The following is a 72,089-nucleotide window of genomic DNA, read 5'->3' as shown; positions in this document are numbered from 1 at the left end:
CATGTTGTATCTTTCCACTTGTTTGTCTTTAAATAACAGACCAGGTAGAGTCTTCATTTCCCAATGCATTTCCACAAAATTGAGGTATTTCTTTCTTCATTCCCTAGTGTGACCAAGATCAGGAACCCAACAAGACACCTCCACAATTTTCTGAGAGTTAGAGTAAGATTTATTTTTGGCCCCGCCTTAATTTCTAGATTTCTCATTTCACAATGGGTCTCGGGTAACACTACATTCAAATATCTTGTAGTCATGTCCTAAGAAACAATTGTGCCCTACATTGTCTTTGTGGGATTCTACTACCACTTCCCTGCTTGTGTCACATGCATTTCTTGGGAGCCATGGTGATCAGGTGGGGATAAAAACTATGGAAGTTCAATGAGTGACCATGAATTGAAGAATAATAAAAGTTTCCCCTACAAAAAACACCAAAAATATACATGTTTACCTTGAAACCAAAGTTGTCACTACACAAATGGCACTGAAATGATTCCAGAGAAAAATCACTACTACCTAGCTCCCTAGGGTAATTAAATCCTCCCCCCCGAAACCTATAACGACCTGGAAACTCTGACATAAAAAAAGTGACAAACATGTCCAAAACCAACACATACCACACCTTTTCCATGCTAAATTAGACGAGGAGGAAGATGCTACGTGAAAAAATTATAACAGACCAGAGATGAAAACCAATAGACTTAGGCCTAGAATGAACACTATCTCCTCAGGATGAGATAGGATAAACCAATGCCAAAGTTTCCCTTATTCAGTCTCAAACCCAAACACAATATATTTAAATAATGAATTGACATAGATAGTACTTACAAAACCAAGAATAATTACAAGTAGAATAAGAAAAACTATGAGGAACGAAACTTGTGTAGTCAAACTTGAATTTACATTAGAAAGAATTAATTTACTTCCTCTAATATTCCCCAGTTCCAAGTGTAAATTCCCTTCTCATCTATATAAATTCCCTGCCCACCTCTACTTCTCTAGCTCCAGATGAAAACCATGCCTCTCCACAATACTAGAAATCCCACAAATAGGTAGTACTACTTGTACATAGGAGCCAAGTGAAAGTACAAAAATTAGGGATGTTGACTCTTCGACCTCATGCCTATGCCTATCTCCAAAACCTACCACTAGGACTAATGTGAATTCCATTAACCCTCCTCGCCTATTTATGTCCATCTGTGAGGGTGCATTTTAGGGATGTACCACACCCTTTTCTATTTAATGCACTTCAGGTGGTTAGGGTGGTAGGATCATCCCCATAGAACCCCTTTTGGTCTCTTTGTTCACCCCCACCAGGGACATGAAACATCCATATTATCTATATCACTTAAATCAAAATTTGTGAAATCACCTCCAATTTATCTTGTGAGGCATCTGGTTCCTATCTTTCCAATCTCATGATGATTAACATTAAAGTGTTTTAATGAACCACTTTGGTGGACCTTTCTAATATGCTTTAGGTTACTCCATTAATTAAGATGGTGGTACATCAAGATTCAAACTTTCAATCCTCTTAATCACATGATGCTATGGATTTCTACTAATTTTATGAAGTGGTTGAATTTCCATGAGGGGGAGATGTTTCTTCAAAAGGAGACTCTAGAGATTTATCCATGATAGGGATCCCCCCTTCCTAGTTGGAATATCATCATAAAATTAACGGTATGTATTTAAATGGGTGATCTATCCAAATGATCAAGATGCCACTCAATAGTTTTTCCATCCTTGGAGGATTCAAGAAAAATTATATCTCTATAATGATGTAATTTATACCATCATAAATATGATATGTCTTGGTGGTATTTGAGTACCCCAAGAAGATGAAATTCCAAATCCTTGTATCAAGCTCATTTATTTTCTACTTATGAATGGGGGCATAGTAGGTGGAACCAAATACCCTAAGAAGGAATATGCCCATCCCACATTTCATAAGGGGTATTTTATAATAACATGTTATGGATACATTTTTTAACATGTGCTACGTAGATAAAACTGCATCATCTGAAAACATCAACTATACATTCCTGAAAAATAACTTTGAATGTACCATGTTCAAGTGTGTCCTATTTATTCTCTATTTTGTACCATTTTGTTGAGGATTATATGACATGGTGATTTAACTCGATTTAATGTTTGATTCCATGTTGGAGAAGATTGATTTCAAATAAATTTTATGTGCATTCCTTTCTATTATGAATTCAAATATTGCCAATATTACTTTAAGATTATTTTTCAATCCATAGATGAAAATTTCTAAATTTTTAAAATGTTTGAGAATTTTGTTTGAACAAATAAATATAATAGATCTTGGTGTAGTGATCACTAAAATTCATTGTCTATATATATATATAGTCAAGGGAACATAAAACTTGTAGTGTATCAATTCCATTTTTTTATGTGCTCTCAAAGTAGAATAATCAAATCAATTATTGCTATGTTTTCCATGAATATAATCATCACATTGCTTCAAATTCCTTGGAGTGATGGGAAAAATAGAAACAACATTTTATTCAAAATTAAAAGATGATCATAATTAATGTGCTCAAATATAGCATACCATAAGAGACTAAAATATATTGTGCCTTCAACATGGATTGCAAGGTATATGGAACTTTATACCTAAGTATATGTCCCTTCAAAATTTAATAATTTCTCCTCCCATCCTATCATGACAAAACATTTTCAGAATACATGCATACTTCAACTTTTCTGTCAAACAAGTTAATGTAATGGCTTTGTTGTTATATTTGTAGAAGAGATAGTAAGCTCCTCTGCAACTTGGGAAGTTAGATAATTTCATGCAAAATAAAGTATAGGAATATAGGAAATTTGATGGTAGTGTTGCCAATTCATGTGGGTTAAAGAATGGAACCATATGCAAAGTTCACTACACCATCAACATTCTCATTCAAATCTTCAAAAAAATCTCTCTAAAATGTCACGCACCAAGTTTCAACCATGTCAAGAAACAAAGCATATCTCCAAGAAATAATAGAAGTTTTGAGAAAATTATTCATTTATTCCAATATTGCAATCAATAATGCTACAATGAACAACTTTTGAGGCCTTAATATTTTCATCTTTTTTTTTGTTAGTCTAATTTTCTCCTAAGGGATTTGACATGCCTTGGCCTCATGTTCAGTCTTGCTGCAACATACATAATGAATATGATATGTCTCATATGGATTATGTTTATCCTCCTTGGATGATGCAAAATAAAATATAGGTGTTTTTGAATTGGTAAATAATACTATAATTTGAGAAAGGTTACCATCCATGACTCCACTGGAGTTTCCTAGATAACACATTTTGTTATTTGGCAAGGAATTAGAGGCTTGACCACATCCAATGTTCCCCTATATACAAGAACATATAGTAACTACTATTATGGGTGTCATGCCACTTACACAACATCCAACTATATGACTTTGTGTAGTGCCCCTACTTTTGAAATTTCCTCCTTCGTCTGGAGCTTTAGATTCCTCTTTAAAGGGTGCCATACCAATTATCCCTTTCTAAGAAAAAAGCAATAAGTTATGTTTGAAAGGTATCACTTCCAATGGATAATGAAACTTTAATCTCTCTTCTTAAGCTTCGTGGACCAATCAAGAGTTGGTAGCATGCCAAGTATCAAAAAAGTGGTTCCCAAAAAGGGTTTGGGCATTTCAATTATGATTCTATAAAAGAATTTCTCTAGGACATATGCCCGTTAGGAGTTGAGAAGAAATAAATATTAGGTTTTCCTCCATTCCCTTTCCTAATATGATTTTTATAAAACTCTAGATGTTCCACATCACCTCTAGAAAGCAAAATTATCAAAGACAAATTCCATTAAAATTTTGATTAGATATGCCACTGTAAATAAATCAAATTGTGATTCCAAAATTAAAGATATTAATGGTTGGATTGTAACTAAGAATAGTGATGGGTTCTCATATTGACATTTTTTTAGCACCCGTATGTTAGGATATTCCGACATAGGAAATAGTTAAGTATAACTTGGTCTAGTGTAGAGTTAGGTAAAATGTGTTTCTTTACTATGTACTTTTGTAACTTACAATCTGACGGTCATGATATATAGTGATCCCACGGTTCATTCTCTCCTTGGTATTACCGACACTTGATCCATGGCTTAACAGCCGATTGGTCCATGATCTCTATTTAAAGAGCATGGAGGGTCATTTGTAGGGTAACCATTCATGAGAGAAGCTTATGTAAATTTTCATTCTTTTATTAATAAATTGTTTGAAGTGGCCACTTTGGCTCAGGCCATGGACTGTTTCTGTCTTTGAGGGTTTTAATCACGTTAACAATACTGGTGTATTGATCTGTGATCTGTTTGTGAGTGGTGTCCTTTAGTGTTCTGTCTCAGGAACTTACCTTGTAAATTCCTACACCATCCAAAATGTTTTTGTACATATTTTTCTTGTTTCTTCATCCATAATGGGGCATTTTGGCCAAGGTATAATATATCCTTAATATGTCATTTCAATAATTATTCTTATGCATTTTCAAGAGATTATTTATTTTCTGTGATAACAATGGTATGCATGAATGAAGCTGCGTAGATACCTTCCAACCATGGGTTCTATAAATCTCTCAACAATTTTTGTAAATATTAATGGGACATGGGTGTTGAAGCTCTCCCAAGAGTTGTTACACCTCTTTGGGGGACAAAGGTGCTAAAACTCTTTGCTCAAGTATGTTTCTTTCAACACTAAGCTGTTGCCACTTGAACTCTAGGTTACTACCACCATTGTCGCAACCTCCAATCGATGTGGCTATTAGCTCTCTATTTCTACAACACAAAATTACACATTATTGCAACTCTTACCGCTTTGATTTTACAACCCTTGCTTGACTCTCACCAATGCACCACACAACCATTATTGAAACTCACTCAAAATGGTTGCTACAAATCAAAGGGAGAGTATTGTAACTCCACGATAGTTATAATAATGTGAAATTCAAATGAACAACTGTCATCTATGGACCAGTTAGGAAGAAAAAAAATAATCTCATGCAGGGAAATGATAAAGGAAAATAGGCATCTAGGAAGGGATGGATGATTCAACTTTCATCTATCATGCAACTAATTATGTGATAATTTTCTTGATTATTCCCATATCTTGGATAGTTAATATAAAAATATGGAATAACCAATCCTCATGGTTTTCCATAAACTACTTTGATTAAATTAGATAAAACACCTTATTTACAAAACCTATGCTCTCTTCAAGCTAGGGGAGTTAGCAATTGAGCTACTTGATTGATTATAATGGAGTTCTTTATTGTAATTCCACATTCTTGCAATTTCAAGTTCGTTTTAATTTTTATTCAATAAATGGTGTGCTAAGTGTCTAACACCTTACTTTTATTGTAAACTGGTGGCTTGTGTAAGGAGGTAGGCCCCCCTCCTTATCTAGGTATTGTATGTGATTTATATAGTAGTTTTAGAGTCTTTCATATATTTCTTTTATTTATAACAATTCCTTTAATTAGTAATTAGTCACGACTATGATATTTCCTTTGTTGCAAATATTAAGATTAATTGTTTTAACTGTGATATTTCCTTTTTTGCATGTTTGGAATTTTAGTTCCATCACTCTAATCCCTTTAAATATAAATTTTTATTACTGTAACTCTAACATTGCATGTGTCGCAACTTTGATAATTTGTATTACTGTAATTTTGTAGCTAGGATTTATTGATACATTTTTCCCATTAACATTAAAATTCATTATGGACTAATAGTTGGGTTTACACAAGATGCTATTCTTTAAGACATTATCGTAGCTCCTATTGTTTCAACTCCACGGTGACACCAAAATACTCAGTTTCTTTCCAAAATTTCAATTAATCTATTATCAATTGTGTTTTATTTACAAAATTTGAATTCTAATATTTCTTCCTTTATGATCAAGTGTAGTTTGACAGTTTGAGAATTATTGCATCATATTTCATATGCAACTACATTTATATCATAGTAATCAAGATCATCTCAACAATTGTAATAAGTCACTTTAGATTTCTATGTGATTTATTTTCCTACAAATGTGATTTACTTTATTGCAAGTGTTATTTAATTTCTTACAAGTGCAATTTTCTTTCCTACAATTATGGATTGAATTGAAAATAGATTTCCCTTAGTGACTTGAGAAAGCATCCTAATATCTTGATCTCTGACATTCATTTAGGTTACTATGACTTCAAATTGTATTATCACAAATGGTGGACAACAATTTGAAATTTCCATATGAACTTCAAATCGACAATCAAAATAATATAATTTTGGTTGCCTTTTAACATGATTAGAAATATAATTAAAGGCCCCTTGTTTTTGGTGTTGATGCTAGGGAACTATCAATAATACAATCAACTATCAATAGTATAGACATTATTTCATTCCCTAATGTTTATCTTTGATTATTTCTTTTAGAAAATTAACACAACCATCATATTTCACAAATTATTTAGATACAATGATGTTTTAATATTTCATGCCTAGAACTAGAGATCAACAGGGTAAATTCAATCAAAATCCACAAAAACTAAAATTGTAGGATAATATCAGGATGATAAAGGGAATGAGAAACCAAATAACTTGAATCCCATAATGAGATATCTTGCTAAAAAGAATAATTAAGTATCTAGTCAAAAGACTAAGGGAACATAAGATTCATCTTCCACACCAGCAAAAACCCAATTTTTTGAGGTTCTAATCAGTGATCAATTCCACCTTGAAGACCATACTTTTCCATATTCTCCTAAGGAACTTTCATAGGTTGAATACAGGCCTCAAGTAGAGATGGACCATAAAATCAAGGAGGTAGTAAGAACTTTCAAATTCACCATCCTCAATTCAGATGAATAATTAAAGATGGAAATCATTCCTCATTCAACTTTTCCCAACTTCCATGACCTTTTGAAGGATGATCCTGATACCTTCCTTTTCAAATTCAACTTACTTGGTTGAACCTACAACTATATGTTAGATTCTCACGAGTCATAAGTTAAATTTATTCCCTTCCATGCTCTAGAATTCAACATTGTGTTGGTTCATGAGCCTCGTTAATGGTAACATCTACACATGGGAATAGATGCAGAAGAAATTCCTAGAAAAATATCAGGACTATATGAGGATAAGGATCCATAGTAGGCTCCAAAATTTGAGTGTAGGCCAAAATTCTGGAGGGTGTTGCAGCCTCTACAACACTTGGTGACACACTGGTAGAATCCAAATTCTTTGTTTTTGTTAACTCCTTCCATGCAAGGCCTTGGTTCTCCATGGAGTATTGATTCATAGTTCATATTATCTTGGCATTCTGATTTACCCGATGAACAACCATGGTCTCCTATTCTCAGTCTAAATCAACATAACCTTCAGCATAATCACAATGTTTCGAGTTGGGAAGGGTAGTGTAGCTCGTGAGCTTAAGATTTTCAGAGTATAAGTTTTCATCTCTCGTGTTGCTTTGCTACTAGTAGGCCTGGATAGTACCCTAATGTAGTCACACAGGAACACAAACATTGCTCTGCTGCCAGTGAGCCTGGATAGTACCCTGATGGAGTTGCTTGCTTCACCTCTCTGTGCAGGAAGCCTTTCTCTTCTTTCACCTTTATTTATTTATTTAAAGAGAACTATGCATTGTCACTTATTTATTTTGGGGCAGCAAAGGGATCCCAACTTATTGCAAGCATAAGAGGTTGTTCCTTTAGAGAATCATATAAATACCTCTGATTTAGGTTTGCTCATTTAGGTTTTTCCCCTTCTCCACTTCTACTGGTCAGATAATCTTAAGAAAACGAAATCATAAAAACCGAGTATAGGCATGAGGCTTCCGGACTAGACATGGGTTCATGGTTGGACCAAAACTCTCTTGACAAATGGATCGTATTTTCTGTCAGAACTTCATCAGCCAAAAGATGTAACCAGTACAAGGAAGATAGGCAGATGGCTAGCCAAATGATGAAGTGTCAAAAGACTCTCTATAGTTTGTCCACACAGATACTTAAGAAGCCAAACAGGTCAAGGTACAACACTTATTCGCACAATGAAAAATAAATAAAGCAATATAAGAAAGAAAACACATAACAAGGAAACAGAAGCAGAAGAAAAAAGAACAAAATGGCTAAAACAAAGATGGTGTAGAACCAAAATAAGAAAATGAGGACAAGCTACAAGGAATGAGTGTAGAATGGGTGCAAGAGAGGGATAGCTAGGATTAAAATAATCCTACTCCTAGCCTAACATCTAGAAGGTCAGGGTTACGTATAATGAAACTTCTAGTGAAGCCACCATAGTCGTTCCTGACCTGGACCCACAAATATATGAAAAATTTTAACAGATAAAAAGTGATGTGTAATAGAAGATATAAAAACTTGAAAAACTTTCACAAGAAAAGGAAGGTATTTCCTGTGGGTGGAAAGGTGTGTCACATCCACTACTTTTATTTGATTCACATGCTTATCTTTTCGATGAATACCATTTTTTAACAAAATTAAAAAGGTTCTTGTAGATATGTCTTGTTCTATAGAGAGCTCCTCAGCAAGAGTGAGGAAAGATCAAAACTTATTGTTTTCTACAGAGCTTGTCACGTAAGATTGTTTCAGCCATTCAATGTTTTGATCATAAAATTCAAGATGGCCTTCTTGAAAAATTTGAAAATATGAGTTTTCAATTAAAAGCATGGGATCATAATGGGAACATTGTGAGGAAAAATAGATTTGATCATACTCGATAGTCATGTCAAGATAGTGAGAACCTATCATAACCATCGACGAAGGCTGAAGTGCCTCACCTGCTTGACAAACATATGTATAGAGAGATATTGAACAATGGAGATCAAGGGGTGTGAAACAACTGTCATTGGATGTGTTGATGCAAAAATGATAAGTTGAATGGTAGTCACCAAAGATAGAGAAATGATCAGATGAAGTAATTGAAGCATCAAATTCCTAGTTTGCAATAAATGAAGAAAAATCAATTTCAACAATCTTGTGAATTCTTTGAACAATCAAACGAAGTTCCTTGCAAGCTAGATATGACATACCACCTTCCTCCAACTGGGGAAAAATTGTACATGCGTCATAGTCATTGAAAGATTTTAAGAAGGATGCTAACACCACAAATGCAAGAGACGAGTTGGGACATGGTGAATGAAAAAGAAATTGATTCATGTGACAACTTGTGCATTCATTGTCACTCAAGAAGATTTCTGGTGTGATGAAAGGATAAATTTACAATAAATTTTTTTCAAGGAGAGCGAGGAGCTAACCATTAAAGAATAAGTTTGATAAGTATGATTCCTTCAGGAAAAGATAGTCCTTGAGATAATCCAATTCACAATTCCATGAATCTATGAGAGATGCACATTCCCAACTTGAGTTTGATGTGAGAGATTTGCATGAAGATGAATGAACTGGAATAGATTCTTGAATTTGCTCATAAGTAAAATCTTTAAAATTTGAAAGGTCACACCTAGAATACCATTTTTTTAACACAAGAATTCACATCGAGTGAAATGATGAAAATAGACAGATTGTGTGAGAGAAACCAGATTTGATTTAGTTCAGGGAGATTACCAGAGTCACAAGATCCTGACATAACAATCAACATAAGTTGAAGTGCCTCGATTCCTTGGTAGGTCCCAGAAATTCCCAGGATTGTAGAATCACATTTTGAAGTTTAAACTAGATCATGCGTGGCTTGAGGATATACACTAGTATAAAATGGATATTTAGTTACTAAAGAAACAACTAAAATTTGCATATAAATGACCATTTTTCAGTTGGTGACCAATACCAACTGATTTAGAGTATCTTATAACGCGACCAACTTTTAGTCGTTTTTAACTTAGTAATTAATTGGTTGTCTCAATTTTATCATCTAGTAGTATATTTAGTCATAAATTTAGTCATTAATTACCACAATTAATGACCAAATATATAACAAAATATATTACTATATGATTACTCAAGAAAACCAATTAATGACCATAAAAATATGATCCAAATGTTGGTCGTGTTATAAGATACTGTAAATTAGCTACCAATAGTCATATATATGCAAATTTTTGTCATCATTTGAAACGAATTAATGACCAAAGAAATATGACTAAATTTTAGTTGTGTTATAAGATACTGTAAATTAGCTACTAATAGTCGTATATATGTAAAATTTAGTCATCATTTGTAATCACAAATTTATCATCTGTAGTAGTCATTTATCTTTTTTTGGTAGTTTCATATTCATTATATAAACGACTAATTTAGTAATTTCTATTCATTTCATTCATAATCATTATAAATGACTAATTTAGTCATATATTCATTTTATTTGTGTTCAATATTAATCAATATAAACTACTAATTTAGTATTTTTAGATTATTTTTATGTGTTCATTATTAATCAACATAAATTAATTAGTATAATTTTGTGACTAAATTAATTAAAAAAACAAATAAATAAATGTCATACAATGTGCATGTTCATCTAATATGATAACACAAAGTTACATATGTCAATTACAAGACTAAATAATATCAAGTGCAAATAAAAATAATTTCAACCACATATTTTATTATATAAAATGTCAAGTATTACAATATGAGTTCCCAACTTAATATTGGTTGGAATACAATTTACACATGAAATATTGTTTCATCATTTCAAAACATTATCACTGTATTGCTAAGGCATTACAAGTGAATTCACCAACTCTAAAGATTTGACCATCAATCTCTATGTTTGTGTCTTATTCAAGATATTAGCTCTAAGTTTATCACTAGATTGGTTCTTTTCTCTCTCTCATTTTGCATTTGTCGCTCTAGTGTTATTGTTCTCCTCTTTCTTCAATTCCTGCATCTTACCATCAATATTGAGTTCCTCTCCTGAAAAAGAAAGAAGATACAATGCAGAGTATAAGACATGAAAGACAATGAATACTTGAATATAAACTAAAGTAGACTATAAAAGATTTATACGACATATACCTCAACATCAACAATGTCAATGCCATTTTCCCCCATAAAAGCAAGAAACTTGAACAAGTTTTCTTCAGTTGGGAATAGTGGCCATTATGTAGCCATATGACATGTATAAACAAAGCAAATAAAACATCGCCATAGAAAAGAACACCTTAGTAACTTATTTATATTCAACCTTCAGAGAAATCTTAGGCACAATCATGCCAACTAAGTTACATGTTAAAAAGTTCAAGTTGTAGATAACTTGTTAAAACAAATAATCAATGTGATGTTTAACCCTTGCCATTTTATTTGTAGCAACATTTCATTATATAACGCATGAATTTGGTCAAGTATATAGACAACATGTGCTCAAATAACAACATGAAAGTAAATTTTTTTAATAATCATGAAAATATTTAACACAAAACAACTAAAAGGATTTCAATTAATATCGTGTAATACTAAACTCATCTTCAAGCTTTGGATGTTTTTTAAATGGACATGATACCAAGTATTTTCAATTTCATAGTTAAAAGACAAAACAAAATCAAAAGAAACATTCAAAATACAATCAAACAATACAAAGAAGATATCATGGAATGAACATTGCAATTATAAGAAATTTGTTTACCTGTCCACTAGTGTCTTGTCTAGTATTCCTAAAACATTTACTTGCCCAAAATTACCATGAGGTGAAAGAATAACAACATTAAAAACCATAAGAATCCATACTAGAAACATTTCCAAAGTCGATGGCTCAAGTTCCTGAAGGATCTCCAACAACAAATGAATCATATACAAGACATGCTCGCATTGTCTCCCCATCCTTTTTCCAATCCCATTTCCTGTAACCTGACCACATCAAAGTCAAGTAACAATCAAATGAAGGCATTGCCATTTTTTTTTAATCTTTTATATCAGCTATAGACTTTGAATCTGATTTGTTTTAGGAACATATTAATTCATATTTAAATCCTTCATGTCATGAGAAGGTATCAATCAAGTAGGACATCAGAAAAATCGAACTTAATGAAGTCATCAAACAATTCCTACAATATCAATATTTTTCTTGCTATGATATCTTGGGTAGAAAAAAATAACATATATACAAAAGAAAATCCATATGTTACTTGCGTTCAAACTTTGTATATGTTGTATTCATAGGTAGTTTTTTAAGATGTTCTTGTCTTTTACCAAACTAAATTGTAGCTTGGTTAAACTCTATATCCTTTCATTCAATATCAATTTCTGCAAGATAAATGTCATGCATTATTCTTTTGCATTTCTCAACATGCTACAAATGATCAATTGAAAGTCACATAAAACCAAGAGAAAACTTTCTTTCTAACTAAAATAAACAAACAAATAGTGCCTCTAATAAAAATTCACACCTCAGAAATCACTGTGCCATGTGCATGGACTATAGTTGAGATTCTTTGAACCATATATAGGTCATACTTAATGGGATATTCGTATGTTTACCGTGATGTCAATTTGGTGTTAAAAGTAATATATAAATCCAAGTTATTATCAATGAAATTCAAGTATAATTAAAAAAAAAAATAACATCATTGCAAGGTTGTGGAGAGAGAAACATCTTCATAATTAGGCTTCTCTATTTTAATTTGATTTGAATTGAGTTCGTATTTGAATATATAATTTTCTCTAAATAAGTGAAATAGAAAGATGAGAATCGAAATAGCTTGGACAATCCTAAACCTTCCTTTCTTAGTTATCTATACCTATCTCCTAGCCTTGTTAAAATAATGTGCTTTAAATTATTCAAAGAGTAGAATGATTTTGCTACAAAAAAAATTGTGTTCATCATGATATTAATTATAAGTTCCACAAAGAAAGTTGCCAATTGGGTTTATCTCTGGTGGTCGTGAGGAATTATTGTTATCCTTCCCACCTATTTTCAATTTCCATGAGTGACATGTTGAACTTATAACAATCATATTGGTGTAATGACATTGAACCTTGTTGTTGACTGGCATTCAACAAGGTAAATATTTTGGTCACCGTAATTCTTTCTAATTCACTCTGAAAACAATTGACCAATGCTACATAAGTGATGTCATAGTTTCAACTTGTGAATTCTTTCCTAGCATATGGCTTATTTCATCCTGGCATTCATCTGCCTTGCCAAAACATTCGACTTATTCTTTCTTGTATTCAATAAAAACATATGTGGTATTGACAGAGTCAATTCAACTAAATCACCCATTTTCAACTTTTGACAAGGATCACTAACGATTTTGTGATTCACTCTTGGCCTCAACTCCTCTTGTATTGGCAAACCATTAGATGTAAAAAGTGAACTGCCATAAGTTATTTTGTCTAGCAAATCCTTCACAATCAAATTTGGAGGTAGTTCTTGCACAACCATCTATTTAACAACAATAAGCAATCCTTTATTCATGAAATTGATATGATGGTAGAAATTTCAAACAACATACATAAAAAATTGTGTAAAATATTAGCAAATGAATTTCAAAACAAGCAGATTGCAAAGCAACTACATCATAATATGGTGTTTTTAAGAATACCATACTCATTTTATCATCTTACATAATAAGGAGGAGACTATCATTTGTGCCACATGGTGGGCTGCAGAATTTATCTATATATGGGCAACCATATTTATGGGAAGGGAAAGGGCAAGGTGGTCTCATGTCTGCATCCTGGGGAGATAATCGTAGTTTAGTGTCCATAATCTCATTGTTCCACATTAGCACCCATCATGCCCACTCGACCATCTGAACAATGAAGGAAGAGTGTGTTTCTTCACCCTCCTTGTACCTCCAATGTACAATGACTCCAAACTCGACTTGTTAATGCATTTCTTTAGTCTATATTTTTATTTCCAATGGAATACCATCATCCCAAAAAACAACAGTATGAAAATACTGATACCTAAAGCATTTGGACCACAAGAAGTGTTAGGAGAGTAACCCAAAAAATCCCATTGGTTTGTGCCTAACCTAATCTACAAATGACATAACTTTAATAGAGCAGAATGATGTATATCCCAAATCAAGGAAAGCATCAAATATATATCCTTTTCATACGCAAATGTAGTGCTAAATTAAAATTCCTATATTTGGGGATAGCTAGCAATACAAAATATTTTCAAAGGGGATGTTGATGAATGAAACAAGTAGAAGCATTTGCTATCCAACATATAAAATGGAATTTAAAAAAATAATAATAATATCTTATCAAGAAATAGTGCAATTTACGATGCTGCCACCATGAAAACATGTCGATTTTCCACCATGCAAAACTTGTTGATATGATTGGTGATGTTCCATTTAAGTTGTACCTTCTCCTATAATACCTCAAAAATTTCATCCATAGATTTGCAACAATTGATTTGAATGCCCTCTTTCACGAGAGATTTCACATCTAATTTTGTACTTCAGAATGTATGATGATCATCAAGAAGGAGTTTGTTAAAAGAACCTTCATTGCCTATACTACCACTATATGATTTCCCTTGTCATAATTGATTTACCTCCTCAAATCTTAAGACTTTCATCTCAGGAACAAAAGCAAGGAAAAAATAAATACAACCCCAATAATAGTGGTGAATATGATAAATGTTTTGGATGTGCCCAACACATCAATCAAAGGTAGGAATCTCTCTAAAAAAATCAGATTAAATATCCAGAAAACTGTTGCAACAAGGCCTCCACACATACTTCTATATTTTGAAGGATAAATTTTAGAATTGATTTACCATGGAACTGGTCTCATGCCAGGTGAGAAGAAAGAAATATATAAACCAAGCCACGAACAACAAGCCAACCATAGCTAATTGGAACCACATCAATGTACCAAGAGCAAAAATGATGGAAATAGTATTGCTCAAATGTTGGCCTTTTTATTAATGAGGTCTGAGGGCATTATTTATATTAGAGCCCCTAATAGGGCACCCAACCTTATCCTTTTTTCAACATGACATATGGGTTGGGCAAACCCAAGAAAAAATAGGACCTTGGTAGGGAAGGCCTCATACTCCATTGAACTCAATAGTGAACTGACGTCTTGTTGGCTATATAGAGTTGTTAAAGCAATGAGTTATAAACCCTATATGATCTTTAAAGCCCTAGCACTAGCAACAATATCCCTACTAATAAGGCTTTAAATTCGAAATAGTGTAGGGATATGGCAAGGGTTTCATGCCGTATGGACAAAATATTTTGATCATAGGGTTAATTATTTTCTTGATCATGCTATTGGAAAGAGATATATTACAGCACAAGCATTCTTGCAAAAGCTTGACACTAAAATTTGTGAAGAGAAAAAACAATGTGTTGACACTCAAGAAGTTAATTCTGGTAGTCTTGCTACTATCTATAATTTGTTAATGGAACATTATTGGGTTATGCTCAAGGAATTATCATCTAAATTGATTCCATGTGTTGTAATTCAAGTATTTCTTGAAATCCAAGATAATGTTGGATTAACATTGCAATTCTTCAGCTCTTTAGAATAATCACATATTTAGAAAACTATACAAGTTCACTCAAGTCTGATCCATATATTCATAAGGGTTAAGTTGTACAATGATGGATAGATTGTAATGGATCATTCTATTATTTCTTGCAAGGATCAAACCTCAATTTCGGGCATTTTTAGGGCATTAATTTATACATATTCAGGTTATTCAGTACCTATAGTCGTTAACAAGTTGAACAAGACTTTTACAAAATGTCAAATGATGCCTGAAGTCGTTGACATATTACAAGTATTTGCAAGTGACGTTCATTGTTGCAATATGCTTCTTAAAGCCTTAGATCATATGGAACAACTGGAATTAGTGATGGAAATCTTTAAAGAATTGCAAGAAAGGGGATTTTTTCCTAATACTTGGAAGTATGTTGTTGAAAATTTTTGTTATAGGGGTAAGCTAGCAGAAGCCCCCAAAATTATACAAGCCATCCATCAAACAAGCTACGTTCCTAAATTTTGTACCTATTCTTTACTTATTGATGGATATTGCAAGGAAAGTAGAGTGTAAGAGGCTCTTGATCTTGTGAATGATCTCATTTCACAAGGAGGCTTTGTGCCTCAAATTAAAACTTACAATGCACTTATCAAAGGTCTTTGCAGGATAGGTAATTTGAAGGATGTCAACTACCTCCTACAACAAATTCATCAAAGGAGATTGAAACCAAGATTTGAAATTTATACAGTTTTAATTGAAACTCATTTGCAGAAGGGAAGAATTGGTCATGTTAACGAGCTACACAAACAGATGCTAGAACATGGTCTTCTCCTTGACATGGCTAGCTATAGTTCATTCATTAGCATACTTTCTAAGCTTGGAATGGTAGAGGAAGTGAATAATATTATCTTTCAAATGTTAGACTAAGGATTGGTTCCTACATCAACGATTTTCTTTGCAGTTGTGGAGATCAACTGCCTCAAGGGAAATGTTGAACAGCTAAACAGAATCCATGATGACATTATTAGAAAAGGTATAGTATTGAATGTTACAACTTATACTACACTAATTGAAGGGTTGTATAAAGGAGGATAGCTAGAAGAAGCAAATGAATGGTTTAATGAATTGCAGGAAAGGGGTTTGACTCAGAATACTTAAGTCTTCATTGTATTGATCATGCAATGAGATAGTTTTCAAAAAAGATAACTACTCTTATGTTGCATGTTTAGTTCTTTGATTACCATGTCCTCACTATGGTAATTGTGTATGCCACTGTAGTCTTAGAATGTGTGTAGATAAAAACCCATATAAACATCATATTTTTAATCATACTTTCTTGAATAAAATAATTTCTAATTTAAATCATGACATGATCAATTATCTAATGGTAACCAACCAAAAATGATTTTCCTATTAGAAATACTAGATGGTGTAGGTCAATTTATTGACCAAACACTAGAACACTAAATCATAGTACTACTGAAAGTCAACATTGTATCAAAAAAATGCTTAAGTGTAGCAGGTCTTCCATCTCGTTACTTCCATAAACAGGGTATCAAATGCATGAGGATTTGACCAAAGCTTCCTAGATATTTTTACATCAAACATCATCATCCTAAGAGAAACCTAAGGAAGGTTGCTTTCCGATATGATAATATTGGAAAACAAAAATAAATATGCAATCTTTAGTTCAACTTCCTTCCCTCCCAGTAGCAAAAGTTTCACTTTCCTTGAACTGAAGTAAATTTCTTCCATACTCTAGTGTTATAATTATATGAAACATGACACTCAAACAAATAAGAGCCCAACCAAACCAATGTCAAACTTTCATTGGATCATAGTAGTTATCTGTTGCAACCCATTTGATTATATATCCCATACCTTACCCATTCTCTACTTCACCACTTCCATTTGAAAGAGGACTGAAACCCAATAAATGGAAATATGAACTAGCACGGTGGTAAAGATACCCTCCTCCATTCCCTTGAATATAGTTATAACCTGTTCCATCAGGGCATGATTCTGACATGCTTGTAACTTCTGATTTTGACAACCCTGAATTACCATGTACCTTTGAAGAATTCATATTTCCATTTTCAGACTACAAAGCTTCAGTGCTTGATGAACTAATAACTTATGCATGTTGTCTGTCTGTTAATTTCCAATCATCAACATTAACTTTTTTGTCTCTAACGATTCTATATTTAGGAAGCAACCACCACATACCCTTTATCTTTACATTGCATGAATATGATGAGATTCATGGAGATAAGGATGAAGAGCAGACATAATAGTATGAGAAACAATACATAAAAAGATAGAAACCATGCCAATTTATAAATAACCAAATATGATGGCATGCTTACTTCAGAACATGAAATCAATACAATTTGGCTAGCCAAAAGAGGATGAGAGAAAGTTCATTTGAATAAGTGTTGTGAAGGAGCAGGGATTCTGACATCGGGGAGTGGTCCTTCTCCAAAAAATCTAGGGAACGATGCCAACCCAGGAGCATTCTATACATATGATTATTAGAATGTGTGTGTTTGTGTGGTCCTAGGAGCAACCGGGAGTGAGAGACCATAAAATGCTCCAATTGAACACTGTTTTGAACAAAAATGTTAGGTATTTGAGAAATAATCATAAACACAACCGTTCATTACCTTCCTTACTTTGATGATCTTATTTTCTAATTCTGCTTTGGCTCGAGATTGTTGTCATTGCAAAATTCCACGGTATTGTTTAGCATTGAAATAGACTGGTACATATTCAATCATATCATATAGTGAAATTAAATGAGTTAGCTCTCCAAATTCCTCATTTTCTTTATGGGCTCATATTACTCTAGGTACAAAATAGTCTTGATGACTCAAATTTGACACAACTAGAATTATCAAGTAAACTAGTCTTTCAACACAAATGTCCAGGCATTACAAAGGTGTCAATTATAATGTAAACTATTATGACGGATGAAGAAATCATGCATCCTATCAGGTATGGGTAGCATGGCAGATCATACAATGGGATGCCTCTGCATATGATAGAGAAAGTTGATCAGGTTCCACTAAAGTGACTCATTAATTGCTAGATAAGCAGTATAGTTTCTTTCAGTTATAGGAAAATTTTAAACAAGAAATCTGATATGTGTTGACTAATAGTTTTACAGTTTTTTCTGCTTTTGTTGTTAAACATAAATAGGAAACTCAGAAGTATGTTGGCCCTAGTGCATCCATATTTCAAAACATCACAACAAGGCATGCCATCCATACCCCATTTTCCAATTTGTAGGTACGTAAAAAAAGCATGACGTGAAAGCATTAGTTATTAAACTAGAATATTATATATGGAACAATGACATACAACAATAATACCTGTATTTGTTCTAAAATAAAGAAAAGGACCTTCAGTAATGCACGTGAAAAGGAATAATTTGAACTTTTGTCCATTCTAGCCACTATCTCAGATAATTCATGGAATAAATTTTCATGAGCTACTTTTGACTCCTTATCATTTGTTCTAATAGCAAGCTTAAATACAACACCTAATGAATAACCCATAAGCTTACTAAGATACTCAATGTCTTGGCTTCCTGACTCCAATATCTAGATGAACAAAGAAAATATGAAAGTCAATTAAAATCCACATCAATACAATGCCACAAAAGCATTATCTCTTCTACAGAAATAGAAATTGAGACAAGAGCTCCACATTGATGCTTTCAAGGAGTTCTTGTTTCCAACTTTCAGGAATCAATGAAAGAAGCTCATCCCCAACTTCTTCCACAAGCTCGACCACCCAACTGTAATCAGGATGATCATGTGCATGAGATTCTTCAACACCATTCCAAAAAGCTTTCTCCATTGTTTATCTAACCCGTGCCTGCAAAACATATGTGAAGGAACTAAATTATCTGCTTACTTGATCCAAAAGAAGACCAAGTCTTACCTTTCAACAGATTCTAATTATCCTCACCTTAATTTTTTTAGAACCTTTATTTATTCCACAGAGAATATCAGCAAACGATCTATCTCTGCCATGAAGAATATCAGTAACCATAATTTCATTGTCATTTAACAATTTTTCCTCAAGTGCATCTCCCAATCTATTATTGAAGTTAGACTTAGTTCTTGAGGAAGTTTCTAGTTCTAAAGTGTTTTTAAATAATGACCAGGCAACCTTCTTTGGTTTTCCATTATCACTATTTCGGACATTAGAGGGACTATGATATGGTGAAAATGATGCAGGGTAAAATGGTGACATTGGTAGAGCTCCATTCTCCTTTGATTCCATAAATTTAGCTCGTGCATCTGAAAGTGTCATTTTCATCCTTGTTGCTCCATCAATGCCACTCAAATGAAGAACCCTTTCTCGTAGAAGTTGTTGATCTTCTAGAACCTATAAAATGCATGTGATGATGAGAATTTATAATCAAATTAGGTTTATAGAATTTAAAAAACAAAAAAACACCTATTGATATTGAAGTAGGTATTCCATACTAAGAAAAGATATTAACCTATCTTAATAGGATTAATTAATGGCAGATAAAAGACAAAAAGACCAACTGAAAAGGTGTGTTTCAGAAGTCCAGTATTTTCCCAAAAGTTTAACTTTTATAGCAACCCAACAACCTTGAGTTACTAAGGTGTACTAATAGTAGTTGGTGGCTTTTACAATCCCAAATCCATGGAAACCAATTGATATATATAAATACACCCTGAAAATCCTTCTAGTAAGCTTGTTGATATCTTCCTTATGTATCCACCAACAAGATCATCTCGTTAGAGGTGAAAAAAATAATCATAAAAAATTTTGATATCTTCCTTATGTATCCACCAACAAGATCATCTCGTTAGAGGTGAAAAAAATAATCATAAAAAATAGAGCACAACAGTACAAAAATTAAGATTGAAAAGCTATGCACATTTTAGTCACTCATGTGACATCCTGATAGATGAATAATTATAACTATACACTCAATTGATATGAACATGGGAATACCAAGTGCATGTGAATACAAAGTAGTAATTCATACCTACTTGTGAATGGCCTTTGAGTCATGACTAGCATCATCCTCATCTCCTGATGATATGTTGCACTTCTGTAGCATTAAAACTTCAAGCTGGTAAGCCACTCTAATTAAATCCTCTTCAAGGGATTGTGCATCCTTGACTTTCCACAACACATTGATATAAGTAAGAGCACCAAGAAGCATCATATGCAACCAGCTAGGCTGCAAATAGCCACTGTTGACTTGAAGTCTGAGGTTCTTCAAAACCCCAATCATCGGTTGCTGCATTTGGAGAAAGTCTTGACAAAGAGCTAGAAGAAGGCCCATCTAATATAATAGTGATTAAGGATTCAAACTCCAGAATAAGCCTAGATTTTGCTTCTGCAAGTGTAGTTTCACAGTCTCCTATACCACTGAAGACAGCCTCAGGATGACCAAAAATCATATAGGCACACAAAAAGACACGTACTGGATACCTTAACTGTTCCTTTCCTTCAACTTTTTGACCTCTAGTTGTCCCTTTAATAGACAATTGAGAAACAACCATCTTTGCAGCTCTATTTCCAATTGAAGACATTTTTTGTGTCCTAGAGATAACCGTTTAAACTAATGATCTATATGCACAACATTAGACTGTCTTTCTTGTGACACCAAAAACCAACTCTCAATGCGAGCTAGAAGTGCTTTCACAACATGTAATGTGGAAGTTGACTGTAAGCAAGCTGCAAGTTGCTCAAAAGGAACTGAATTAATAGAGGAATGATTGATTTCACATGCAGTAAACTCCCATGCTAAAGCATATGTTGTATGTCTTTACTTTTGGAACTTCCTCCAAATAAGAACTCAGTAAGGTTCATAAAACAAAAAATAGTGTTGCATCAGTCTATCAACATCTCTAAAATCAAAATATGAATTGCCTTATAAGTTAGACTATGACCTGGCCAACTTTCTTGAGAGACAGTCCCCATGCTTATACATTTTGTGGTGATTAATATGACTAATGCCTCCACATCTTCCTCTTTTCCTTAGAAGTTATGCTCTTTTGTGTTTTCCCTGTGTAAGTGTTAAATTGGGACAAATGAGCTGCATGCAACTAAAAGGAATAAATAAAATTGAAATCAACTGCACCATGCACATACCCTTTGCAATCGATTTTCCAACTTCCCCTTAAAATTTTTAATCTCCATTTCCCTCTGAATATAGATAGAATTGGAAACATTTATTTCTTACATAACTATTGCATGTGCATGAGTTTTTTCATCCTCTAAAAGACATAAACACTTGTCCTCTACAACTGTAACTCTTTGAGATATTGTTGCATTAAGTGTCTCCATACACTCCTTATCTTTATCTTCCTATAACATCTGATGCAGAAGGAAATGAGCCATCCTTTCCTAGGAAACAACCCTTTGTTGTTTCTTTTCCTCTAGAAGAGCCATTTTGTTTATCTCTGCCTGCTGCACACGAGATTCAACTTTTGATTCCAGCTCCTCACACTCACTTTTAGCACGCAATTGCACTTCTATTTTAGCAGCTTGTCACAACTCATCTGACTTGGCTAAGCACATTTGTGCCTGTGCCAAGAGCTCCAATATGCCAAGATCAGAGTATGGTGGTTAATGTAATGGAATTTCTACATATAAATGGATTTAGGGAATGCATGGAGAGTTCTAAACCATTTCAAGCTAAATATCAAGAAGCAGTGAAATTTTAGTATGATGGTTAATATTAATTGTCTTTCTACATATTAATGGATTTAGGGAATGCCAAGCTCCCACATATGAAATCTTTGAACCCAAGGAATAACGAGGGTTTCATTCATTGTGTTGAATAGGTGAAGCTGTAAATGCCATAAGAGAACTAGGAAGCATAAGACTTCCAATTGGGCTAGCTGGATATGGCATGGAAAAGCCAAAGGAAGGACTGGCATAACATCCGAGACTAGCATTGCCACCTTTTCCCAAATACGACACACCATATTGTGACTATTTTTGAGCAGGAAAAGCAGTCAAGTAGGATTTCTATAACTCGAGAAAATCAAGACTAAGCCATCAATGTAACCTGTGGCCATTCATGCAACATATTCTGCAGTTCTTTGCAATTGTGGCAAGCTTATTGGATCCATGATTTGCATCTAAATTCCAACTCCTATTTTCTCGCTTAACATATATAACTTTTGTAGGTCTATGGTGCCTCGTGGTGTTCCTCCACGTGGAATTCTAGGAGTAGATATTGAATCCATGCTAGCAGCTGCAACAATATTGTCAAATGTGGGAGTCAATGTACTAGGTGTAGAAAAGCTGGGCATCATGGGTTCTAAAATAAATGTACTAATTGGATATCCACTCAAGCCAAAATTATGAGTACATGCATTTGAAATATGTGGGCTTTGATATTGTCCATTGGAGCAATCCCCATTAGGAATCCCAATAGTTTATGTGGCAACATACAACTTGGGTGTAATAGATGCATATTATTGATGTAAGTGGGAAAATCCAACTTGATCTTTGAAAGTCATTGAGGTCATGTTCATGTTTTCTAGTAGTCTATTGTTTTGATTGAAGCCAGAGAAGAAATATCATTGTGCCTTTGTCGAAATACATGAATTGAGTAATTCAACCTATGATTTTGTGGGATATGAAAGCTGTGGATTTTGGTTTAAAGAAAATTGCTTATGAAAATGGTTATTTTAAGTTTCTGTATTTTCCTTCTTTATTTGTGACTAAGCATGGTTTTTCTCCTCAATGGAAGTTGTTTCATCAAAGGATAAAGTAATGTCTGACAAATCAGTAGCAAGCTCTCTGGAATAAGAATAAAATGCATTAAATGAGCCATGGTTAACAATTCTTTCTTTTTCAGATAACCCAAATTTTCCCAACTTTGTAGTTGAGAAAGGACTCGCTAACCCTACTTTGACTAGCTGAGGATTTGGCACTGGATTTCTTGAAAGAAATGCACCTACTATAGCTGCAAATGTTTGTGAATATTATGTGCCAAGGCCCTGGACTCTCGTAAGACCTAGAGTTGAAGAAAAGAGTGCATTCCTTCAACTATTACTACTTCATATGCAGATAAAGGAGATAGAGAAGCATCTTGCAAATGTCCAAGCCATGAATCAATAGAAGGATCTATTTGATCAATTTCATTATCATGAGCAGCTCTACTTGGTAGTTTGGAAAAATGTCCAGAATTTGTTATAGACCTTCCCAGATCTTCTTGCAAGGGGATACAATGTTGCCAAATAAGTTCAATTTAGCATTGTCACAAAAATGAATTGAGACTTGTGAAAATTCCATATTTCTTAAATATCCAAAACCACTTTACTTTTATGGATAATTTTCAAACTTCAACTTTTGCCTAGAGACTTCAAGTGTCTAGCAATAATGAAACAAAATATGGAAAAAAATGATCTCTAAGAGATGTATTAGACAAATTTATATTTAGGACCAATCTTCCTTTCAGCTTGTAGTAATAGAGGCTTGATATGAAATTTTAACCTGTCAATTAGTCAATGTAGACTAATAGCAATGATACTAGATTCTAAGCCAACATTTAAAAAGGTGAAAGTATTTTTGGATTGAAGAAAAAGGTTATTTTTTATATCTGCGTGTCTACCACATACAAACATGCAATGGAAACAAAAATGAGAAAAATGTAAGAAGCAAAAGTTATTACAACCCAGATTTGTAGAGAATTTGAAGTCCCATGGATTAATTAAATTTAGAGTTAATCCCACAAAGGCTTAATGCAAGAGTTAAGAATAAATTGCAGAGAAGATATAAAAAAACCATGCTACCACCAATGCCATGAACAAAATTGAGGAGAATGATTCAAATGTGAAGTTCCAAAAGTGAACGAGCTTGTGCTCTCTCTATGTGAAAACAAGTAAAATCATGATTTACAATGAGGACCCGAATATTGGTGTTGGCTGCAAAGTAGAGAGTTGGAACGATTAGTGGGGATGTGTTGTGGAAAATTGTGATTAGACATTGGATTCTCTTTCCTGAGAATATCTTTGGTATCAATGGCCTATTTTTCCTGAAGGATATTATTTGCAAAGGAGAGATAATGCCCTTATGGAAGGGGATATGAATTGAATTCAAAAACAAGGTGAACTATTTGTGGAATCTAAGATAATGGATCCCATAGCTTATTACTTATTATATAAGATTGAGGAGTCAAGTCATTGTGATTTAGAACCACTTATTGTAAATCCTACTTGGAGGAATAATCATATGGGAGTTGGGGACATCTCAAAAACACTTGATAGATTCCTTTTAGCTGAGAACAATTTAGTTAAAGTAGTAAGATCCAGTTCATGGGTTAGTGGAGGAGGATTATCTAACCATGTCCCAATTTTTCTTAGGATAGGGAGGGCAAAGGAAAAGCCCTTGGGTCCCTTTAAGTTCAATTCATATTGGCTTAAGGATTCCAAATTTATAGATTTGGTTCAAAATGAATGGAAACACTTCAATGTTCACCTAGAGGATTCTGTAATGTTCCAGTTCAATAACAACCTGAGAAGGATTAAGAAGAAAACAATAAAGTTAGAAAAAGTGAAGTATAATGATTCTCAAGAGAAAATTTGGAACTTTAAAGAGAAGATTTCAGACATTTAAAGATCTAATAAGAGTAGAATCTTCATGGAAGAAGAATTGGGAAATATTAAGAACCTGGAATCTGTAATGAAATAACTCTAGGAGCAAGAAGAAACTAGATGACACAGGAAGAGTTGAGATATGTGGTTAACCCAATGTGATGAGAACACTCAGTTTTGTCACAACTATGCTAGAATGAGAAAGAATATCAACAAAATATGGAGCATATCAAACGGAGATGGTGAAAAGGTAAACAAGATTTGGGACATACCTGAGGTTGGAACATCTCACTTTCATAAGTTACTTAAGGAACCACCAAGAGCTAATATAACTAAAATTGTGAATATTGTTTCCTTTTTCCTTAATTTCATAAACAATGAGTAAAATTTGGACCTTATGGCCGAGATTTCTCTAGGAGAACTTGAAGAGTAATTGACTCTTTTTAGAAGGGTTATCAGGAAAATTGGTATACCGATGTTCCCACCATCATGGAGATTGGTACAAGGGGCCCTTGGTAAGAAATGGGAAGCATACATCCATGGGTTGGCCTCCAAATTTATTTATCTCAAGGATGTAGAAGATATTTTGGTCTGGTCAAAAAACCCTACTAGGTGCTTTTACACTGAAACACCATGATATGGTGAAATGTTCATTGATGGTCAAATCCAAGATATAAAAATGGTGGTGTACCAAGCTATAGTGAAATAAAGCCCCACTTAAACTAATGCTCATTTAGTCTCTTCATGTGAATGGCTTTGAACAAAAGAGTTTCAGCATAGGATGCCACATTTAAGTGATCTTTTGAGGGCCCAACTATGTGTCCCGTGTGAGGGTGTGCTTCAGAATCCATTTATCATATGCTGGTGGGATGTTGTTTTAGATTAGAGGCATGAGAAACACCTAAAAATTGAACTAGAAGGGTTGGTCAATGGGCTAACAACTCCTAGGGAGCCCTAAAGACATAGTGGGAAGATAACAGGATTTTGGAATAAAGCATTACAATTAATTGTGCATAGAGCATTTGGTTGTCCAAAAATGTAATGATATTTTATGATGTGAGAAAAACTACCTTTATGTATTTTTTCAAAATCTAATATGCATATGATGGCCTTAAGAAAGAACATATTATCAAGACCCCAAGATAGGAATGAAAAATGCATATTGACAAAAAGCATCCATGGTGCTCCTTCAATGGTGTAGAATTGAAGTTTGTGTGATGCCAAGGGATATTTATACATGTCAAAGAGCCATTACATCACCTTCTCTTGTGAACTAAGACTAGGGAGAAACAATATATATGAGTGAAAATCATTCACTTTCAGCAATTCCTCCATCATACTCACAAGATCTGGGACCGAGATAGGTGACATGTTCCCTGAGTTGTAAATCTTGAGTTGGGAAGGGCCTTTCTTCTTTCCTCCACTTCATGTACTCTTGTCTATAGTGTTAAGAGCACCAACACAACCGTTGAAAATTTCATCAATTTATGTGAAGTCCCTTGCCACGTCAACTTGGTTTGGACCTTGGAATATTGCAATAGTCTTTCCTTGAAGTATATCCTTTTTGAAAAATAAGTATTCTATATCAGGCCTTCCCCAATGTCTAGAAACAATGAAGAACCCGAGACATGTGATGGAAAGCCCATAGATGTGATTATAAATGTGAGAAATCACTTCCCCTACCTTCTTTGAAGTTGCATAGAGACTAGCAGGCTGATCTGTTCCATGTTGTTCAGAAAAAGGGCTCTCATTATTCAAACCATATACCGAGCTTGAAGAGCCCAGACAATAGCAAGTTGTGGGTTTGCAGACTTGCAGATCTCAAACATATTAACCACTCACATAATCTTGTTGTGGTAATATGAGTTGGGATTCTCCATGGCATACATAACCCTAGCCTGTGCAGCCAAGTGCATTACATGAGAGAAGGGCACCACATCAAAAAACTTCTTTAACAAATACCTATCATTATCCCAATATAGGTAATGATTTTGATGATATGTAGGTATTTTTTGTGGTATGTTTCTTTTGGATGCTAGAGGCCATCTAGGGCCTATTTGTTGATGTATTTTCGGTTCAGAGATGGATTTCACTCAGTGCTATTTTGGTTATGTGCATCCTTACATGCTATATAAATGAGAAGTTTAGCTTTTTTGTGTATAAATGGTTTGGATTCATATGGATGCACATGAATATATATAGTTTTTCTTTAAATTTTGAATATTTTAGGTGTTTTTGGTTGATTTGTTTTTTGGTCCAGTTTTTTTACTAGTTCTGGTCCAATTCTGACCGATTCTGGGTTCTGATGGTTTTCCAGTGCGATCAATGATTTGTTTAAAAACAAATTGGTGTCTAATATAGTTTATTTTGCTTAGTACTAATTACATTCCAAACTTGTGAATGATGAATTTAAATTTTAAATCAATTTACATTCTAAAATGATGATTGATAAATATAAATTTTAAATCAATGTAAATAGTAGAATGATAAATGATGAATATGGATCAATGAATGAATGATGAGTATGAGTGATGTATGTACCAGTATGAACGATGAATATGGATCAGTGTATCTCATTATTTAATTCAATTATGTATGGATCAATATATTTATGCTTCATTATTCAATATCAATTTTAATTTTATATATATATGTGTGTTACAAATAATTATATACCATGACTTCTCCCATCCCCCTAAATTTCCTTAAAATTTGAGGGTATTTCCACATGCCCCCATGTGCATCTCCCCACACCCACATCCCCCATCTTGGAGTCTTGGTTGAACATTGCTTTAAAACCTCTCTATTATCTAATATAATAGAACAATAAAAGCACATACTACTTTACATCTAAGAACTGAGCCAACATGAGGGCACATTAATACAATTATGTATTCAATTATTTGGTCAACCAAAATAGAATCTAAATTGGAAATATTGGAAAAATTACCATATAAAGAGAGATCATTAGACTTTTTGAGACATGCAGTAAGAAGGTACAATAAAAAGTCTGTATATTATTGAGAGATATTTACTCGATATGTTGATGGATTAAGGCTGTTGTGCAACCCCTATAACACTTTAAAGCAATGCTTTAGTATTATTCTGTATTTTCTAAGTATTCAATATATTTAGGATAACTTGGAACCCTACAGGGTTTGGCTTCTAATCTTAATTTTTTTGAAATTGTTCTACAACTCAAATGTTTCATAACCAGGAGAATGGCCAGACCACACAATTGGTAGAGAAATTAGATGGCCTAGGGGTAATGACATATAGAAGGATTACCCATAGCATCATAAAAATTGTATGCAAATCAATCTAGGTTTCATCATCAATGTCCCCCATTGTGACTGGAGCCGTGTATATTTAGAAGAATTTCTCTAACAAGGGTCACCTGGGTTGCATATCAATTGGTTATGATACTCAAATCTGAAATACATAGGAAAATCTAAGGAAGCACATTATAGTTGTAAGTATTGTCACTGCCTATACCTATTAAAGTCTCAAATCTGGCCAATAAAGTTGTGACATTTTGACTGGAGCCATGTATATTTAGAAGAATGTCCCCAACAAGGGTCACTTGGGTTGCATATCAATTGGTTATGATACTCAAATCTGAAATACATAGGAAAATCTAAGGAAACACATTATAGTTGTAAGTATTGTCACTCCCTATACCTATTAAAGTCTCAAATCTGGCCAATAAAGTTGAGATTTAGTGTTGAGGGAAATGGCTTACCGAGATGATCATTAGGGTTTCAATCCCCTTGAAGGGTCAATTCACGAGCACAAGTGGTCCAGACCACATGTAATTTTTCTAATCTAGCTCGAGGAAACACCATTTTTCTCATCTAGGTTGTGGAAACATCATTTTCTGAGGTACATTGTATTTCATCTCAGAAAATATCATTCAAGTCCCCCAAAATAATGCCCATGAAACGCAACTGATTTGTACAAAATCTAGTCAAGACCTCAAGAAATGCAAAATAGACAAATTCAAGTGCATTTCATGCTCAAACCCATGAAACAGAAGCTCAAATTTATGATTGAATTCAATCTTTAAAAACAAGGATGGATATAGAATGACTGAATTAAGGTTTTGAGGCGCTTCAGGCTTACCAGAGAATACCAACATCTCAAGGGCCTTGACTAGTTCTCTCTGAGACCTAGTTGTCCTTGAGAATAAGAAGAAGAAGAAGCAGGGGATGCTTCAGTTTGTTTTCTTCTCCTTCAACTTGAAGTGGTTGATCAATTTGACTCTCCACCTTAGATATCCTTTTAGAAATATGCAAGACATTGTTGATGCCCTACAAGGGTCCTTCATTGGGTATTAATAGTGACAATCACAAGAGAAATTGATAGTGGTGTTGATACATGCAGTGAAATCCATGGTGGAAAATTGACAAAACCTTCTTTCTTCTTCTCAGTTTATGTCTTCTGCTAGATCGCACCATCCTCTGCATCACTAGTGGCAACAGAACATAGCAAAGAAGAGGGAAAAAAGTATTTGAATGTTAGTCAATTGGATATTATCATTTTAATTAATTAGGTATAAGTATTTGGTAACTTGACATGGACATTGTGGCAAAGGATGTTATGTTTTGGTTAATATGGGTTTTTCACATGGTGGTAAGAATGTGGGTCATTATTGATGATATAAAAGTATGTGGAAATGAATTAGGTGTAAAATTTTGAAATGTATTTGATTATTAAAATTTAGATTTTGATTAACATTTGTATTTTTACTATAATATTATTTTGTTATTATTTATATTTTAAAATAATAGAAAATATTAATTTATTTTTAATTAAAATATTATTTTAATTATTTTACTTTTTAATTATGCTCATATTTTTTAACTTATTATGTAATAAGAATGTGAAAAATAAATATATAGTTAAAATTTGGAGAAAGTGATAAATTAAAGAATTGCATATTGATATAATTGAAAAGACATATTTGAGAATTTTGCCTCATATTAGTTGGCAAATGAGAATGTATAGATTGTATCTATATAATATAATTGGTCATTAAAAATTACTATTTTTCAAAAGAAAAAGAAAAATGAAAAGTCATATTTGAAATAATTTTGTGTTAAAGATATATAATATTAATATAACATGACTAAATTAAATAAAAAATAAAATAAAAATAAGGTGAGATTATTGTAATATGTTAATATTAGATTATGAGGTATAGAATAGTCACTAATAGAGTGTATTGTTAAGGTATTTCTTAAGTAAAGGTTATTAGTTCAAAATCTTGTGGGTCCAGCTTATTGACTTGAGAGACACTCTCCAGCACAGTTTGGTAGAGATGTTGTAATATGTTGTAATGTTTAACATTTTGACTCAGTCAAAATAAATCAAAAGTTTTTCTTTTGACGTTCCACGTAGATATCAGTAGGGCAGAGCAAGATGCAACACTCCAAATGTGATGTTGTGAACATTCGATTTGAATGGAGCAATAAAATTGAAATGAAAATGTAATATATATATATATATATATATATATATATATATATATATATATATATATATATATATATATATATATATATATATATATATAGAATAGAAAAAATAAAAAATATAAATTAAGAACTAGTCTTCAAATCATGTTTCAAATTGGAACTAGATTGAATTGGAATCAATGAATAGATTTTTAAAAAATACATTAAATAATAATAATAATTAAAAAAATATTTTTAAAATTACAAATTATTAGAGATAAATAATGCAAAGTTGGTTCACCTATACACAATGTGAGAATGAAGAAGTGTTTAAAGAAGTCTAACCTTTCGGCCAATCTATAATAACCTTTGAATCCCCTATCACTTGAAAGTTTAGATTGCTGAAGTGACACAATTAAAATGACTAACATAAAGAATTGATTTGTATTATTGTAGCACTTGTTAGGTAGTTGTATTTTTGTTCCTAGAATAAATTAGTCATTTGTGCATTAGTCATTTTTAGTTGTATTACTTATTAGCTAGTCGTATATTTTAACCCCAGACTAAATTAGTTATTTATGTTAGTCGTTTTTAGTTGGGTCACTTAGGATTGCTCATTTCTAGTAGTATTTCACCTGGAAAAGTTGTGGTGACTAACTTTTTTATTCGCCTAGTCACTAATTTCTCTTTTTCTACTAGTGATAACTACTATTTTTGGTTTCAGTAAGACCACTTCTCATTGGATAAAAACCATCTATGTCATAGATTTTACCAAATTTTTCAACTTCAACAATCAGATTACTCAATTGGAGAGGCTCTTTTGATAGAATATTCAAAAACAAATTTATTGGTAAGATCTCATGAGCAAGCTGATTTTAAGAGTTGTCTTAATGCAACATAAGATATGATGAGGGATGGGAAGGGTACTTGATGATTTGACTATTTGAAATTTCATCATGGACAACCTCACCACCCTGTATCAATCGAGGGGATAACTCATCGGATAAAGAAATTGAAGAGCGTGGAGAATATCTATCACAAGAAGATGTGTTGCAAATGGTAGGACACAAGGGGTAGTGAGGTGAAGAGGAAGTTTTGATATGAGCATCTTCTTTGACTGAAACATATTCAAGCTCTAAATAAATATCTTCATGTCGAACCGAAAGATTAGATGATGTTCTTGGGTATCTATCATGTCATACGGAAATAGAGTTATCATCATTGGAATGATCATTGCCCAAGGTTGGGGGTTGATTGAAAGAATTGGTTGTATTGGATTTTTCAGCAAGATTATAAATTGAGAATCATTCAAGAATGGAAACTCATTATTTTGACATGAAATATTTTGAAACAGAGAGGAAATATTAGAAGCATGTTCACCTTGCTACTCATCTACCTGTGTACTGTGACTTCTTTGTACCTAATCGTAATCTGGGCCAACAACTTGAGGATCAAGAGAATGTGAAGAACTAGCTTGTGAAGCATATTTATCAAGCAGGTCATGGTACAAAGAGTCAGGATATGTAGATAACAAAGGACAACAAAAATTTGGATTACCTTTGAGACCAGAGTTATTAACGGGGACATCATCTTGCAGAATGGAGGAGTTAGTATTCACCGTAGGATTCATAACCCATTCCGAAATTTCCTCGATTGAAGTGGGACAAGAAGGAGAATATGGATTTGAGATTTGTTTTGCAGATTTCCCAATTTTACAATCACTATAAGGAGGAGCCCTCATCAGTATTGGAAAAGGAGGAGGACAAAGATAAAAATGGTTAGTAGACTCCTCCTCTGAAATTTGAGGTGCCTCATTATTCACAAGAGTTGGATAAGGAGGAAAATCAAGAGGTTCAGGCTCACCGTATGAAGAGACATGAACCAAGCACACAAAATCTTACTTCAATAAATACTAGTTCAAATGTTTTTTAGGAATTTCACAATAGAGGTGAATGAACCGATCAGAAAAATCCTCAACTGATTCGTCACGCTTCATTCTTAAATGATTGATTCTTCCACAAACATCTCAGTAGTTATACTTATCAAAGGCTTTATGAAGCTTCCTGGCAAGTTGGTCGAATGAATGGATAAAGACAATGGGTAATTTATGACAACATTGACTAACACGACCTTTGAATGTGAGGGTGAGTAATCTAGTCATGATATCTTTGGAATATATTCTGTGAGAAATACAAAGACATACAACTTGAAATAAATGTTTGCAAAACGTTGATTCACCCTCACCATCAAACTTAAAATCGAATAAGATATGAATAATTTCCACAGGGATGATACAATTAATATCTTTAGAAAAACATCCCAGGATTATGATTTGGGGAAGATCTATTTTAAATAAGAGATTCAAACCATATGTAATGGGCACAACCTGTTGTTTGGCCCTCCTTCTAGTGCCATTTTGTTGACGGTACTGCAAATCCATCAACCAGGGGGATCTCTGGGATATGAAGTCCCAATCAGACCTCACACCGTTTGGTGTAGGAGTCCCATCTAGTATAAAGGCTCAGTTTCCAAATTCGTAAAGATTTTCCTTGGATCTAGCTATCAACACAAGAGAGTGATGTAATGGTATCTTCAAAAAGAAAGGTTGAGTGTGCCTGGTGAGTATGCAACACAATTGTGTCTAGGTTCTCTTACTGAAAACAAGGGAGAACTGTGAGCCTCTAAGTGAGAGGTAATAATACCATCGAGGAAGAGACACACATGAACTATAAGTATTTGTCTAGCATCTAGCGAAATATTCCAAAACGGGTGTGACAGTCGTTACAACCAACAAATAAGGGAAGATTCGTCTAACATCTGGAGGAGTAGTCCACAATGGATGTGACAATCGTGATAATCAATAAAAAATAAAATATCTATCTAGTATCCAACAGAATAGTACACAAGGATGAGACGTCAATGGAGGTCATTACAACACATTCTCAACAAGATAAGAACTAAATTAACCAAAATAGTTCAACTATCTTAGTACATGTGAAGGAAAGCATGAAATACAAACGTCCACAAAATAGTCTTACAAACATTCATAATTCATGCATGTAGAATGTGGTGGCCTTAAAAGGATTATGTTATTAAGAAAACAATTCCAAGACACATATTTACATTATACATCACTAGCCCCTAGTAGTGGGACATTGGAGCCACTCCTTGCTCCTCAAAGCTAGTTGGTCTCTCTGATGCCTTACGGGAGGAGCCAAGGTGAAAAGTCCTTTTCTCATTCAATGATGGGGTATATATAACCAAGGGTGATGTTTTCCGCTTGTGACACTTTGACTACCCTCATGACTATTCAACTTACACGACTCTTCATATTATTGTGTGTCCATTTGACTTTCACTTTACAATACATTTTATTTACAATATACATGGCCCACAATAGTGATGTGGCATATGAAAACTCGTGACATTACTTGACATAACACTATGACATGGAATGACTTGATGGTGTGGAAATGTTAATTCACTATTGCTGCTGAGTGATAGATGTGTTCTTGGATATGCTTTCTCTTCTCCTCCACATATCTTGATGAAGTGGGGCCTTCAATTATTTTCGGTCTTGGGATGTGGTTGCAAAATTGTGTCCCTTTGCTTTCTCTTAATAGGTTCACTCATTCATTCAACTAAAGTGAGTCTCTAGGCATGCTTTCCTCCTTATCCTTCTTCATTATCTCACCATTTTGTAGTGTACCTGTTTCTGCGACTCACTCATGATGGAAAGACATCAATCTGAAAAATCCCTAGTGTAATATGATGAATTACCATGAAGGAACTAAGCCCAGGACAAGTAAAAGGATGGGAGAGAGGGCCAAGTAATTACACATTATGTAGTTCCAGGTGAGAGGGAGAGGGCTTAATCATTGAGACTGTGTAGAGTGCAACTCATGATTGAGTAAGGAAATTTATTTTTAGCACAATCCCCAAGTTGAAAATAATTAATATTATTTTGTATTAATGGAGAAAATGGTTACATTGTTGTAACATTCTCCCTAGTCTAGGATTAGTTCCTAGAGTTTAGGGTTTGGTTGCAACTTCCTAATTCCTAGTGTTGTGTTTAATGATGTAATCTTTCATTGATGAAGGATAGAGTGTACGAGAGTGATCTCTCTGTTTTGGTGAGTGTAGTCTCCAGGTGCAGGCCACACCTGAGAGCTACATCTCTTTCTTTTCAATTCTGTTCACATTTTATCTTGGTATCAGAGCTCAGATTGGGTGAGCCTTATCTTTTGTCACCTTTGTGGCTGAAGTGCCTTTGTAGCTAGCTTGCCTATGTGGTAGAATTGCCTGTGTGGCTTGAAGTGCCTCTGTGGCCGTGTGTACACAAGAGCTCTCTACTCAATTGAGCAGGTGGACTGCAGAACACCTGGCTCGGACTTGGAAATTTTTTTTCTGAGTAGAAAGGAGATTGGCGCACTTTTCGCACTGACAGTAGCGCCAGGAGGTGGAATTGGCGCGATTGTTTGGGGATTAATCGCGCCAAAGCGCCAGAATACTGGATTGGCGAGAAATTTAAGGGGAAAATCGTACCAGACATTTTGCCTTGCATTGATTTTATCTTGGCGCGGGATTTACACTCGGGAGAGCACCAAGTCACCTTCAAGGGGATCTACAGGAAGCCTCATCTTCATTTGGCGATTTGCGAGGGGTGCAGATCAGCGAAGTTGCAGATCTATTTGGGAGAGGTAGATCGGATCAATTTTGATCAGATCAATTCTTTGGCTTTATTGAAAATGCTGAATTTTCTCAGTGGAGCGGGATTGCCAGAAACTGTAGATCGGTGGTAGAGGTGACAGATCGATCTAACAGGTATCGTTTTTCGTTGTTGGGTAGATTCATTTTGTAGATCTGGTCAGAATGAGTAATACGATGGAATCTTACCTTCACGAGTCTGGTAAACTTGATGGATCTAACTTCACGAATTGGAAGTTTAAGATCCAGACCTTGCTTGAGGGTGCGAATGCTTGGTCCATAGTTACAAGCGATGAGCAGAAGCCGAATTAAGGGCCACAGGAGCAAGACTGGGATAAACGAGAGAACAAGGCGAAAGTTTTGCTGAAGATGTCTGTGAAGGACAACATTATTGCGCACATCAGAGACTGTAAAATGTACACGGAGATCTGGACGACCATCAAAATTTGTATCAAACCCAGAACACAAGCCGAGTTTTGGCACTTAAAAGCAAGTTATTTTCGACGAGGATGAACAAAAATGAGATGCTGCTGCATTTATTGCGCGAATCAAAGATGTGAAAGACGGATTGGGGAACATCGGAGTGACAGTATCTGACTTTGATCTTGTCGCAATCACATTGAACGGGTTGTGAGATGAATTTCAAACATTCATCACTGGATTGTCGGCAAGGGAGAAAGCGCCTACATTTGATGATCTCACAGGGATCTTGCAGCAAGAAGAGGAGTGGCGGCAGAACTTGAACCCCTAGAGTGATGATCTTGTGCTGATGGTGAAACGATGATCATTCAAAGGAAAGCAGCCATAGCAGCAATCAAAGCAGAAAGGAGGAACATCACATAAGAATTCACATTCACATAAAGGTATGCTTGCAAATCATTCTGAAAAGAAATGTTATTTTTGTGGAAAGAAGGGTCATATACAGAGTGAATGTTATAAGAAGCAGGTTGATGATGCAAAGAGGAGGCAGGCAAATGCAAAGCATAGAGGATACTTTGTTGAAGAAGATAAAGACTTCAGTCATGAAGTTCGACTGTTCACAGTTGATTGTGCCCTTTCAGCATCTAATGAGGACGAGATTTGGCATGTCGATTCCAAAGCATCCTCTCATATGACAGGTAAAAAGGATTTTTTTGATAGTCTTGAAGAAAGTATAAATGGGTCAAAAATATACCTAGGAGATGATAGTGGATATGAGATTAAAGGTTATGGGGTGATTTCAGTCAAGTTACCAAATGGAAAAATTAGTCACCTTGAAAATGTTTTATATGTACCTGGAATTAAGAAAAATCTGATATCTGTATCCATGATGGCTGATCAAGATATGCAAGTCGATTTCTTTAAGACTCATTGTGTGATAAAGGATTGCAGGAATGAAATAGTTGCAACAGGCATGCAAGTTGGAAGCCTATACAGACTGGATACAAAAAGTATACCAAAGCAAGCCATGGTTGCAGGAGGATCGACAGTCGAACAACTCTGGCATCAGAGGTTCGGTCACTTGAATTTGCAGGACCTCATGTTATTGCAGAAGAAAGGTATGGTTGAGGGGCTCCCTATCTTTCATAATATTCAGTTAAACTGTGATGGATGTGCCTTAGGAAAAATGCATAGAGAATAGTTTCCTATGCTTGATAGGAGGAAGGAAACAGATATTTTAGAACTAGTGCACGCTGATGTATGCGGACCTATGCAGACAAGGTCGCTAGGAGGAGCATATTATATTCTGTTATTTATTGATGACTGCACTAGATATTCATGGGTTTATTTTTTGAACAAGAAAAGTCAGACTTTCCAGTGCTTTATAGAGTTTAATACCTTGGTGGAAAAACAATTTGGTAAGAGTATAAAAATTCGCCGATCTGATCAAGGGGGAGAATACAAGCTAAGGGAATTCATGAAATTCTGCAAATTTCACAGGATTGTTCAATAGTATACAGTGCCACACACACCATAGCAGAATGGAGTTGCAGATCGCAAAAACAGAACCTTGGTGGAGTGCGCAAGGAGCATGCTACAAGGTAAGGGTCTGTCTAATAGTTTTTGGGCAGAGGTTATCAACACTGTTGTATATTTGAAGAACAAAAGTCCTACCAGGTATCTTGGATTCCAAACCCCTTTTGAAGCTCTATATGGATTTAAACCAGCAGTAAACCATCTAAGAGTATTTGGGTCAAAAGAATTTTCCCATATACCCAAAGCTGATAGAAAGAAATCAGACACTAAAGCAGTTAGATGCATCTTTGTTGGTTATGGCACAAAATTTAAAGCATATAAATTATACAGTCCCGAGTCTCATAAGACATTTGCAAGCAGGGATGTAGTGTTTCATGAATAGGTACAGGAAGGGAAAGATGACGTTGGTGATGATTGGCACATTCCATTGTTGTTGGAGGAAAGCAGCGAGGATGAAAGAGAGCAAGAGCAGAAAGAAGAGCAAAAAGAAGAACAACAAGAAGGTGATAATGCAAACATAGTTATAGCAAAAGAAAACAAATTTGAGGTAAGTCCCCTACCAAGGAGATCAGGTAGGAAGACTCAATTACCAGTAAAATTAAGAGACTATGCTTTGATGTCAAAGGTTTTGAACATCGTAGAACCCTCTAATTACAAAGAAGCTAGTCAATTTAAGGAATGGAGAGCTGCAATGAATGAAGAGATGGAATCAATTCTTAGAAATGATACTTGGGATTTAGTTGAGTTGCCTAAGAATTAAACACCCATAGGATGTAAATGGCTGTTTAAACCAAAAATGAATGCAGATGGAAGTATAGATAAATTAAAAGCTAGGCTAGTTGCAAAAGGATATTCACAGCAGGAAGGTATAGATTTTGATGATACTTTTGCACCTGTAGCAAAGTTAAATACAATCAGAATGCTTATTGCTTTAGCTACTAAATGTAATTGGGAATTACACCAACTTGATGTTAAATCTGCATTTTTAAATGGTGATTTAAAAGAGGAAATTTACATAGTATAGCCAGAAGGATTTGCAAAGCAGGGGCAGGAACATCTTGTTTGCAGATTGAAAAAGGCTTTATATGGTTTAAAGCAAGCACCCAGGTCTTGGTACGAAAAGGTTGATTCTTTCTTTGTAGAGCATGGCTTCCATAGAAGTTTAAATGACCCAAATTTGTATACCAAGTACAATAATCAGGGGAAGATTATTTTGATTTCTTTGTATGTGGATGACATGATTATAACAGGAAATGCAGATGTTTTAATTAGAGGAATCAAAAGGCTTATGGCACAAGTTTTTGAGATGAAAGATCTTGGAACTCTTCACTGCTGTCTGGGATTAGAAGTATGCAAGAGATACTGGGAAAACTTTTCTTACCCAAGGGAAGTATGCCAGAAATCTGTTGGAAAAGTTTGGTATGGATCAGTGTAGATCAGCAGCGACACATTTGCAGCAGAATCTGAAGTTGAGCAATGACAATGGCACTAAAGAGGTAGATGCTACAATGTACAGACAACTGGTTGGCAGCTTGATTTATCTTACAACAACCAGACCTGACTTGGCATACTCTGTTAGTGTGTTGAGCCAATTCATGTCGAAACTGCTTGAAAGTCACTGGGTAGCAACAAAAAGCGTGTTGCGGTATCTTTGTGGTACTGTTAATTATGGTATTTTATACATTGCCGCATCTGATGTTACTCTAGCAGGTTCTTCAGACACAGATTGGGCAGGTAACTTGGATGATCAGAGGTCCATCACAGGTTACACATTCAACATAGGATCCGGGGTCATAGCATGGAGTAGCAAGAAGCAAAGTACTGTAGCCTTGTCATCGTGTGAAGCTGAGTATCAAGCATTGTGTGTAGCAACGTGTGAAGCGATCTGGTTGAGAAGGCTTCTCAAAGATACAGGAAAAAAACAGAAGAATCCCACTTCCATCAAAAGTGACAACCAGAGCACCATTAAATTGGCATACAATCCAGTGTTTCACAAAAACACCAAACATATAGACACTCAGTTCCATTTTGTTAGAGAGAAAATACAGTCAAAAGAAATTGCTGTTGAATATTGTAAAACTTGTGACAATTTAGCTGATATTTTTACAAAGCCACTTGCATGTGTGAAATTTGAATTGTTTAGAAGGATGCTAGGAGTCCAGGAGAACCCTTTCTCCATTAAGGGGGGGAGTTGAAAATAATTAATATTATTTTGTATTAATGAAGAAAATGGTTACATTATTGTAACATTCTCCCTAGTTTAGGATTAGTTCCTAGAGTTTAGGGGTTTGGTTGCAACTTCCTAATTCCTAGTGTTGTATTTAATGACGTAATCTTTCATTGATGAAGGATAGAGTGTACGAGAGTGATCTCTCTGTTTTGGTGAGTGTAGTCTCTAGGTGCAGGCCACACCTGAGAGCTACATCTCTTTCTTTTCAATTCTGTTCACATTTTATCTCCCCACTGGGGAGAAAAATTGCACAGTGGCCACTGGGAGTCAAGATTGCATAGTTTAGGTAGACAGTGGTTGATGCAGGACAAGAACTTGGGAGACAAATTTGCATAGTTTTTGGAGGCAAGGAGGAGTGGTCAGCAGAGAGGCTTGGAGAACCCATCTGCGTAGTTTTTGAGGATAGTGAGCTCCAACTAAAGGAGGGTCACTAGAGGACACATATGCATAGTTATGGAGGCCAAGAGAGGCTGGGCTCTCTTCGAATAGGAAAGAGAAAGCTTGAGTACTGAAAGTGTGAAGTACATAGTTCAAGTCAGAATAGGAGGATTTGCTGTGCAATTCTAAGGGTGAAGGAAGCCTGTTGGGTTATGAATTGCACAATAAAACTTCCTTGGAGGAAAGTAACTGTGCACTATGTAGTTCTAGGTAGTAAGATCACATCCCTAAGGGTTGAGACTATGCAGTGTGTCGCTTAGGCGGGGCCCGGTTAAGCTGAGTTGCCCGGTCGGGAAGATTTTCCAAAAAATGGATAAGTGCAGGAGGGATATTGACTCATGATGTGATCACACACTTAACATACTTTGACGACATAAAAACATAGAACACTAGGAGAACAAACAAAGCATTTCCCTCTATGTGACTTTCTTAGGCCAAGAAGTGACAAGTGTGACACTTGAGATAGACTTTAGGGTGGCCGTGATGACACTTATGCGATAGTTCTCAAGACATTGTGTATGAGTGCGATAGGTGTTTACATGGTCAGGAAAACTCATATACAAAGAGGTTGACCTTAGAAACCACCAGAAAAGGCTCGCAAATATGTCATAACAGTCAAATATGCCGAGAGACGATATTTGATCAAAAAAGTGAAAGGGAGCAAAAGACTTAGAGAAAACACATGGAATGCATTTTAGTGTTTTCAACCATACATGTCATCGAAGATATAATGTTATGACAATGATAAGCTGTCATTCACACTACACTAAGAGGTGTATTTCAACTTTATGAGACGTTCTTTATTTTCTGTAACTACCCTCCAAACGGTTGTTAATAAGATGGAATCTTGATGCGGTCCTAATATTCTATCATACCCTGGGTTCCTTGGTCTTCTTATCTGATAATTATTTCTTCTCCTTAGCTCCTTGAGTGTTATCTGGCATGTCCTCCTTCTCCATCTCCTTCGTAATCATATTGCCATAGCCTGGTAGAATTCATGTATCTATAATCCACTCATGACAAGATGACATGAGTTTGATAAACCCCTAGTCTAATATGTTGCATGATAATCCATTGACTAAGCCGGAATTGGTATAACGTAAGGGGGGAGAAGGCTCAGTGACTGGGCTGGACTATGCGATAAGATTGCACAATGCCCACTGATGGAAACATTTGCGTGGTGCCCACTGAGGGACAAAGTTGCATAGTTCAAGCAAGCAGTGGCTGCTACGGGATGGGGCCTTGAGAGGACAAACTGTACAATTTCAGGAGGCAAGGGGGATTAGGTAGCTAAGAGCCTTAGGGGACATAACCGCACAATTTCTAAAGGTAGTGAGTTCCAGCTGAGGGAAGGACACTAGAGGAAGCATTTGTGTAGTTTTAGATTCCAAGGGAGGTCAGGATTTTTGTGCATTACATAGTTCCAACAGGCGAGGAAAAAACTTGAGGGTTGTAGACATGAAGTGCGCAGTTTAGGCAGGTTGGATGAGGCTATGTTGCTAGGAATTTTCTGGAATTTGGCTAAGTTTGGGATCAATGGAATATATGTGAACAGTGATAGAAATTGATTGTGACCACACACTTGGACACTTAGTGATACAACATAGATCATCCAAAACATATGAAAACATGCTTTGCTTTGTGAAACAACCTTTGTGGTAACTTACAAAAGTGAGGCTTCAATGATAGACTTTGTGAGGATAATGATGACACTTGTGTAATAGTGTGTGAAACTTTGGAAATGAGTGTGAAACATGTCTATATGATGAGAACAACTCATTTTCACAAATATTTCCCCTTGAAGCAAACCAAAACTTCCCTTTGCATGGCAAGTGATAAATCCTATGCCTAAAGATGACACTTTCTATATAAAGATAAAAGTGTGAACGAAATCTTAAGATCGAAGAAGGGAGCTTGAAATCATCAGCTAACCGATAAGTGACTAAGGAATGACCCATCATAGGATCCACAATAGGCTCCAAAATTTGAGTGTAGGCCAAAATTTTGCACGGTGTTGCAGCTGCTACAAGACATAGTAGTAGGGTGAGTTGTAGAGTAGGATGGGAACAAATCCATGGTTTAGTTGGCTGATCATGGAGTGCATTGAATTTATATTTCACCCCACTCACCACTCCAGTGATATCATATAACAAAGACAACAAAAAACTTAACAAGGATTGGTTTCGATGCTTTCATTACACATCAACAAATTATAGGTTATAGAAGAGAACACATCGTGTTATAGACGAGAAAAAATTGCCTATTGCTGTCTCACTTTGATTAAGATGTATATTAAGAATCGACATTGATGGATCACCTTTAGTGAATCCCATCCTTTATGTTTCTTACTTTTAAGAGGTTTTCTAATTTTATCTTTTAATTCTACCACTTTAAAGTTATGAGATAAGATGACAATATATAATTTATGATTTTTTATTCAATTATTTTATATTTTTTGTTATTACTAAATAGGATAATATAATACTATATTTCTTTGATGCTTTGATTTTATCACTTTAAAGATATTATTTTAAAAGTACAAAATATCCTAGTTAGGAATAGATTAAATCTTATTGTTGGGTCTTTTGAATGGTCTATTCCTTAAATATTGGAAAATTTGATGGGAAGAAGGAGATATTTAAGAAACTAATCAATGAAGACTTAGGTTTGATTAGTTATGTGAGTGACACCAGTTGAACAATAAGTAGTCAAAATCTCAATTTGGATATTGTGGTATACTTGTATCTGAAATTAATTAGGAAGCCATTCTCAATGGATGCAAATTTTAAATGAGTTCCATGGGGTTGGTCAAAATCCCTTTAAAAACAAAACTAACAAGAGTGCATTGAAATAGTCAAAGAGACACTGAATCTTGTGTTATGGAGTTTGATGAACACCACATGGAAGAAGAACATGTTGTTGGAAGGATCCTCCCTAGAGTTAGCCTCAAACTTGGGCATATCTGAGGGAAGCTTAATTGAAATCCATGACTAATTTGGATCATGGTGGAGGGGATCATTTATTAGCTGGTTCAAATCCCACAGGTTCAAATGAGCCATAAATGACACAAAAGGTTGAGGAACATTGGTTCCTTTGGTGGTTCTATTATTGGTATCTGCATTGGAGGCAACATTATCATTGGCATTAGATCGATTACCACCTACATGAGGCTAAAATTAGGGCTAGGATTAAATCCCACTATTGGGTTATGAGGTTGGGGTGAGGTGGAACTAAAAGATGATGAATTATGAGACTTAGAAGAGCTAGATCCAGATATGAGCTAGGGTGTTTGACCCTAACTCATTGGAAAGGTGTGATAGTTCATCTAATAAGAACGTAGTGGTGGAAACCTCTCAATTTCCATGACATTCACCTTGTAATATACATGGTGTTAGGACAAGGTTCACATTACAATATAAGGTTGAATCTAGAAGGATAAAGGGATGAGGTGATGGATTAAGTAAGAAAATAACAAACACAAGATAGTCACTTCATGCTTAGGTTGTGTAAAGTGATTTTATTTGAATGGTTATGTCAACCTACTACATGCAATATTAATCCTATGAAAGAAAAGAGAATGTGTCCTAATAGATCAACTCTGCTACAAAAAAGTCCTAGACTATGTTTAAAGGTGCCCTTCCAAACAACTTAGATGTTGGGTAATCATGCTTGGAAAGGTTGAGTGAAGGCATGGAGAAATGTTTCCTTTAGAATCAAGAGATGGTGAAGTCCAATTAACCCATAAGAATCTATCCCATGTGTAATTTATTCCCACAACCATGACCTATAGGGTAGAGATTGGAAACTCGGTTATCTTCCTCCAATGAAGGCACCCATATATGATCTTTTGGGTGCCAATCATGAATCTAAATTTAATAAAACAATCGAGAGCCTTAAGGGGAACCACAATATTGTATATCTAATCCTTATTTACTTCACATGTTTCTTCCTTTGATGGGTGTTATGAAGACTAGAGGGTGAAAATTTTGAATTTATCTAATAGTCAACTTCTATGTCTCAATGTGACAATGACCAAGGGGAGTTTTTTTTATTCCTATGCCCATAGTCTTAACATAACTAAAAAATTATTTTGTTTACCAAGTGGGATTTAAATGTTGCTTAAAATAGAGTTAATTTTAGGCCTCAATTGGGGGTCTAGAACCAAACATTTGATTAGGTGGGTGAATGTGTGCACATGTGATCTGGCTAATTAAGAATTTAAATGATTGAAATTAAAGAAAATATTACACTTTTTAATAAATAAAATTTAACTAAACAATAGAGAAATGTAAGCTAAATTAAATCAACCACACAGTAGAGTCTTTTCCTTAAAACAAATCAAGATCACCTCATAACTATTTAAATCTCGCAATTGAGCTCTTCTACTATCAACATTCAAAATAGTCCTGATGATGGATCCCTGTTGGGATTTGAAACGTTGACGAAAAAATGGTTTTTACTGTGGGTTCTCTGATTTCTAAGTTACAAGATATTGACCACAGAGGTCTTAAATCCAGAGTCTTTTCTAGCTTAACAAGTTTCAAACAATCTCAAAGTGTAAAATAAGGAAGACTTAATGGGTGGACGATTTAGTAGGAATAAAATTGGAATATTTCTACTATCCTAAGATATACATTCTCTAAAACTATTGTAGTGAATAAAGCTACTTTTTGGTTGCAAATGAAAAATACATAGCGTTAAAAAGTCTAGAAATGAGGGGGGTTTCGAAAAGGAGCTTAATGGAATAGTTTACTCATAGAGAAGTCATTATTATTCCAAATATTGATGGAATGAAGATATAAATAATACTAAAAAACTTATATAATTGATTCTTAACAATATACAACAAGAAACAACCTACACGTTTCTTGGGATTGTTTTGGTAGACAAGTACTTAAACCCCCCTAGAGGTTTTGTTCCATATATTTATATATAGTATCAAAATAGGTTTAATTCACTAATTTCCAATTGAAAATAGAAGCAAAAAACCATGTGAAACAGGTTAGTGATAAAAAATAAATCTAAAGTTGTAGAAATTTTAGATTTTCTTTCCTATATAGAAAATTACCTAGTTTTCTACCTTGGGGATGTAGGTTTTCCCCTATTCATACGTGTTTGTTCAAAGTAGTTTTGGCTCCCAATCATTGCATTGGCTAATACAAGGATTGTTGACGTTCGAACGTTTGTGTCTAGGTTTCTTCTATTGATTTTCAGAATCTGTAACTTGAAATAATGACAAAAGTAGTTGATAAGAATAGAACAAACAAAAATATTCTAAAATGAAAGGAAAATAAGGGGAAAAGAAATGTTACCCATGTGTACAAAAAAAATTGAAAATGACTTAGATTCCTAATGAATTTGTCAATTTGTTAGTGGTTGTTTGCAATAAAAATTAGAAAAAAGCATATTGCTAGTGGTTGCAACTAGAGTACAAACAAATGTGGATTATAAACTAAGAAACAAAATGGATTACCATTATAACAAATGCTACTGAATAAAAATAAAGGTATTAAAAAAATTAAATTAGAACAATAAAATTAAAAGATTAACAAAACTTCCATTTCCCAAGGAAATGCTTAAATTACATATGTAAAGAGGTTTATAAAAGAATAGGTTTTTTTTTTCAACCTATTTGGTATTTTTTCTTTGAATATATCTCCTTGGACAATGAATTCTGTTTCTTATATGGATAAATGTAAAGTAAGAGCTCAAAATGGATGAGATAAGAAAACATAAGATAAAATGTTTGGCAATGACAATGTTATGTGGAATGAAGGTGAAAACATTCTATGTTTGTACCAAAATAGTGATTAAATTTGGTATGAGTTTAATAATAAAAAAAATATTATTGGATCAAATCAAGATGTAATGCTCTTTTAATTCTTTTATTTTTATTGATTAAATATGAGAGAAAAATTTCAAAAAATAGTTTATAATTTTTATTATGGGTAACTAAATCAAGAAAATTATTTTGATGAAATTAATTCATACATAATTGATTTGTTAAATTATTTTCATGTAAATGGATGGAGAAAATAAAATTTGATTTGATGAAAATAATTTAGAAACAATGGCTATTTGGGATAATTTCATGGATTTAATGTGTGAAATACCACATAGGTATATTTTGATAATCATAACAATTTAGTTAGGTGATCAATTTTTTTAGTGATAACACTTCTCTCTCTATGATGACAAGATTTCACACTAATTTCTTCTTTTGCCTTTTTCTTTTTGAAAATCTTTTCTAACACTACTATATTGTATAGTAAAGATTTTGCAATTATAAACTAATAATGTATTTCATCTTCTAAAACTTTATGTTATATTGTAGAAGTCTACTCTAAGCTACTTATTCCTATCTATCCTAAAAATGATTATTTTCATATGATTTCATCCTCTTGAGTACTTTTATGATGAAGTTACACTTAACCCCACTCTCATAATAAAGTGCACTTTTATGAAGAAGTTACAATTAAACTAGGTAAAGTGCAGTAATTCAAAGATACAATTCACATATAAAACTTTTTTTTTTATTGAGTTTTATATCTATTTATATATTATTGAAAAACTACGATTTTATAATGGTGTTGTTAATAGTAGCCACAATTTTGCCAGAAAATTCTTGTAAGAATTTGGTGATTTAAAGAAAAACCCAATTCTAGGAATGTTTGAATCATTTTTTAGGGTGGAAATAAATTTAACACCATTAAAAAAACCAAGGCACCCAAAGTCCTAAAGCTTAATAATTATAACTGAAATTTCTAAAAATTTCTACATACTTTTTCAAATCCTACCAATTTTTTTATTATTTTGTGAATAAAATTGTAAACTAATTAAACTACAAATTTTATAATTACTATATTTAAACTATTTATTATTTATATAATAAATCAAATTAATTGAAATATCACTTACAATTTTATATATATATATATATATATATATATATATATATATATATATATATATATTTCTTTTTTAAATAATTAAAAAATAATTTAATCAATTATCATCAATAATATTCAATATTTAAATATTCAATATTTACCATTATTTCGAAAATTAAAAGAATACCATAATTTTAAATATTAAACTCAAGACTTTTTTCTGCAATGAAATCTCGAAGTTCTTCTGGTCTCTTCCTTTTCATTGAAGTTCTCTACTTCCTCCTGCCACTTAAAAAAAGCCATAAAAACCAAGAACTAAAAATAGAAAATTGATATGCAGTTTCTTTTCCATGGACGTTGCTCCACGCCATTTAAGATGTCATGAATTATTTTGAAAATTGCTACGCATTCCTCCTTACAAATACTCGTTACTATACAAAAATTCATCATTTCCCCCTTTTCTAACTCATTGTGCTAATGGTTATAGTCTTCCTTTTGGATAATTTGCTGGTCCTAACAATTTATGGCATGGTGCTAATGGTTATAGTCCTCCTTTTTGATAGTTTGCTGGTCCTAACTATTTATGGCATTATGAAATGTTAAAGATAATTATAACAATGCATTATTATATAAAGAAATATCAATACCCAACGTAATGGAATAAAACATCACCAACTAATCTCATTAAAAAAATCGAACCGCTAACTTAAATTTATATTAATGTAGCATGCTTGACCGGCACGTGAGTACGCTAAAGATCCATCAAAGAATGCATTGGTTTTGCAGAGTGGTTTTCCATTTTGTTTCTACAGTCATGGCTCTTTACTTTATACCACATTTGTTAGATTCAAAATACAACTTTTCAATTCAGTTAAAATTTGTCATTATATTATCAAATTCATCACTATTTTTAATGTTTTATTATCTCTTATAATCAATTTAAAGTTTATGTTTCTTAATCCTATTAACTTTCTCCTTATTAATCATATGGTTACATAGGTTTCATTTAGTTTAAAAAAAAAATCATGATAATAAAAGTATTCTTAAATAAGATATAAATTTCAATTTAAATACTGTTTTTAAAACCAAATAAAATAAAATAAATTTTAGTAAAATGATTTTAAAACCAAATAAAGTAGTAGAAATTTTAGTAAAATTATCCTATTAAGAAAAAATTCATGTATATCTTTTTATGGATCAAAATTTTAGTTATATTTTTTTAAAATCACATGACACGAAAATTTACATCTTTATTTATTATGATCACTCATAAAATGATAGATTATTCATTTCTATAAGGGAATCTAATTGAATATATATGTAAAACAGATAATAAAGGTAAGGAATAAGTGTGACGCTACCAAAATTTAAGAATCAAATTTGATCATAAATTCTATATAATAGAGATGTATTTTATCAATACAATGGGGAATTTGGTAATGATGATTTATATTAATTAGCATTGTATTTTTTATTATAGTTTTTGTGAAAATATATTTGACATAATTCAATTATAAAATTTAGAATATTTTGAAAATTTGATGGAAGAATTGTGGGTCTCTCGCTAAGAGGTGAAGAGAATTAATGAGAAATATTCAATATAATAATTACAAGATTAGAAGAATTATTAGGGAAAATATAATACTATAATGTAATTACATTTTCCCAACAATTCCAAACATCCCACTTTCAGCTACACATGTAAATATTATAATATTAATTTTCCCCACTAATTCCTGGATCTCACAAATATTAGATATTATATTTTATAGCATGGTGGGGGTGGGGAGAGTTGTCTCGGAAAATGTAATATCATAATTACATTATAATGTAATTTTCTTTAGTACATTTTCCCTAATAATTTCCCAAATTTTAGGTGGTGTGAGGAATTATACTTAAAAAAAAAAGTAATATTATATTATTAAAACTATTTTATAACATTACACTTTTCCCTTTGGAAGAAAAGAGATGTTGGGAATTTTTGGGGAAAAATGTACTATTATAATGTATTGGGGAGAATGTAATATTATAAATAGATTATCATATTACATTTTCTTCAATAAGTGTAATACTTGTGAGGGTGGGGATAATTATTGAAAGAAATGTAATATTATAATGCTTTGGAAAAGATGTAATGTTATGATACAAGGGGTGGAGAATTATTAGGTATAATATTACATTTTACCTGATAATTCCCTTCACTTTTGCAGTCACAAATATTACATTATAATGTAATATTACATTTCCCCATTAAATCTCTCCACCAAATGTCATAAATGTAAACCTCACAAATATTATATTTGTATAGTATTCATTTTCCCCAATTATTCCTCACACTCTACATTTACGAATATTACAGTTTTCCAATAATTCCTGCCGTGCCTAGACCTTGCCTTATAAATCCTCCAAGGGATGGGGAAATTATTGGAGAAAATAAATCCCCCCTTGGGAGAAATTATTGCAAAAAAATGTAATATTTTTTAGGGCATTACAATTACATTTTCTATGACAATTATTTGTGTGGAGGGGCAGTGAGAGAAATTATAAGACAAAACGTATTATTACAATTATAATATTACATTCCCAAATAATTGCTTTTACCATGCTTTTATGTGTGAGAGAGAATTATTGAGAAAATGTATTCTCTAATAATTCATCTCACCTAATTTAAAGTAAAAATAGTAATATAATATTGATTTTTTTTTTTTTTTTTCCTCATCAAATAGGAGTGGCCATCCTCTTCTTTATTATAAAACAAAGTGAAATAATTAACTTTACCTTTTTGTTTAATTTCTTTAAAATATTATAGGAATCTAGAGATTGATTAATGTTTATAAATTTCAACTCTGTCAAAATCTTAAAAAGCCAACAAGCTTTAATATAAGTTGCAGAGTTTTCGGCTTTTCCTTCTAAATTAAATGACTAAAAATTTAGTGATATTTCAAAAATAGATTCATCAATGTGGAGAATCTACGAAACTATAAAATCAATTAGAAAATATAACCTAATAATAAAAAATTTGATTGAACAGAGGATAAAAAGCCTACTCGTTAAACTACTGCACCAACAAAAATACATGTTGATTCCAAAATCAAGTTTCTCAATTAGAAATACGTAATCTGACATGAAGTCTCTTATCCTTCTGACTTAAGGTAATAAAATTCAGATTGACCGATGCAAAGAGATAAAAGCATAAATTTTCTCGTATAAATATCTGGATTGCGACTCTAAATTCCACAAGCGATTCTGGTCACCCTATGAGACAAACGAAATGGATGATATTGTCATATACGGCGAATCTGGAGGACACTTCACGTGGTTCGCATAAATTTCGGGCGAAAAAACGGACTAAATGCAGATAAATTCCCATTTTACATTGGCTTTTCTGGACGATCACTGTGACGAGATGCTCTCCCTTTCGTCGCATTATGAGAGAGACAGGTCTACATGTTGGGCTTATCGGTATCTGTCTGACCCTCTCGAAGTATTTTAAAGACGATCGATTTTCAGTTGAATCTATGGAAAATTTTAAAGTCGGTTAATTTTCTATGATTTAAAAAAAAAATTAAAAACAATTTGGAATTTATTTTATTTTATAAAGTTGTTTTACATTTAAAATAATTTATTATTATAATTTGAAAATTGTCAACAAAATATGGCCAAATTTTTTTCCATCTTTAATTAAACTATTTAAACAATAAAATATTATAATCACCAAAAAAACCATACTAGATTAGAGAAAAAAAAATACATCATTAGGCTGCTCAGTCCATCTAGCCCCTCACGCGGATAGGCATGAAGTAGTGTATATATTCCAAAACGAAATTAGGGTTTTGAATGTACACCGATGGAATATACACAACGGTTTGAAAAGCGATCGTATGTAGTAGGTCGTAGAGTATGATGGGAACAAAACCATGCTTTTCTTGGCTGATCGTAGAGTTTATTGACGTTGTCTTTTCGTTCCACCCTTTTGTGATTTCATACCACAAAGACAACTAAGCAACCAATGCCTTAATTTCACACCAACAAATTAGGGGTGATTGAAGAGAAGAATTTGTCTAGTGCTGGCTCACTTTTTTTAGAATATGCATTAAGATTTCATGGATATATCTTAAAGTATTGACATTGCCAGATGGCCTTCATGCTTTAGGTTTTTTATTCTTAAGAGTTTGCTAAATTTATTGATAGATCACATTCAATGAATCCACGCCTTAGGTTTTTTATTCGCAAGAATTTCACAATTTCACAATTTTATTTTTATTTTATTATTTTAAATAATTTATTTATAGTATAAGTTGTTTTGTAGTTTCCTCACATTAGATAGATTAGAAGTAAAAAGAAAAACAAGTTCTCAATTTGTTTGTATTTTAATGAAGATAAGTCAAAAATAAGTTGTCAATTTGCTTGTACTTTCATGGTATAAAGATACAAAAAGATACATTAGAAGTCAAAGAAAAAACAAGTTGTCAATTTGTTTATATTTTCATGAAGATAAGTCAAAAACAAGTTGTCAATTTGCTTGTACTTTCATGGTATAGAGATAAATAAATAACAAGTTATCAATTGGTTGAACTCCATCGTATCATGATAAATTAAAAGTGAGAAAAAAATAAGTTGTCAATTTGTGTGTTTTTGTTTGTTATATTAAAGATCCATTTAAAGACATTCCATTCATGGGAAAAATATAAATTAAAAGTATTGAAAAAATACAAGAAGTTAATTCGCTTACTAGTTGTATCTAAAATGTATTTAAAGAATTCTATTTTATGGAGCATTTTTATTAAGTAACACAACATTGTTATATTGTTTTTAAAGAAAATAATTGAAATCCATATAAGTATAAGATTAAGTGGTATTTAATTTTGACGGTACTAGATTTACAAGACAAATAAAATGATAAATGATTCAAGGTAAATAATTTGGAGATGATCATTTTTATATTTGAATAATATATTTGAAATGAAAATACCAATGCCATTTTGGTTTTGTAAATTAAGGGTCTTACATATTATATTATTAAGGATAGGGCATGTTAAATTTTTTTTATTAGATACATTGTTAATATTGTTTGTGGAGAAAATTATTGAAATCCATATATAAGCATAACATTAAAATGTATTTAATTTTGATGATCTTAAAACCAGCAATATTGTCATAATTCAAAATGGCTCATGCAACTATATTGATTATTGTTGGAAGATATCAATCATTAAGAAAACAATGATTCCATAAAGATATTAATCAATAGTCATTAAGAAAACAATGATTCCATAAAGATATTAATCAATAGTCATTAAGAAAACAATGATTCCATAAAGATATTAATCAATAGTTCAAAAATAGTTAGTTAAACATCACAAATAATGTTTTAATTAATTTGTTCATAGCTGCATTAATCCACAAATAATGGCACAAGCCTATTAGAGGAAATTTCAGCCTAAAGGTGCCCATAAAATTTTCACATAATTTCTATGTCATAATATGTAAACCAATCAAAATCCTTTAAATTTAACAATGGTACATGTCCTAAATAATTTTAAATTGTTTAATTTAGGTATTTGTGAAATATTTTATTAAATATAGATGAAATATTTTATTATTAATTTAGGTATTCGTGAAATATTTTATTAATGTTATTTACCTATCTTACCCATATGAATTAGAATATCCAAAAATTATTATACAAGGTAAATTTTAATATTAGTGAAAACATATAAATTAAAAATGTGAGGAAATTTGACATTAATAGTCAAGCCTCAAAAAACACCAAAAAAAAAGTCAAATATAAAATATATATAGGCAATTAAATATAAATAGTTAAATAGTTTAAAAGTAGTTAAATAGTTAAAAATAAAATATAGTTGTAATTAAAAAATTAAAAAAACAAATTAGTGAATTAATAGCTATAAAACATATTCCAAAAAGACAAATTCCTAAATTTATGTCAAAATAAATTAGAATATATAGTTAAAACACATATTCATTTAGGCAAAATATTTTTAAAAACTTGTAATATTTATTGACATTTCTAAACTTTAATATAAATTTCCATCCATAATTAAACTATAAGAAACTTTTTAAAATATTAATTTAAACCATAAAATATTATAATCACCCAAACCCAATAATCTTAAAAAAAAAACAAAACAAAAACAAATACATGGTTTGACCGCTCAGTTCATCTAGCCCCTCACGCGCACAGGCATGACGCGCATAAGCATGAAGTAGTGTATATATTCCAAAACAAAATTAGGGTTTTGAATGTACACCTATGGAATATACACACAACGGTTTGAAAAGTGATCGTAACAAAAATATAGGCAGGACGCGCATAGGCATGAAGTAGTGTATATATTCCAAAACAAAATTAGGGTTTTGAATGTACACCTATTGAATATACACACAACGGTTTGAAAAGTGATCGTAACAAAAATATAGGCATGACGTGCATAGGCATGAAGTAGTGTATATATTCCAAAACAAAATTAGGGTTTTGAATGTACACCTATGGAATATACACACAACGGTTTGAAAAGTGATCGTAACGAAAATATGGTTTTGAATGTACACCGATGGAATATACACAACGGTTTGAAAAGTGATCGTATGTGGTAGGTCAAGTCGTAGACTTTATTGACGTTGTCATTTCGTTCCACCCTCTTGCGATTTGATACCACAAAGACAGCAAACCAACCAAGCAACCAATGCTTTAATTTCACATCAACACATTAGAGGTGATTGAATAGAACAATTTGTCTATTTCTTGCTCACTTTCTTTAAACTATGCGCTTTATTTAGATTATGCCTGAAGAGTGGATGGATATAGCTTAAAGTGTTGACATTGACAGATCACCTTCAATGTACCCGTGCTTTAGGTTTTTATTCTTAAGAGTTTGCTAAATTTATCTTTTGATTCTATTACTTTAAAGTTAGATTTTATTTATTTATTTAGTAATTTTATGACATAAACATAAATTAGAAACATAAATTAGAAGTTATAAAAAAACAAGTTAACAATTTTTTTGTATTTTCGTGATAAAAATATTTTTTTTGTAAGCTAGTGCGGTACTCGATTTCCATTACTATAAAAACATTGGACAAATACATAATATGGACAGGTCATTGCCCGCCCTTAAGGGAAACCAGGCTAACCATCTGAAATGTTTGAGAGCCATCCAAAAACAAAAGATAACCAGTCTTTCTATCCATGCGATATAAACAGCTAAGCTTACTACTAAGTCAGAGTCCTTGTCTTTCAGCATATATATAAACAAAACAGGAAAGAACCAACCAGATTAAAAAACTGCTGCACTACTGCAAACATGGCTGTTAATACTGGGTCTACTGCAACGGAACCTCTTGCTCCTTCGTCGGTAACCTCTCCTTCTCCAGCTTAACCCCCAAACCGCCCGTCTGTAACAGCGCCACAATGTCATCCATTTTCTTTTCTTGCATCATAAGAATAATTTGAATATTTTTCAACTCTTTCTTCATGGTGGGAATGCCCTGAATCAACTCCGCCATCTCAAGAGCCACCTGTTCCATGGTTTTAGCTAGTAACCTCTTCATCCCCCAGTACACGTGCAACGACTGTTTGTAAAGTGACCGTCTGCCACGGGTATGCCCAGGATCTGGTAAGTATTGTTCCCAATCGCCCATCTCAGGCTCTGAATAACCCTGCAAAGCTTCATCTTCCATTTGTTCAATCATCGTGCGGATATCCGGATGAGTATCTGTGACATACGCAGCTTCTGCCTCCTGCAGTCGATGCCTGATATCCTTCTTGCCCCGTTTATATCGTCGGCCCTCAGTGGCAGCCCCCTCGCCAAGATCATCCAACTGAGTTGCGCTTCTACGTCCCCCACCACCACGACCTGCTGGGCGACCTCTCCATCGCTGTGACCCTCTTCCTCGCATTACCCCACGACACCCTCGTTCAACATCACTCCACTCTTGACTGTCATCCTCACTATTCTCCACAGTACACATCGGTGGCCTCCGAATACCCACTTTCCCTTTCCCTCCGCCGCGAGGAGCAGCCTCTGCAGAAACCCTCGGCTTCTCCAATTCCTCATCTGAATCCCCCTGATTATCAATAAACGCCTTCTTCATGGTATCCCCCACAGGGCTTTTGCCCTTCTCCATGAAGTTGGCCGTTTGACTACGCGTAAGCCTACCTCTGCGCCCCTGATACTCCATCACCTTAAAGCCGTCGGGCTGATAGAATTGAACTATGAAATGGCTATCAGTTATACAATGCAGAGGAAAGTTAAAGAGACTGCATGCAATGGTAGAGGGCTCGAGATCCTGCCACCTTGCTAAACAAGCCCACCACGATCGATCTAAATCATTAATTGCTCTGCCTAAAACACCACCATCAAACAAGGATAATGGGGATACTTCGCCGTCATAATATGCACGTCGTCTTGGTACCCTAACCCAATGGCCGCTTGGGAATCGCAATCTCCCTCTTGGTGGCATGCTCTCCTTAGTACCGTCATTAACCATATTAAATTGAAAGGCTGGATAATATGATCTTGTCTTGAATGCTCTGTCCTTCCGTCTACAAATTAACCTGCCCGTATGTGTGATGGCACCTGTGGGAGGTCGTTGTAGCATCATATTCGATGGAGAGTGAAATCATTGCGTTGAGCGCCTCTGCCAGGCAACCGCATCAGCATGATCTTGATGCAGGATGTTATGTAAGTCATGCCAGCTGGGGTCATTTTGTACCGATGCCCAGCTGCAATCCATTCGTCTATTTGGCCCTCCACCCCCCCAATTAGCCAATAGGTCGGCTGCGCGGTTGTCATCCCGTAGCACATGAGTAATCAAAAGATATTCAACCCGACGTAGGAGGAGTTCAATATCCTGCAAAATCGCAGCTGTCCGCCAACTCTTTGACACAGAGGCCCAGCTCTTACCATTTCGTAACTTCTTTAACATATCAACAGTAATAAGTGAATCGCCCTCTATCTCTAAACCCATGTAACCCTGTCGAACTGCTATTCGGAGACCATGAAAAACAGCCCAGAGTTCCGCTTCATTGTTTGTCATCTCTTCGCCATCTTCAGCAAAAAGCCATCTTGTATGACCATTATGATCCCTGAACAGACCCCCAAAGCCTGCTTGCCCCGGGTTACCCTTAGACGCGCCATCGAAATTAAGCTTCAATCTTCTTTCACCAGGCATTCGGTAATGGTTGGGACTTAGTACTTCTCGCTTCAATTGGCGGTCAGGCCTGGGATAAAGCATTTGGAAATCCAAATTGAGTTGGAGTATAATCCGTTGTTCCTCCGGAGTCAAACGCCAGTCCTCTTCATCCCAAGCTGCTGCCAAAACCGTTTCTTTCAAAGAGCAGCATATTTGCTCCCAAAGCTGCTGTGGCGGCCAAGAAGTATCCCGAAAAATTCGTCTATTCCTTTCTTTCCAGGTTGCCCAAATGAGAAAACCAGGAGCAAGGTTCCAAAGTCGTCTGACAACAGGGCTTTGGAAATTCCCTTTGCCCCAATGAAAGAGTGTATTTCGTATACTACCAGGATCCCTCCTTGTCCTGCCGAAAAGTACTCGGATCTCATCCCAAAGACTTAAAGTATACATACAGTGATTCAGCAAATGTTCCTGGGTTTCGAAAGCTGCATTACAGAGATGACAGCAGGATGGACCTATCATACCTCTTTTTTGCATTTGATCCCAGGTGTGGATCCTCCCTCGACACACCAACCAAGCAAAGCAAGTAACCTTGGGCCACCATTTACAGCCCCAAAGTTGTTTCCAGTCAACCTGTTCCACCGGTCTATCCTCCTTCGTAGCCAAATAATATGCTTCCTTAACCGTAAACATTCCAACCATTGCCTTACCCCATCGCAGGATATCAGTGCCTTCTCGAATTTTAATTTTCCTCATTTCTATTATCTGATCAAAAGATTGACGTGCCTCTTGTCCAAGAGTATCCATCCATTCATCCGGTCGCCTCCATTCTCGCCATAGATCTGATTGGTACGTATGTTTCCAATAATCTTTAACATAATGCAGCCCTCTTCTTTGCGCTATATCTTGTATATCTTGCAAACATGGTAATCTATTCAAAATGCTCCATTGTTGCCAACTATCCTCCCAAAAGCGGGCAGAGTTTCCATCACGGATTTCCCAAAAAGCATAGTCCTGCACTATAGCCTTATTTCGATTGGAAAAATCCCAAATCTGTGAACCCCTAGGGTGGTCCTGTACATGCAATCGTTCCATAGGGTGCTAAGGCATTCGATACTTATATTGCCATATTCGTTTCCAAACATCGTCTCCACCTTGAACCCACCGCCACCAGAGTTTTGCGCCAAGGATGTTATTGATAATTTCCGGGTCTCGCACACCCAGACCCCCTTCCTCTTTCCGCATACTTACCTTCTTCCATGATACCAGCGGCCATTTCCGCTGCTGTTTGGGACCACCCCATAAAAATTTCCGGAAGATTTCTCGCATCTTACCACAGACTGCTTTTGGAGCAGCCATAATCGATAAGTGATAAATTGGGATAGATAATAAGACAGATTTCAATAAAACAATTCGACTCGGTAAATTCAACAATCTAAAGGTCCAAGTATCTAACCTTTTTCGAACCCGGTCCAACAAACTTTGCCAGTTCTTAATCCTATTAGGATTTGCATCCAATTGAATGCCCAAGTACTTCGTGGGAAGCACCCCCCTCTTAAACCCTAACACTCTGGTTAAATGAGATTGAATAGATTCATGCGAATTGAAAATAAAGGTACAAGAATTATCATTATTAATCTCCATACCTGCTGCATGCTTGAAGCCCTCGAGGATTCGTTTGAAATTCCTCACCTCCTTTAACGATGCCTCACCAAACAACATTAAATCATCAACAAATTGTTGATGTGTGATAGTCAAATTATGTCCCCACAATCGTATACCTCTGATTCATCTGTCCAGAACTTCCTTCTTGATTTTCCTGCCTAGGCCTTCCATAGCCAAAATAAACAAAAACGGAGAGATGGGGTCCCCTTGTCGAATTCCCCTAGTCGCATGAAACTGAGGCGTGGGAATGCCATTCAACAAGATTGAAAAACTTGGGGTCGAGATCATACTAAAAATCCATGCTATCCATCTATTTGCAAAACCAAAAGCTTCCAAAACAGCGCAGAGATAATCCCAATTTAATCTGTCATAAGCCTTTGAAAGATCCAGCTTCATGAGCATCCCTTTTTGTTTAGTCAGTTTTAGGGAATGAATCACTTCCTGAGATACTACTATTCCATCTAGAATCTGCCGACCCTCTACAAACCCCGTCTGTTCAGGCGCTATTAAGGAAGGCAGAAGAGGTTTCAGGCGTTTGACGAGCAAAGTAGAAATTATCTTGTAAATAACGTTACAAAGGGCTATAGGATGAAAACCCTGTGGCTCGTCTGAGTTTTTGCTTTTTGGAATTAAGGTCAGAAAAGTGGAGTTTAAACCTAGCCATATGCGTTGTCTCATTCGAGATTCTTCCACCGCTGCTAGAATATCATTACCCATAAACTTCCACCCAGCCTGGAAAAATTCCACAGTAAACCCATCGGGTCCTGGAGCCTTATTCTTGCTCATTCCCATAACAACTTCTCCTAATTCTTCCAGGGTCACAGCCCGCATTAAAGCCATATTTTGTGCTTCAGTTACTAACCGCGGGATTTCTCGACAAATAGAATTAATAGCTTCAGCTCTATTCCGATTAGTTTCTATCAAAATTCCATGGAAGTAGTCAATGAGCGCTTTTGAGATATCTTTCTGATCTATTACTCTGTTTCCCTCTGCGTTCTTGATTGAATATATGCGATTCTGCTGTCGATGTTGAACCATCGCCTGATGAAAAAATCTGGTGTTACTCTCTCCTTCCCGCAGCCATTTAATTCTTGACTTTTCTCGCCACAATATCTCCTCCTGCTTTCGTCACTCCTCCAACTGACTGATAATGGATCCTTCCTCCCTACTTAAAGCCTCATCTCGTCCCTCCAAAATAATCCGTTGCTGGATATCCTCCATTGCACGTTCTAACCTTTGCTTCTCTTGAATAATATGCCCAAATTCATTCCTATTCTATTCTTTGATACAACGTTTAATTTCTTTTAATTTCAATTGGATAGTATGCATTCTCCCACCACTGGCAGTAATAGTGATTTGCTGCCACCACTCTTCCACTTTTTGCATGAAATTCGGATCTCTCAGCCAAAACGACTCAAATCGAAAAGGCTTTCTCCCTTTGACCATATTGATATCAATAACTAGACGGATAGGCCAGTGATCTGAGCCAAGAGTAGGAAGAATAGTCGCCTCAATAAACACATCTCGATTCAAAATGTTCTCAGACAACAAAAACCGGTCCAGTCTACAAGCAATCTGATGATGACCTCCTCTGCGATTATTCCATGTGTAAACTCCATTAGTGGTTGGAATATCAACTAATCTCAAGTCCCGAATCATATCTTTAAAGAACAACATAAGCTGGTCGTCTCGTCTTATACCCCCGCACTTCTCACTGATATCTGTAATCATATTGTAGTCCCCTCCAACTATCCAAGGGATATCTGGAAGTAGGCTTCGCAACGTATAAAGATTCTTTAGGAAATCAGGCCTATCTCTATAATTATGGGGACCATATACTACAGTAAGAAGCACTCGATCACTGGTTCCCACTGGTCGAAACAAGCCAGAAAGAATACGAGGAAGACTATACCAATGCTCAAAAATAACCTCTTCCGGATTCCACAAAATAGCCAAACCACCGGCTGTTCCAATCGCATCCAAAGCCATGACCTCATATCCGATTCGTAATTGTTGAATAATAATAGCTAATTGTTGACTGTCCATCTTTGTCTCCTGAAGCAACATAATACTGGTTTTATCTTTCTGCACTCTATCTTTCAGATACCGCTGCTTGCCTTTACTATTTAAACCCCGAATATTCCAGGTAGTGATAATCATTAAAATTTCTTAGAAATTTGTTGGAATACCTCTGACAGAGGTATCACCCGTCCAGAATTGACTAAGGACTCCCCCACTGCTTGGATGGATTCATTTAAAGTCCTTCTACCTTTTTTCCGACCTCCTTTGCCTTGACCCTCTCCTTCAATAGCTTGGATCTCCGGATTGCCGGGTTGGTCACTACTGGATCCAACCACTGCTTCTTTCTTCTCCTTATATCGTTGAAAGGTTTCTTTATACAATTGTTTCTCTTTCTCCGGGATAAATCGTTCGTCCAATTTTGTCCATTCCGTAAGTAATTTCTTCAATATCCTTTCTTCATCTACACCCACTTCCTTAATCTCCTCCGTGATGATTCGTGTTAATGCTTCTGGATTTTCCTTTCCCTCACCCATTTCACCCTCCATTGCGCGACTGGGGCTCCGAGTTTTACGCTTGCCATCCTTTATGATATCCATGGGAGTAATCTGAGTATCCTGCTTAACTTGTTGACTTCCTTCCGGCTCATCACCTGTATCAGTTTGAAGGGCAGTAAACGAATTTCTATTCACACTTGGAGGTTCTGGGGAAGAAGTAGAGGCCATGAATTGGGATTTTGCGATACCGGGACCATGTTTGCGTTTTCGGTGTACCTCTGTGAAGCCATTTTCGGTGTCTTTCCCCCCCTCTGCTGTTTTGGCATTCGCCCTAATGGGCTCCTCTACTACTACAGGTCTATTTTGAGGACAATCTGTGGCGAGATGGCCATAAATGTGACATTTCCGACATCGAAACGGAACATGCTCGTAGTCTAAGGGCTGCTGCCACAGTTCATCTTGGTACTCTAATTCAATTGCATCCGGCAAGGGTTCTGCAATATTCATGTACACACAAATTCGAGCATAGGAATTATACTTACCGCGTTTCGTCGATTCGGCCACTTTGACAAAGGTGCCAATCGAATTCCCAATACCTTCCAAAATTTCGGGATCCCAACATTCATCCGGCAACCCGAATAATCGAACCCAAATGGGTGCAGCCATAATCCTTTCGTCATCTGGGTTGTATCGGTCTTCCCAGTATCTGATGAATAACCCCGCATTATTCAGGAAATACGGACCTTCTTCAAAAACCCGATCTTTGTCTGCAAGGTTGGCAAAAATGACCGTGAAAAAACCTTTCGCACCCAATTTGAGGTCAATACTGCCTTTTGGTCGCCACCGCTGTTGAATCCATTTCGTAAGCTCGCGTTCAGATGGCCAATATCCAATAAATTTACAGATTAAGGCATGGTCTCGCATGTAGCACCGATAGTTCTCTAATTTCGCATTGGGAATAACATACCGAGGTTTTTTTTGTGCCCTGGGAAGGCAACGGTTTACCAATCTAGACTGCCATTTATTGCCCAGTACTGGCGGGTCACGACTGGAGTCCGCTAGTCCCCGCCGTTCTGCTGTGACGCCCCTGTTTCCTAGCATAACATTGCGATAGGAGGGGTTTTCACCCTCCCCCTGCCGACCATCCATGTGAGCTCAAAGGTCAAGACTCCACTGTTTTGGTTCAACTACGAGCTATGGATAATTCGATGTGATGCGGCCGTAGTCGATGACACACCAGGAGGCTGGTGCACTATATATAACGTCGTGTATAATTACACTGCTAAAACCCTCAATTCTCGTGTTGAATTACACATCGTACATCCCGCACAAGTACATAAAAAATTAAATGCAATCAAAAGCGGAAATTAAAAACAAATTATCCATTTGCTTGTACTTTTATGGTATAAAGATAAATTAATAAGAAGATGTTAATTTGGTTGTACTTTCATGGTATAAAGATAAATTAAAAGAGTGTGTGTTTTTATGTGTTATATTGAAGATGCATTTAAAGATTTTACATTTAAAGGAAAATATAAATTAAAAGTATTAAAAAAATCAAGAAATTAATTTGCTTTCTACTTGCATCTAAAATATCTTTAAAGAATTCAATTTAATGAAGTAGTTTTATTAAGTAACATAACATCATTATATTGTTTTTAAAGCAAAGAATTAAAATCCATATATAAGATTAAGAGATATTTCATATTTAAAATATTAAGATCAAGTAGATTTATAAGAGAAATAATTTCAAACTAAATAATTTGGGGAATATTAGTTTTACATTTGAATATTGTATTTGAAATGAAAATACTAAGACCATTTTGGTTTTTATAAATTATGGTATCTTACACATTCTATTACTAAAGATAGGGCATTCTAAAATAAGTTTCATTGGATGGATCACTTTTATTAAATTAACATTGCTAATGTTGTTTCTAGAGAAAATTATTGAGATCCATAAAAGGAAGAAGTTGTCAATTTGCTTGTATTTTCATCATAAAAAGGTAAATTAAGAACAAGTTGTCAATTTTCTTATAGTTTCATGGTATAAGGATAAATTAATAACAAGTTGTCAACTTGGTTGTACTTTCACCAGTCACGTGGGCATCAAGTTCACTAAGGAGGTGGATAAGTTGGCATGGGGTGGTTGCGAGGTTGTGGGAAAAATATTGGTCAATGAAATTTACTCATACTTGAAATAGGGGTATAGGAATCTGAGTTGTGCCTCTAAGTTGACTCAAGCATCATGATGGGAGGTTCCTTTGAAATTGAAATGTTTTATGTGATCGGTTCTCCACAATTGCATCCTTATATCGGAGAATCTCACAAGAAGGGGTTTTTAGGGCCCATGCATATGCTGCCTGTGTGGTGGGGTAATGGAAGAGGCGGTACAAGTCTTCCTTACATGCCCTTTTGCAATATCTATCTGGAAAGAAGTTTGATTGATACTTAATATACAAGCAGATGTGGAACGTTCTTTTATCGATAAATGTCTTAGAAAATGGTTTGAGGGATAGAAAGAATACATGGCACTCCCTTTCTATATTGTTTGGGTAATATGGCAAAGTAGGAATGCCAAAATCTTTGATAAAATTGATCTTGAAGTGAGAAATATAAGTATGAAGATATTGGCATATTTCCAGGAGATTGGGCCTTGGAGACCAAATCGATAAAGGATATTTGATACTATAGAGAAATTGGGTAATCCATTCCGGTGGGAAATTTTGACAGTGCCTCATCTAATGGGGTATCCAAGTGTGGGGCACAAATTATATTTAAGCCCCGTCATTCCTATCATTTCAGTTATTCAGGAGGAGAATGAACTAATAGTAGAGGATACTTGTTTTCTCTATGGGGTGTTCTACAATGTGCTAGTTGGCTGGCTATTGAGGAGTTTGAGGTTGTCAATGATTCCAAATTAGTTATTAGGTGGGCACATGGGTACACTATTTTTTGGCCACCCTCTCTATATCACTGGATGCAAAATATCAGAGCCCTACTAGAGTATTTCAAGAACATCTATTTCTCCCACATATACCAAGAGAAAAATAAGGTGGCTAATAATTTATCTAAACATGCTAGGTCTTCTATGCTGGATGTAATTAGCTACCAATCCTTCCTCAAAGGAGTTTTACAATATTATGGGTTCTTTTATCTCTAAAAAGGAATGCCAAGTTATAACTTCTTTCACCTCTTGTTCCTACTCATGATTTTTATTTAGTTAGGGCCAGTTAGTAGCATGCTGATGATATGTGGGTGGTAGCGGGTATCTATTGTCTACACAATAGATAATCTAGATCCATCATTATCCAAACACAGATCATGTCCATCTCATCATGTGTTCTGAGTATTTCCTTATAACCACTCCAAGGGGATATGGGTGGGGAATTTGGAGTATGATTATTTTGGGATGCATAGGATCTGAAATGTTGAAGTGGCTTGGTCAAACACATTAACTATAATGTATTTTGAAGAGGACCAATCGATCTTATCTTTCAATTTGATGATTTGGATGAAAGAAGGACTTTATAAATAATACAACAAGTTTGAAGCCACTTCTACATAAGGGTTTTTGAGGATTATAACGCTTAAAGTAATAATAATATGCAGGAGTGGATCTTGAAGAAATTCATAATATTCTTACATGGAAGAAAAATAGATCTTTCAAAGAGATAAGGAAACACCTGAAATGTGCAAACCGAGTTGTATTTAGATTCAATTTTGAATGTACTAGCCTTGGTAACCACACATTTGAGATTTCCATATCCAACCACAATTTTTTTTTCCTTTCTAGTAAAACTAATAAATAAACCCATTTTATGAAATTGAGATCCATCGCCACTGTGCCAACACTAGAGAAACTACATAAAACACTCAAAGCAAACAAAAAAACAACTATTTCACCTACATAAATAAAAATTTCCTATTAGTGTTTTATATAGAATATCAATGGTCCATTGGTGTGGACATGTCTTATGAATCTCAACCTTTAAGCTTGAGGTTTCAGTGTTCATACTTTATGCTTAATGTGTACAACATAAGATTACATGGTGTGCCTCAAGAAATAGACAAGCTTTTTCTAATAAGTCCAAAAATCCACTATGGATGAGTTTATGCTTATATTTTGAAGTGTCATCTTAAAGTTTTAGTATTGTGGGTGTTACATAGTGCAATGCTTATCTTAGAACCTCAACAAACTAAATCACTAACTTCTTTTCATTTTCTTATAATTTTATTGGAAATTGTACACACACACACACACACACACACACATATATATATATATATATAAGTCACTCATTAAATTGACTGTTTTACAAATTAGGTAACCATGGTTAATGTAAATGTTTAGTGTTTGACAATTAAATAAGTAAATACCTATTAAATTTAACTCTTTGCAGCCACCATCTTTACCCTTATCTATCAATTTTTGAAATATAAAAGAAAATTAAACAATGGACTTTATTTTTATTTATTAATTTTCTAAATGTTTTGAGATCTATAATCATCTTAGGCTTATAAATTTCAAATCATTAAAACCTTAAAAAGCCTAAAAGCTTTAGTGGAATAGGTTTTTGTTTTTTCCTCTAAATTAAATGACATGATTTTCGGTAATATATTTATTTAATTCAGGAGTAAATTCATCAATGTGAAGAATCCATGGAAAAATACTATTTTCCTATTTCTTGATAAAATTTATTATAAACTCAATTACAAAATGTGCCCCATCATCGCAAATGCAATAATAAAAATTATTCAACAAAGGCCAAATAGTCTCCTTGTTCAACTCCTACTGCAGCAAATAAAACATGTTAATTCCAAAAATAAAGTTTTGAAATTAAATATACGATATATGACCTGAAGTTTCTCTCATCTTTCTTAGATCTATGGCAATCTATGGCAATAAAATTCACATAGACCGATGCAAAGAGATAAAATCATAAATTATGCTGTATAAGTATCTGGATTGGGAATCCAAATTCCACAAGCGACTCCGGTCACCCAATGAGACAAACGAAATGGATTATATTGTCAGATACAGCGAATCTGGAGGAATTTCACGTGGTTCACATAGATATAGGGCGAACAAAACTATTCGCGACCGACAAAATGTTGATAAATTTCTATTCGCGACCGACAAAATGTTGATAAATTTTCATTTTACAATCTCTTTTCTCAACTATCACCGTGAAGAGATGCTCTCACTTTCGTCGCATTCCGTAAATATGAGAGAGACAGGTCTATCAAGTTGGGCTTACCGCTAGTCGGACCATCTCGAAGTATCTATAACGAGACGAATTTTTTTTGTTGTCTATACAAGTATACTGTTATGGTTTTCTAACATGCTAGTTTAAACTTTAACAAGATTAGGTTAAAAAATGAAAAGAAAAAAATACATCGTTCGGCTGCGCAGTCCATCTAGCATTTCATGCACATAGGCCTGAAGCAATTCTTAAGAGTTTGTTAAATCTATTCTTTGATTCCAACCCTTTAGAGTTAGAGGTTTTAGAGTTTTTATAGTATAAGATAACATATGAATTTGTACTTTTTATGGTATGAAAATAAAATAGAAGTCATAGAAAAGAACAAGTTGTTAATTTGTTTGTTTTCTTGGTATAAAGATAAATTAAAAACAAGTTGTAAATTTGTTTGTAATTTCATTCTATAAAGATAAATTAAAAACTTGTTGTCTTTGCTTATACTTTCATGATACAAGGATAAATTAAAAGTGACAGGATTTTTTTTTTTTATTATATTAAAAACTCATTTAAAGAAAAAGTATAAATTAAAAGTCCTAAAAAGAGCAAGTTATTAATTTACTTACTACTTGTATCTAAAATATATTTAAAGAATTCTATTTTATGGAGCACTTTTATTAATTAACAAAACATTGTTATATTGTTTTTAAAGCAAAGAAGTGAAAGCCATATGTAAGTATAAGTTAAGAAACATATTTTATTTAGAGGATAGAAATATTAACAAAAATTATAAGAGAAATAAATTGAATCAAACTAAATAATTTGGAGAATATCATTTTTATATTTAAATAATATATTTGGAATGAAAATACTATCTTATTTCTGTAGTTATGGCTCTTTATTTTATACCAAGTGGTTAATTTCAAATTTTAATTTCAAAACATTCTATTCAAAAAGTTTTCAATTAAAAAAAATTGTCACTATACTATCAAATTCATCACTATTTTTAGTCTTCTTTAATCAAATTTATGTTTTCTTAATCACCTTAACTTTATTTATATTTATCTTATTGTTATATATTATATATATTGCATTTGGTTTTTAAAAAGATTATGATAATAAAATTATTTTTAAATAAGTTATCAACATAGTAATTATTTTTTAAATATTCTTATTTTATAGATAGAATAATAGAAAAATAGAAAAGCTAATAAAATGACCACATTTTTATATTGAAGATGAAATTCATGTCTAGTTTTTTTTATAGATCAAATTTTCATATTAATACATAAGATGAAGATTTACATTATACATCTTCATTATGATTAGAAAAAAAGGATAAATTCCTCATTTCCATAGGGGAGCTAGTTGAATACATATGTAAAGTAGTTAAGGAGGGAAGGACCAAAATTTATTGGTATAATATCTTGATTTGTTGTGCGAATATAAAAAATATCATACTAATAGAATCATGAACCAAATTTAATTAGCACTTCTACTTAATACAAATTTATTTCTGAATTTTTATCAATAGAATAAAATTTTGTAACTATGATTTATATCATTTAACACTATATTTTTTATTATAATTTTCATGAAATTATAAATACATGTCAATTTATTAGCACTAGACTTAGTTCAATTATAGATTTTAAAAATGTTTTGGAAATTTGATGGACAAAATGTCACATGGAGAATATTTAATATAATAATTACTAAGTTGAGAGAATGATTCCCCGCACTTTCACTTTTTCCTAAAATGTAAAAATTATAATATTACATTTTCCCCATAATTCACTACCTTAACAAATGTTACATACTATATTTTATTGCATGGTGAGGGAATTATGTGGGTTATGTGGAAAAATGCAATATTATAATTATATTATATAAAATTTTCTTTATTATATTTTTCCCAATAATTTCCCCAAATTATAATGTGGAGCTAAAAAAAATTATACCAAAAAATATATAATATTATGATATTATATTATGGTGGGGAAAACCATTTTACACTATTACAATTTTCCATAGGCAAGAAAAGGGATGTTAGAAATTATTGGGAAAATATAATATAAAATATATTGAGGAAAATCTAATATTATAAATACATTATTATATTACATTCTCTCCAATAGTAATTGTGAGAGGAGAATTACGAAGAGAAATGTAATATTATTATGGTTTTGGGAAAATGTAATGTTATAATATAGGCCTCCCGAACTATTGGGTATAATAGTTGAGTCTATACAATTAAACTAGGATTTTCTAATATGGTATTTTAAACCATAAAATATTATAATGTCACCGCCAAAAACAGTATCACGAGATTAAGGAAAAATCCCAAAAGAAATTACATCGTTTGACTGAGCAGTGCATGTAGTCTCTCACGCGCACAGGCATGAAGTAGTTGTCCTCGAGAGTAGGTATATATTCCAAAATGAAAATAGGGCTTTGAATGTACACCATGGAATATGCACACAATGGTTAGAAAAGTGATCGTATGTAGTCGGCCCGGTCGTAGACTGTGATGGGAACAAAACCTTTATAGTTTGTCGGGTCCCAGCTTTAGTTGGCTGATCGTGAAGTTTATTGAGTTTATCTTTTCCTTCCACCGCTTTGTGATTTCATATCACAAAGACAGCAAAACAATTAAGCAACCAATGCTTTCATAACATCATCAAATTAGGACATATCTAAAGAGTTGAGATTGATGGATCACCTCACAATTTGATGGATAAGTGTTGACACTGATAGATCACCTTTAGTGAAGCCATGTTTTAGGTTTGTTATTCCTAAGAGTTTGCTAAATTTATCTTTACAGATAGAGTTTTAATAGTGCAAGATAACATAGTAACTGTTCTTTCATGGCGTAAAGATAAGTTGGAAGTGACCTAGTAACTCAGTATTTTCATGGCATAAAGATAAGATGGAAGTTACAAAAAAGAACAAGTGTTTAATTTGGTTGTAATTTTATGTTTATATAAATTAAGAACAAGTTGTCAATTTTCTTGTACTTTCCTGGTATAAGAATAAATTATAGGAATAAATCAGAAGTGATAGGAAAAAGTAAATTGTCAAATTTAATGTTTTTGTTTGTTGCTTTAAAGATGCACTTAATGACTTTCCATTTATGAGAAAAATATAAATTAAAAGTTAAAAAAACAAGTTGTTAATTTTCTTATTAGTTGTATCTAAAATGTAATTTTTATTTTATTTTATGTAGCACTTTCATTAAGTAATATAATATTATTATATCGCTTTTAAAACAAAGAATTGGAATCCATATGTAAGTATAAGGTTAAAATGTATTTCAGTTTGAGGATATTAATGTCAACCAGTTTTATAAAAGAAATAAAATGATTCAAACTAAAAAAATTTGTGAAATATCATTTTTATTTTTGAAATGAAAATATTAAAGCCATTTTGGTATTTATAAATTAAGAGATCTTACATCTTATATTATTAAGGATAGGGCTTGTTAAAAAATGTTTCATTGGATGGATCACTTTTATTAAATAAGATAACATTGCTAATGTTATTTATAGAGAAAATTATTAAAATCCATATATAATCATAAGATTAAGGTGTATTTAATTTTGAGGGTCTTAAGACCAACAAGATTGTCATCACTAGAGAAAAGCTCATTTAATTATACATGTGATTGTTGGAAGATATCAATCATTAAGAAAAATAATATTTCCATAAAGATATTAATCAGTAGTTCAAAAATAGTTGGTTAAACATCACAAATAATGTTTTAATTAGTTTGTGCAAAACTACTACTAGGGATTTGCAAGGATCCACTCAACTATTACTTTCAAATCCATGCATATCTATAGAAGTGATAGTTCGTGAAATAGTGGCACATGAAACTAAAAACATTTTACGGTTCTACGTATGACACATTGACTCAGAACTTCCACTCCTCATGCTCCCTTCAAGCATGAGAAGCCTACACACAAATCAAATTTCATTAAAAGAACCAAGATCGCGAGGGCCTTGATACTATGGAATTTGGATCCATTTGTAAGAAAAGAAGAAACAAGGTTATGATGCCAATTTTTTTAGGTAAGTATAAGAACCTAAAAAGGAAAAAAGGAGGAGCTTCCTCTAAGTGATATCACAAAGCTACATGAGATTCACATTTCCTATTGTGCCTCTATAAAAGGCAATTTGGTTTTCTATCAATTATTAATAAAGATTTATTGCTTCCCATTATATTCTTGTTATATTTTTGTTATCTTAGAATTTTCATTCATTTATACTTAGATAGTACTTTGTAAGTTTACACTTTGTTATTTCTTGTTTCTAACAACTGGGGGTTACATGTGTAGGTAACAACAACCTATACATAAAATGGAATTTGGGCCACTCTTTCAACAAAATCCGCACAACAAATATTTAGGAGAATTATAATGAATCAAACTAAATAATCCACATAATATAATTTCTATATTTGAATAATATAGTGCAAATGGAAGTACCAAATTCATTATTATTTTTGTATGCTAGGAGGTCTTATGTTTTATATTAATAATGGTAAGCTCATTTGAATCAATAGTTTTAGATATACACTCATCCCAATATGTTTTTAGGTTAGACTTGTGACCATAGAGGTCATCAGAATTACTCCTACTATTACTAATATTCATTTAATTTTTTAATTTCATAATTTTGGAAAATATTTTCAATCAACCAAACATTAGTAAAATATTTGTATTGTTTCAACTTCATCCTCTTAATGCTTTCATTGTGATTCTAGGTCTTAGCTTTAAGAAGTGCACAGATGCAAGGTTTTATATTATTAGTATTATGAATTTGATTGTTTTCGAACTTATGTTCTAATAGCTAATCCAAGCCTCCAAATATTTATCCCAACCTCATTTGAGAGTTTAGTGGCTAATATTGATACTAAAACCAATAATATGGAGCCTATCATTGCTGAATTTGATATATTTGTGTCTAGTTTTTTTTTTTCTTAAAAAATGAGAATACTTTATGAGTGGATCCACTACGAACACTATGATTACATTATTCCTTTATACTTTGGAATACTTATGATAAAATCTATTAAGAACTCTTCCCAATGTTATCTGCACATGGATAAAAGTTCTATAAGATCTAGTGCCTTGATCATATCTCATTTATTTTTTTGGTAAACCAAGAACTTTCTCATAAACTTTTGTACATTAGTTTTAAGGCATTCCTAGAAAAAAATATGCTTGATTCTATGATAACATCTTATAATTCTATACTATCCCCCTATAATACAAGAATGTAGTTTAGAAGGTACATTCTATGTAGTTGACATTTCTTACTAGAGTGAACCATTATTTCATACAAAATTATCTAATACACTATGGTCATGTTGTAGTTGTAGAATGAGTTTCCTTGTTGTATGGTTCTACTACCATTTGATCCTTGATTCTTCAATTTGATTATATTTAATCAAAAGCAAGGAATCAATGTTCTCTTCTTTCATTGAAAGTGTATTGACCACCACATTATCTTTCCATTTTTTTAGGTAAATTCAAACTTACTACCTAGGATTTTATTGAAACACTTTTATTTATTCTCCAAAGGAAGCTATTTTGCAAAGAAGTAATTGAGACTATCATGATATTCTTTCACCTTGAATGTTTTACCATTAGTTAAGAGTGTGATTGTTTAATTGCATGGAGTAGGACCAAGATTTTCTTCCTATAAATGGACTTGAGTGAGTTATTCCATTTAATATAGTGATTTCTAATGTAAGGTGCCTTCCGTATTGGATGGAAACTACACCATTTCCATTCTAGAAGACATCACACTCCATAATAAGGGATTTTATGAATTCAAGGATGACAAAGTCTAGAGTGCTAAACATCACCTTCCCAAGTTTCTCAATGGCTTGGGTTTCTTCACGAGTCCAAGAAAAAATATTATCTTTTAGTCATTCTATTAGAGGCACTGATATTCAACATAGTTGTTGGAAAACTTATTGTAATACCCACTCAATCATTAGAATCTTCTAATTTTCTTTAGGTCTTGAATATTGTCCATCTATTTTATAGTTTTGAGTATTTTAGGGTCTAATTTAAGGCCCTTTAAGTATTTTTATTTGTATGATAAGGGATATCTCTTTGTCAAGTTGCAAATGAGTAAATCCATGCATAGAAATTTCAAATATATATATATATATATATATATATATATATATCCACACAAGTGATATGACCTTTGGTTTAATTTTCTAATAGGTGTAATTACTCACATTCTCCTAACTCTTCATGTTTATCCTACATTAAATGTTTTACAAAGTGTATTTATAAATTTACCATAATCACAAGGATTATGTGTCAAACAATCCCCTCCCCAATTTGAATGGGTATTTATAATTCTATTATCATTCTAAACTTTTCAAACTTTTTCCCTTCAAGTGTTTTAGTGAAGATGTTAGTAGTTTTCTAATTTGTGGAACAATGTTTTAAATTAATAGTATTTTGTTGTACGTAATATCGAATTGGACAATAATTTTTTTTAGTGTGCTTGGCTCGATCATGTAATATGGGATTCTCTACCAATTTTATTTTAGAATTAATGTCAGTTAAAGAGGAGTAGAATTCACTTATTTATCTAGAAAATATTCAAGTATTTTACTGATGTAATTTCCTTTGTTACTTCTATAACTACCACATATTATACCTCTAATGTGGAATTTTCTAGAAATGATTATTTGTATGACTTCTAGGAGACATCTATTGATACAAGACTCATGATATAGCTCTATGTTAAAACTCTATTTTCTTTATCCATATCAATGTATAAATCAAAATATTTTATTAGGC

At 33.7% G+C, this 72,089-nt stretch overlaps 2 pseudogenes; both read right to left on the bottom strand.

Moving 5' to 3' along the window:
• Positions 1-17,261: 17,261 nt before the first annotated feature.
• LOC149226303 (nuclear transcription factor Y subunit A-4-like) lies at positions 17,262-18,219 on the bottom strand (annotated as a pseudogene).
• A 6,462-nt stretch (positions 18,220-24,681) lies between these two features.
• Positions 24,682-32,244, bottom strand: LOC149226302 (UDP-glucuronate 4-epimerase 2 pseudogene; annotated as a pseudogene).
• Between the last annotated feature and the right edge of the window lie 39,845 nt (positions 32,245-72,089).

The sequence above is a fragment of the Pinus tabuliformis genome, chromosome J (assembly GCF_031772625.1).
Source record: "Pinus tabuliformis cultivar Carrire ecotype Pingquan chromosome J, CPIR1, whole genome shotgun sequence".
NCBI lineage: Eukaryota > Viridiplantae > Streptophyta > Pinopsida > Pinales > Pinaceae > Pinus > Pinus tabuliformis.
The sequence above is the reverse complement of the archived record's forward strand: the minus strand, read 5'-3'. Positions and strand labels throughout refer to the sequence as shown.